At 50.2% G+C, this 71,439-nt stretch overlaps 2 protein-coding genes across 2 annotated transcripts; both read left to right on the top strand.

Annotated features, from left to right (window-relative positions):
- The first annotated feature begins 3,129 nt into the window (after window positions 1–3,129).
- Window positions 3,130–10,636, top strand: CXCL14 (C-X-C motif chemokine ligand 14). Its single transcript, XM_080803732.1, has 4 exons — window positions 3,130–3,769; window positions 3,937–4,042; window positions 7,714–7,827; window positions 10,479–10,636. Exons 1-4 carry the CDS (start codon window positions 3,706–3,708, stop codon window positions 10,492–10,494), a joined length of 300 nt encoding a protein of 99 aa, XP_080659858.1. The 5' UTR covers window positions 3,130–3,705; the 3' UTR covers window positions 10,495–10,636.
- Window positions 10,637–44,193: 33,557 nt separating this feature from the next.
- On the top strand, window positions 44,194–44,940 carry NEUROG1 (neurogenin 1; the record flags this gene model as incomplete). Its single annotated transcript, XM_080804273.1, has 1 exon — window positions 44,194–44,940. One exon carries the CDS (start codon window positions 44,194–44,196, stop codon window positions 44,938–44,940), a length of 747 nt encoding a protein of 248 aa, XP_080660399.1.
- Window positions 44,941–71,439: the final 26,499 nt, after the last annotated feature.

Below are 71,439 nucleotides of genomic sequence, written 5' to 3' on the forward strand. Positions count from 1 at the left end.
CACACCAGACTGTGCTCCAAAGGGCAGGATATATCTGTGGTCCTTCACCAAACTCCAGAAATCCCCTTCAATTAGGCAGTGTTGGTGGCAGAGGACTGTCTTACCCATATCCACCTCACCCTGCCCCACTGACCTGCTCAAAGACTCCCCACATGAGCTCAATAGAGAGTCTGCACCCTAAAGGTAAGTCAAAGGTCGAGAACACTCTCTTTCCCAGTTGAGAAGCATTGTCCACAGACAGGCCGGGAGCAGAAGGCCCCCATCCTCTCCTGTACCAGTGACCCTCAGAAGAACTCACACGAACGGGAGTGAGCTCTGCTTGAAGAAACACGTGGCTGTTTTTGGGGGGCACCTGGGTGGCACCGTTGCTTAAGCATCTGACTCTTGGTTTTGGCTCAAGTCATGATTTCACAGTCTTGAGAGCCAGCCCTGCATTAGGGTCCACGCTCAGTGCAGAGTCTGCTTAAGACTCTTTCTCCCTCTCTTCTGCCCCTCCCCCCTGCATGCATGCTTACGCGCACCCTCTCTCTCTCTCAAATAAATAAATAAATCTTTAAACACACACATATATACACACACACACAGAGCTGTATTCTGCAAACCAAAGATGAGCATACATAGACTAAGGAGTACAACTAGGGACTAAACACGGGATTGCCTGACCTCTGATCTCACCCTGGAAGTTGGGAACCTGGCCCGTATTTTTAGGGCCCACTTTTTCCTATAAAAGCTCAGTGACCATGATCTCTGATGCTGTTAGATACTACTTAACCAATCAACATTGTTAATTAAAAAAACAAAACAAAACTATTTCACATGTTCTGAGAAAGCTTGGTAGGTGAGAAATGCTTTTTTGCAGAATAAAATGCATTATATTTTTTAAAGGGCCATTTGTATTAAAAGACTTAAAATGGGCATGACATGGCCCAGTGATTCTGAGACATGGTCAATTTTTTTTTAAAGATTTTATTTATTTATTTGACAGAGAGAGAGAGACAGCAAGAGAGGGAACACAAGCAGGGGGAGTGGGAAAGGGAGAAGCGGTCTCCCCACTAAGCAGGGAGCCCGACGTGGGGCTTCCAGGACCCTGGGATTGTGACCTGAGCCGAAGGTAAACACTTGACAACTGTGCCACCCAGGCACCCTGAGACATGATCAAGTTTTAAAGGGTCCCAAAATTGAGCTACAAGAATATCTGTCACACAGCACTGCTTCTGAGATAATACGGTGGAAAACAATCTACATATCTAGCAGAGAGTAATTACTTAAAATAATTATGACACATCAGTACAGTGGCATATGCTGCATCCAAAATACTAACAACTACACACAGCACATAGTGAGCACTTACTCTGTGATGGGGCCTGCATTAAATGCTTTACAGGATTCAATCTCATTTAATCCTCCCTAAACTGCAGGTATCATTCTCCTCACCATCTCACAGATTAGAAAGTCAATATTGAAAAGAGTTCAGTCATTTGCCCCAGATCACACAGCTAGTAGCAGGATTCACACCCAGGCAGTCTGACACGGAGACACCAAGGTCCCAGGCACAATGCTCTATGACCTCATATGATGCTATTAAAAGAGAGCCTGGAGAAGCAAAACCAGCCACGTGGTAGAATGTTGGTGATACCGTGATAGGTAAAGCAAGCGGGTTATTAAACGGGACACACACACTGATCACACTGATGCAAATGAATGCAAGCAAAGACAAAAGGGTTTAAAAAGATAACACTGTTGGCATCTTGGTGTAGACCTCTGGATGGGTGGAAGTATGTTTTTTCTATGCTTTTTTTCTGCTTGTATTTTCTGATTTTTCTGTAACAAAGGTTTTGATTTTGTACTAAGAAAAAAATTTCAAGAGATTAAAAATTTTTTAAATTAACGCTAATGCCAAAAATCACTCCCTTGTACTCCTCTTTTGCATAAACCCAAATGTCCAGCTGTTGGCCTTGCTTTAAGTATAGATACGACTGCACGCATAGGACTCAGGAAATGGCCTGAAGCCAGCTCACGAGCTCTGCAGGCTCTTCATGGCCAAGCATCCTCTCAAGGCGGCCAAAGACTCAAACTGGGAAGAGACAGTACACGTTTTTCTACTCTGCCCCAGCATCCTGCCCTCCCCATCCTCTCCAGGACCCTCTCTGGGTATTTGTACCCCCAGAGAGTTACTGAGCTGACAGCACAGAGCTGTGCGAGCTGGAAAAACCTGGCAGCTTCTGCCCTGGCTTCAGCTCTGGCCTGGGAGCCAAGCCCAGGGACCCTTGGAGCCTGAGACGCTCCATCCCCTGTCGCTGGGTCTAAGAAGGAAGCACTTCAAGTGCATGAGGGAGACAGGACAGCCGGGAGACTGGTGCCCCCGTGCTGCAGCCCCATATACCAGGGACCTTCCCAGCTTGGCCACCTGCTTCCTGTCCACATGATCTTAAACAAGATATTTCTTCTAAGTTTATTTCCATGCTCGTCAAATAAAGAATCAAAATACCAACTTAGAAAAGGACTTACAAGAATCAAAAGAATACATACTAAAATACATCCTATAAGGATACCAGGGAGTACCATGTCCTGGGCACCAAGTATGGGTCAGGCACCGTGTTGAACACTTTCTATGTCTGATCTTCCATACAGCTCTCACAGTCGCCCCGTGACAGGCACAGGAGGCAAACTGAAGGCTTAGAGCGGTTGAGTCGCTTGCAATGGTAGGGAATGAAGAGCGTGAAGTTCTGTTGCCATGCCTTGGCCCACGCCACTCCACCACAGAGCCTGGCATAGGGGGGGAACATGGACTTGGTCCAGGTGGTTACCACTGCCATGTGTCCCTCCTCGGCAGAGGCTTTGGAGAATGGTATGGCAATGAGGAACCCCCGGCTGCTTCTCCCCACCATGCAGGCAGCTCCCACAGACACACACCACTTGAGGAAGCCTTCCTCTCAGAGTGACCAAATCGCCCTCACACCCACCCTTGGAGGCAGCCCCAGCCACCACAGGCAATGGCTTTGCTGCTGTCCGACCTATGGCACCCTCCCTCCAGACCTGGCCTTGTGCTCTGGCCACCAAGGCTGCTGGCCCAACAAGGACAACTCACACGCTAGGAGTCAGGCCTGCTGGCACCCACACCTGGCACCTGCTCCAAAACCCTTTCAGTTCTCAGAAGATCTGGGCCGCGGGCCTGGGTCTCTCAGTGGCTCAGAACAGCAGGCCGGTCTGGCCAGGGGGAACCACGCGAAGCAGAAAAGCCTTTCACTTAAGCAGCCCTTCAAGTGTCTAGTACAGTCGGGGCCGTATGCGAGGGTTGGAGCCCGGGTGTGCAAGTGTACGCAGAAGTGAGAGGGCAGCGGGCGTGAGTGTGCCTGTGCGCGCGTGGCTGCGAGTGAGCGCCGCTGTGATCACGGTCCCGGGGCGGGGAAGGTCTCCTCCCCCCACCTCGTTGAGAAATCTCAGTGAGTCACCGAGTGGTTCTGCATATTAATGAGCTCGCTGCGGCGAGGGCAGGAGCGGATTTAAAAGAGGCCGGGGCGGGAGGAGGGAGGCTGCGGAGAAAGCGCGGAGCCTAGCGCAGAAGCGCCGCGCGGCAGCCCAGGCACCCACCGACGGGCGCATCGGGAGCGAGCGGAGCCGGGAGGCGCGCTCCGGGCAGAGAGAGCCGAGCCGGCCGGGCGCCCTCCCCAGTCCCTGCTCCCGCGCCGCGCTCCTCCGGCCAGCATGAGGCTACTATCCGCCGCGCTGCTCCTGCTGCTCCTGGCGCTGTGCGCCGCACGCGTGGACGGTGAGTGCCCCGGAGGTCCCTCGTCGCCGTCCCGTCCCGTCCTGGAGCACCCGGGTGCGGACTGCAGGGCTTCCTGGGACCGTGGAGGTTCTGGGTGGGCACCGGGGAAGGTCCGGGACAGTAGACCCCGCACGCAGCTGAACGGCACCCCGCGCTCTCTCTTGCAGGGTCCAAATGCAAGTGCTCGCGAAAGGGGCCCAAGATTCGCTACAGCGATGTGAAGAAGCTGGAAATGAAGCCAAAGTACCCGCACTGCGAGGAGAAGATGGTTATGTGAGTTCTGGCTTCTCACCGTGAGCGTGTGCGCGCTGCTCTTAACCCGGTGCTGGGGCACAGCATGGGGCTGGATCGGGCGGGCTAACAAACATTCCTCTGTGCCTCTAGCAAGGCCTTGGACCAGCTTTTGTAACTGCCCAGCGAGTACTTGGGACGCTGGCGCGACAGTGTGAAAGAGAGTTTGGAAAGAGGGTCAGTGTTCCCTGCTCCGGAAACAGCCCTCTGGGTTCACCCTTGCTAAGATTCAAATGGGCAGCCTAGGTGCATGCACTGCCCACCTTTCTGGGTTGATCAAGGGTTAAATGGCTCCCCTGGTGCCAACTTTTAAAAATCCGGATTCAACACACACCCAGAACTATTGAACTTGCACCCAAACTAGGAGGCATGCTGCCTTTCTGTTACTGGAGAGAAATAAAAACAAATGTCTTTAAGTCCTCAGACCCTCCTTTCAGAGCCTTTTTCCGGTCAGGGGACTGCAGACGGCCAGTTTTTGGCTTCTAGTGATTTCATTTTGAGACTGATCCTTGATCTTCCACCACCTGCTGGACTCCCGTGGGTCCCTGAGCCTGAGCGGGGCTGTGCAAAGTGTTCTGCTGGGGTTAATGTGCCATGTGGCTGGAGCCCTGCTTGGTGGGGATGCGAGGAATATTTTAAAAACTGGGGCAGAGTGAGAGAACACTGAGTTTCCTTGCTCCTCTGCCTTCCCAATTAACCACTTGAGTCCAGCACCACTGTTTCCCCACCAATATGCACTTGGCCAGGAAGGGAGCCCTTGGCAAAGCAGCTACCAAATATCTGCCACGGACCATTGGCCCTTCTTCCCCTCCCCCAGCAACAGGACACACTTTATTCTCAGTCTGGGCAAGTGCCTTCCGTCTGCTGGACCTGCTTGCCCAAAGGCCTCCACACAGGGCATGCAAAGGCAACCCCCACCCCCTACGGCCACCTGCGGGCTGTCCAGCCAGGCTCAAGTCAGGGGAATTTGCAAAGCCATCAGGCTTGAGCTGAACCCCACTGCCTTCCCGCCCAGGCACCTAAATTAACCTCCTGTCCCTGCCCCTTGCCTTGCAAACCCAAGTCCAGAAAAACTGCCAGAAAATCCTTTTTGATGAGGTCCAGGGTTCCCACAAGCTGAAAGAAGAGATACAAGCCCTCCCCCCGCCTCCCCATGGTGCACAGGTAAGGGGCTGGAGATGACAGGGACACTGAAAATTAGGTCTGCACTCCTCTAAGTGCTGAAAACCACCCTACCCCCAAGGCAAGGTGTCAAGACCTTTCAGAGAACGAGAAGCAGGGTATGGGGTGCAGAGCCATCTCAAAAGGATAGAACCCTCGATAAACAGTCTTACTCTTTTTCCTGGCAAAACTTTTCAAATAGAGAGGACACTGACAGCAGTGGGCAGGTGCAAGAAGGCTTTATGCAGCCTTGTGAAAACTTGCAGGGGGCTCTGGAGGTCCGAACACAGTCAGTGTCTCCTAAACCACCCACACCCAGGTCTCCCCTCCCTGAAGGCTAAACATTCTCTCCCATCTCAAGCTCCTGAGAGTCTCTAGATCAAATGAGGGGCCAGCACTTTTGGCCAAAGCAGGTTTTCAATCACAAAAGCTGAACAAAAGCAAGTTTTCCAGCTCACCCTGAGTCACCCAGAAATCTCTGATGAGGCTGGGGGTGGGGTGGGGAAGACAATCAGTGGGAGCTCTTACACCAGGAGACTCCAGATTTTTTAAAGGGCAATTTGTGTCATACGTCCACTGAACTCTTGCCAAATCCCTCGGCACCCGGAACTGCTGAGGAGAGGGGACACAGGACCCAGAATCTCTGAGTAACTGCTGCGAACAGAAATCCTCAGGTCTTCACCCCACAACCAATTTTCACAGTCCCAGCATTGTGACATGCAGTTGAGGACTGTGGTGGGAGGGTCGAGTGTCCTCCCCTGCTGCCCCTCCCTTCAGGACTGGGGATGCTCAGCTTGTACAGTGACCTGAGGAAGGGATTTTCATCAGGCTTTACCACATCCTTTCATTCTGAGTGCAAAGGCAGTGCCGTAGGCAGACAGCAGTGGGCTCAGTTCCTACAGAGCAGCCAGGTAGCACACGGAGGAGACCAAGCACACTCCACCCTGAAGCCTGGCCCCGTGCTTGAAACCTAGAAGGAAAGACAGGACCAGGGGAGCAACTGGTCTCAGGGAGGGCCAGGGAAGGCAGAGCCCAGTCCACAGGCATTAGCAGAAGACCCACTCCTGCTTTAGGAAGCTGAGGTGGTGGTGGGGGTCTTGGAAACTAAGAGCACAGGGAAGGGAAGAGAACAAGTTGCCCAGAAATATTCTGCCCCCATACTGATGGCAAGAGTTGTTTCCTTTCTCCCTGTCAACTGGGATATTTGGTTCATGGTGGCCCTGCTCCCACCTAGAACTTGGCCCATGTGCCCTGACACTTCACCTTGGGGAATCTGTGGGGCCCTCACTGACCTCTCTCCTTCCCTTCTTGCTCTTCCCATTCCAGCCTCCAACCGCCCCTCTGCAACCCCACAGCTCATTCCCCAGCACGCAGTCCACAATCATCCCTTGCTTGTGCTATGACCTCTCAGGAAATGGCCCCTCTCACCTTCCACTTTTTCAAGTCCCCTATGTGGTCCTCATTCTGGAATACCATCCTTCCTCCCCGACCTAAAAGCTTCCTCCTAAATCCTGCTGCACCAGCGCTGCCCTGGCTGAGAGGGGCAGAGAGGTCCTGCCTCCTCATCCAGGCTGGAGCTCACACATTAAAGCTTCTCGTTCTCCCCGGCCATACCATCTTCCATTACAAATACTAATGACAGTAACTCTTCACTGTGCACCTACCAGGACTAGGCATTCTCCATAGATTGTATCATCTCATCACCCAATAACCCTAAGAGGTATATCCTAGTATTAGACCCACTTTACAGATGGGCAAACCCATTCAGAGAGTTTACCCAAGGTCCACAGACAGACCTGGGATTCATACTCTGCACGCTGCCGCCTGCTTCTCTGCCACAGGGCTAGGACCTCCACTGGGTTGGAACACTGGGTGACAGAAACCTGAAGGGAGGTCTTATTTTCCTGCCGAAGACTGAGACAACAGGGACTTCATGCTCAGGAATCAAAATGAGCTTCAAGGCCAGCAAGACTTAACTTCAAGATCCGCAATGCCTAGCCCTGGGACAATCTTCAGAGGATCAAGTAGAACAGGGTTTGAAGGGCCAGAGACCACATGTACAGAGCATGTCTATATCCCATCGCAAGCTCCTCATGTCTAAGGAAAGAGGTCTTAGCATGTGCACCTTGCTGGTCTTAGCTCTCTCCACCTCTCCACCCCAGGTTCAGAGAAGCTGGAACAGTTCCCTGAGCTTTGTTCTCCAAGGGAGACATAAGCCCTATAAACAACAACCTCATGGGGATAGGGGCAGGGTCGGGGGACTATCCCAGACTCTGAGGGCTCCAGGGGAAAAGTGAGAGCCTATGGGGACACCCAGAAACTTCCAAAGAGCCAGCCAGGCAGTGGGCACATGGGCACACTCCCATGAAAGGAGGGAGGGGGCCACAGTCTCTCAGTGTCCTGACTGGGACAGACCAGGACCACCCACAGGCCACAGTGAGGGGCTGTCATTCAGGCTCCTCAATCCTCCACCCCATACTGCTCCATTTCAGCATCACCACCAAGAGCGTGTCCAGGTACCGGGGTCAGGAGCACTGCCTGCACCCCAAGCTGCAGAGCACCAAGCGGTTCATCAAGTGGTACAACGCCTGGAACGAGAAGCGCAGGTATGGCCCACCTCCTTGCACCTTCCTTCCCTCCTTCCCCCCAGCTCCCAATCCTACACCCCATCCAGCTCATCCAGCCTCATGCAGTGGGTGAACACCCACCACTGTAGCCACAACAAGCAGATACCCAGCCCCGCTTACAGAGCCCCCACAGGGTAAGGAATTCACCACTTCCCAAGGCAGCGACTGCTCTCTTGGACAATTGGAAGCATCGAAAATGTATCCTTTTATGAACTAAAGTTTGCACCTTGCTAATGCTTTAAGTTGTAGTCTTAATTCCTCTTCTTTCTGAAGTAACTTAAGGTCTCCAGTCCTCAGTTTCCCTCTGTCAAATGAATGAGCCAGCACCCATGGCTGTCTGTGATTCTCATGTGGTAAAACATGACCACTTAAGTAACTGGGTTTATGAGCTGTAACACTGGGTACAACACCACGAGATGATGAGGACACTGCTTTGCCTGCAACATTCCCTCCCCTCAAGGTGCTGCCTGACCCCTGCTGCCCGGAAAGCTGATAGACACCCTCCCATGCAGGTGCAGGGAAGGACCTTGGGCTTGACCCTTTAAAATCAGAGCCACTCTTTTTTTTTCTATTTTTTTAAATTAACACATAATGTATTATTAGCCCCAAGGGAATCAGAGCCACTCTTAATCTCAGAGAGCAATAGTAGCCAAATGACCAGAGCCGTGAGCCAGACCCCTGTCCTCTCTGGACTCTGTTTCTCCATAAACAGAAAATGACTTCCCATCTCTAGTCCCCTGGGGTCCTATGTCTGGCAAGTTCCTGGTTTCCTCATACCACATGCAAGAGAACCTGTCCTGGAGCACACCCACTCCTCACACACTCAGGGCCTGTGTACACCTGTACCTACCTGTGTAGGTACTTCACAGGTAGTGAACTTCTCTGCATGCTCAGAGAAGCACTTGCATGTACACACACACACACACACACACACACACAGAGGACTTCCTCAGGAGCTGGTGCCAGCACCTCATCCTGCAGAAGGGGAAACTAAGGCTAAGTGGAGGTGAGGAGTAACTTCCTGTGAGCACAGGGCAGGAAGCCAGGCCTCCCAAGGTCACCTTCACCCTGCCTAGAGCGGCTGCCTGAGCCACCCCTCCCAGTGTCCCACCCACTTCTTCCACTCTAAGCTCAGCCCATGACCAGCTCTCCCCTGGCTGACACTTGGGCCCAACCCCAGTCCCTGAGCCTTCTGTGCAGCCTCCAAAACTGCCTCGTCTGCAGCTGCTTGAAATAGAAACTGATGAGAGTGAGAGATTATTTTCTACAGATCTTATGGGAATCAAGCCCTCTTTCTGGTTAGGGCAGGTGGCTCACGTGGCAAAAGCAGGACCTTCCCTGTCCACTGTCACGCTCCAGACCCTGTGTCATCAAAGTGGAACAAGGCTAACCTCGGGGCCAGTCCATGGAGGGAGTTGAGAACATCCCTACTGACTGCTGGCAGACACTCAGGCGGTCTGCACACTTTGTCCCTCAGCCCTCCACCTGGGCCCTAGCTCCGATGAATAGGAGGCAGGCATGGGACAATGCAGTCCTGCTCTTATTTCTGCAAATTCCAGTGAGGAGAGCATCTCCGTTACCAGGCCTCCTGTCACTTCATTACAAAATGAGCTCGTCCTCTTTCTGGGGAAGCTGAGGCGTCCTGGGAGAGGAAGGGGGCAATCTCTTGCCCTCCCCCTGTAAAAGGTTGAAAATGTCTCCATGAATATACAATGGAGAGAAAGGAACTACTCAAAGACTTCTTTGCAGAGACAGCAAGAGAGTGCTAAACATGGGGTAGAGGAAAGAGAAGCCAGCCAGGCAGCCCAGGCCTGTGGAGCCAGACCAGCAGCTCCCCGTCTCAGAGCCCCCAGCTTACGGCCACCACGGGAAGCGGCTGCATCAGGCAGAGCCCAGTTAGGTGGTCTTACTCAGAAATCAGGAATGAGGCAGAGGAATGGATGGGCTGTCTGAGTAGAAAGCATGGCCCCAGAATAGCCATGGGGCAGAAGAGAAGGGATTTAAGTACCTAAAGAGAGGCAGTCTGGAAGGTGAGAGGGAAAGGTCAGCGTGGGAATGCATAGAGGCCCCACAACCACTAGAGGAAATGACCTTGAGCCACAGGCCTTGCTGACAGCCCCAGCCCCAGTCCTGCTGCCACCCTTCAGTCTTCAGGCAGCAGCTTCTAGAACTAGCATTTTTCTGGAGGACATGCATTTCTGGGCAAAATACAAAGAAAGATGCAATCCTAAGTTGAAGGAGGGGATGCCTGTCCTCCCCTGTTGCATCCCTGCTCATGCTGGAGACAGACCTCATTCCCACCACTGACAGTCAGTGCTCACTGGGCAAATCTGAAGTCCCCTGTCTCTCAGTTTCCTCACACAGAGAGGGTTTGCTCCACAGGGCTTTGAGGATTGCAGAATGCACAAAGCCAGATTTGGGTAAGCTTTTGTGGTCCATGTGATGACCTCCTCTAAGGTGGTCCCCACTCCCACCCCCATTTCTCCCAAGCTCCAGCATTGCTGGAAGGGGAGCTCCTAAAGACAAGGATGAAGCAGCTGAGCCACCTCTGGATCACGTCTGAATCAGGCGGCCTCTGGATCACCTCTGTCATATCCTGAGCCACTTACACGGGTGTTTTCTCTTCTTAGGGTCTACGAAGAGTAGGGTGAAAAATCCCGCATGAAAAAACGTCACACCAGCTGGGAGATGAAGCGAAGGACTCTGCAGATTGAAAAAAAAAAAAAGCAACAAACAAACTTTTCTTTCTCACAGGCATAAGACACAAATTATATATTGTTACAAAGCACTTTTTACCAAGGGTCAGTTTTTACATTTTATAGCTGTGTGCCGAAGGCTTCCAGATGTGAGACCCTTCTCTCTCCTGTTCCAGACTTTATCACACACTGCTTTTTACTGAAAAGGGGGAAACTCATGCCTTTCCTTTGTAAAAAAAAAAAAAAAAAAAAAAATGCTTTTTTGTATTTGTCCAGACATCACTACATCTGAGGTTTATAAGCGCCTGGGAGGAACACAGAGCTGGGTGGAAACATTTCATAGCAGCACTGCTCCATTGCTAATGCAGGAAGCTTCCGCTCGGAGGTCCTGGCGCCTCCACACAGCTGCCACAGGCTCTCCTGGGCTCATGGTTGGTCACAGCCTCAGGGGGACTCCACAGTGGCCCCTGTTACCGGGCAAGCAGAAGCCAATCTCTCTGCCTCTGTTCTTTGAGGAACTTCAGTTTGGCTGCCAGAGAAATGTGCTTCGTCCACCTCCTCCTGGCCCCCGGTTTATTTTTGCATACTCTAAGAAACATCTCTAAGATTCTAGAATGGCAAAGCATAGGGTCCTTAAGGAAGGGGTTGGGTCTTCTCTCCTTCTTGTGAAAGGTTCACTGCTTCAGTACTGAATGCTCTGGAAGCACATGATGTTCCCAACACTGTTAGCAAAATCCAACAAGAAAGCTTAAAAGTGTACCCAGACAGGCACAGTGTACAACTACAGACACACATTCTATCGGTGATGGAGAACCTTCAGAGCATGTTTCTTTCCCTCCTTGCAATAGAACAGGCAGGACAGAAGCATTCTATCTGTGATTTCCCCGTGTCATTCTTCAATGTTAAACAGTGCAGTCCTCTTTTGAAAGCTGAGACGACCACGCGCTCCTTCCTTTGTAAATATACTCTTCAAAACGCCCCCTCCACACACTGCCCCTTCAGTATATGCCTCATTGTACTGCTGTGTCATATGCTATGCACATGTCAGAAACCATTAGCCTTGCATGCAGGTTTCATATTCTTTCTAAGACAAAAAGAAAAGTAATAAAATATATTTGAAATGTACCAAAATTCTAGACTACTGATGTTTTTTCTATTCAGTGAGGTCAGGATGACCATCAAATGTTTAGCACGTTGTGAATAAACAGGGACAGATGCTTTGGGAAGGAAGGAAAATATGTTTCCCAAATTCCTTGCAATATTGTCCCCTTTGTGGAATGCCATTATGGTCCTGAAGCCAGAAAGCTAGGTCTTCAAGCCTCAGGGCAGGTTCATCAGAATAACCAGGTTCATACATATGGAACTAAAGGGTCCCTATGTAGGGAAGAGAGTAAATGGGGGATCAGTCAAGATCTGTGTGGCCCAGGGCCCCATGATTCCACTGGGGATCAGGGAGAGGTGGCAAGTGCCCACCATGTGGCTGTGGGGCTCTGGAGCCAGGCCGTCTGGGAGCCACGGCCAGGGAAACATGGAGGCTCTCTTTTTGCTTCTGTGAGGTGGGGCTGATGAGCACATGCCTCATGGCACTTCTGGGGGCTGCAGGAGGCAGTTCACATAGAACACTCAGGGCACCAGGGCTGAACACCTGGTAAATGTTAGCACCCTTAATATTCACGACAGCAGGCCATTCTGTACTGTGCCCAAACCACCCACAGCCCCATATCCCGCTGTATCCAACTCAGCCAGGCCTTCAAATAGGCCTCTCTGTGCCCCCATGTCCCCCACACTGCACAGAACTGCCTAAAGTGGCAACCTCCACCTGTCTCCACTTTCTGTGTGCTACCCTAGGAACCAGGAGCCAGACACCCATGTGTGCATCACTTTTAGGATGGTTTCCTGTGTGCACACTTATAGGGACACATCGCAAATACCCTGCCCTAGCATGTCCTCTGCAGAATGCTACAGTAGACACTGTCCATCATGGCCTCATCTCCTGGCAATGCCAAGCTATACTACATGTATTCCTGAGGAAACTGAGGACGAGAGAGGTTAAGAAAGTTGCCCAAAGTGACTCATCACACTGCTCCAGTAACTGAGCCTGACAGTTTTTCTGCTGAGGGGAACAGGAGAGAGCAGGCCAGGGCCACCGTGAATGCAGGTCCTGGTCCCCCATTTCCCTTTATTATGGAGAAAGAAGGAATACTGGATAGGGAGGCCCAGACACCAACAGACAGAACAGAGCAGGAGGGCCCCAGGAGGAGGGCACATACACAGACAGCAGGCCTCTCTCCCTGGGAGCCCTGAACCCAGCCTGGCCCCAGATCGGCACACCATGGGGGCTCACGAGGGAGGACCACTGGAAGGAAGTTGGCTGAAGGACCACCCCCCACCCCCGCCCACCTTCAGTCTGGCAACATGGAGGCATGACAGGATGGGGCCATAGGGTACAGGGCTCGCTGTGCGGCTCCCCGAGTTTCAGGCTTCACCTTTCACTCATTCTAAACACACATCCCCCCCACTTGTTCTCTCTATCCCATCTGTGGTTCCAGTGCTAGCACCTCCTCTCCAGCCCTGCTGGCCCAGGTGTCCCCTTGGTTCTCTGATCTCCCCAGGCACAGAATGGATTCTTAGCAATCATAGCAATGTCCCTTTCCAGTGTCAAGCACTGAGCTGGGCACTGCCCTGCATGTTCTCCCTATACTCAGCCAGCCATGCTGGGCTACAGGTGCCCAGACAAGTTCAGAAGTTTCTTTAGGAGACATGGTCTGTAGAGGGAGAAGTAGACTTCAAGACCCAGTCCATCAGGGAGCAGAAGGAGTGGGAAATTTTATGTAAATGTCTCATCTCATCTACAGAGACCATGTGTCCCTGGAGAACAAAGACTGGGCTATCCTTCCTGATGACTGAGACCCTGTCCTCCAACAGGCAAGTATTAGCCAGACTGCTAAGAAGAGGCTCTCAGCCCCAACACTTCACTAAACACCAACTGAGGACCCTCAAGCACCAGGAACAGTGCTCTGCTACAGGGAAGGTGCCTTTTTCCTGCTTACAGAACTGTTGCCCATCGTTCTTCTCCTGGGGCCTTCCCCGCAGTTCTGTGAGGTGTTCACCCACCACAGTCCAGAAATGACGGTAACTCTAGTGCAGCAAAGCAAGGCTTGGCTGCCTTTTCAAGTGGTTCTCCCGGGCCTCCCTGTGGAGGCAGACAGGGGCACAGGGCACGTGGGGCAGCCCAGGCCCCCACACAGGCTCCACCTTCAGAGCCACCACTTCCTCACAGACAGGCACACTTCAGGATCAAATGCCTCACCCCCAACTCCTTCCCCACCCCACTCTTTCTGAAGGCCTGTCCTGAGCAGGCTGCAGCACTGCACCAGGCTTGACGTTGGGATGACCACGTCCTCGGAGAGCTCTGGCCCAGCTCTGCTGCTCATCTTCTCTGTCCAACTCAAGCCCTCTACCACGGAGCTTTTCCCCGTCAGCTTGGATCCTGGGTCAAAACCAGCGACATAATTGCAAGGCCTGGGGCAAAATAAAGATGCAGGGCCCTCTATTCAAAAACTAAGAATATCAAGATGGCCAGAGCAGAGCATCAGACCTTAGCAAAGGGGTCCATGAGAGTCACACTCTGCAAGCCTATGGAGCCAGCCCTCTACCGCGGGTAGTGACCCCAACAACCATCGGGGCAGCTCATCTTGGCCCTGAGTTATTATATGACTGGTACTACAATTTAATAGTCATATTTTAACTTGAACAGCTAACAAGATGTGCTCCTAGAAGCCAGGGATGATTTCTTACACTTGTTTGTAAAAATCTCCCAGAACCTGTAATAGCACTTGCAAGGTACTCAAACACTGTGAATTGATCTTAGTCTCAGGGAGCACCCTGAGAACATGCTTTCTGTACCCACTTACTGTGCCACCACTATGTGCAAAGACTTGTGTCAGGCACCATGGGGAACATAGGCGTGGTCACGTGCAGTCCCATCCTCAAGGGTAGAGTCCACTGTTCATCCACCCAGCCGCTGTCTCATTAGGAAGCATTTGCTATGTGTAGCACACCATGCTGGTTGCTGGGAATGACCTCTCCAGAAACTCCCAGTCTACCAGAGAGACACAGACTCACTTGAAATTGCCCACGGGTCTAAGCGCAGTGCACTAGAGGACTGCAAGGCAGGCTCCTGGCAGGCTCTGGGCCCCTCCAAAGGGGTGCCTCGCCCAGCCTTAGAGGAAGCAACCTCTGACCAACACCTTGATCAGCCTGGAGAGGACGCATGGCAAACTGCAAGTTGTTCTCAGAAGACAATAGGAAGTGCTGATTGCATCCTGGATCTGCCTGGCCTGTGACTCCTGGATCCACTGATAATAAGAAAGGCCAGCAGAGACAGGGAGCACCACAGCTAGAAAAGTCAGGAAGGCTTAGGGAATTCAGAGGGGCATGAGGAACACCAGCCACGACCCAGCTGAACCTCTGGGGAAACCAGCCACAGCTCCAAACTCTACCTTCCCTATCCCCACGCCCCCGCTGTTTCATGAATGTCTCTTCCTCTCCCTTGACTTTGCCGGCCATCTGGCCTGCCAGTGAGCCATGGCTGGGGCCAGCCTCCCCAACTTCATGGGCAAGGAAGCTGACCACAGCTTTCCTGAGCAACCTCCTATACGTGGAAGACATCATCCTGCTTTTAGGAACCTTAGGGTATTTTCCTGTCCTCCTCTTTTTGAAAAGTTGGAAAGATATTCTCAGAGGTGGTCAAGAAAGCAATAAAACCCAAATTTTCTTACTTTAAAGGTAACCTCTCCCAGCTTCCTCTTTACGGGGCCACTCTGATATGTGCCACCAGAGGGCAGCAAGGAGCAGGTCCACGGCTGCCCAGGGCTCTCTGGTTCCCTGAAGCCCCCTGAGAGCCCTAAGGGCAGTAAACCGGTCCAGGTAGTGTGGCCTATGAGCCAGACCCTGTGGTGAGGACCTTACCCACCTTATTCCACTGAATCCTGCTGACAATCATAGCAGGGCATTCCAACATAGCTCCACTTTATGGATAAGAAAACCAAGGCCTAGGGAGGTGGATACACTGCCCTCATTCACAAAACTTCCAGGCGGTAGACACAGGATTCAAACTGAGTGGTGTGCAGCAGGGCTTTTGCTCCCTGAAGTACACACTGTCTCACCGTTCCTGTTGACTCGGGCCCACAGGAGACTCTGCTGTGCTCTCACCCGGGGCTTACCTCCTATTTACTGAAGAAAGATTAATTATCTAGTCAACACGGGCCACACAGTGAGCCAGCCTTAGCCGGGGTTGTCTTGAGTGTGCCTCATTCGTCTTTTGGAGGCAGAAGACCGCACCCTCCACGTGCTCCTCCCTTCTCCAGCATGGACCCCACAAAGCGAGCCCGACCACCATGCCATGGTTGTTCGGGCCCACGGTCTAGTAGACGCAAATTCTGCTGGAGAAGCAGGGGCCAGAGACTTTTCCCGCAACCACCGAATCACTTCAACAAGCAAGATGACTGCGTCAGCATCCAGTTAGATTCAACATTTTAGCTAGAAACAAGGTGAAACCATCTCTGCTTTCAAAAAATTAATTCAAAGCTGGATTTGAAAAGAATCAGCTGGGCTTCATAATGAGCGCTGACATTGTGGGATGAATAGTAGGCATGTCTAATTGGATGCAAATGAGACTCTCATCTCATAGAGTTATTCCCCAGAGCAAAAGGGAAGGTGAAGCAACAGGCTCTTCCTTTCAACCCATTGTTTCCTTAAAGGCAGCCCTTGAACAAGAATCATTTCTAAATTACAAAGGCTTTTGTCCCTTTGAAATAATGATCTGCCAAGACAGACTGGAGCTGAGTACATGCATTAGTACAGTCAAAAAAATATTATAAACTGAGAAAAGATGAGAGGTAGAATAACCTTCACTTCCTTGATCGCTGCTAAGATACCAACCCTTCTGATTCCCTGCACTTTGAGGGGCAACAAAGTTTAATAAAAGCTGTAACCACCAGCATGAACAGTAGTTATTGAGTGCTTTCTCCATAAACTCTTTTAGTAGTCCCATTTTGCAGATGGGGAACTTAAGGCTTAGAAAACCTGAGTAACTTGTGCATGGCCACACAGTGGCCAAGTAGTCTTGGGCAGTGTCAAATCTTTGGACGCTTCCAGGTAGGGTGACCATATATCCTGGTTTGCCTGAGACAAACCCAGTCTATGATTGTTGTCTCAGTGAAATTATGAAGTGTTTCTTTTTTCTCTCTTAAAAGAGTTCTAGTGCAATTGATAAAAACTGTGATTGCTCCACTTACAGGGCCTGACAGGAGAGTACAGAGGATTTGGAATTGTGACGTATCTGAGAAATGTTCAGTCAGTTTCCCGCTTTGAACAACCTACTCCTAAGCTAGTGTGGGCCCTTTGGAAGTAATGGTGCCTCTTTAACCCTGAAGAGCACGACACAGAATATTCCAGGGCAGCCTCCTGGTTTCTCCTGTTCTGCCCTGGTCTGCCTCCTCTGCTAAGTAAAAACTGAAGCTGGTGCCCATGGAGTGCTCTCCGGGGAGCAAGCACATGGTACTCCGGAGACCCATCTGTTCAATGAAGATGCAAATCAAAATCCCTATCCCTTTCTCTGTGTCTGTTCACATGAGACTCCCCAGACAACTGGGAGCATCAGACTCTGGTTTCAGGAGAACAGAATCAGCCAAGCAGCTGTACCTCCCAGAGGACTGAGGGAAAAGTGTCCCTTGATGATGTGGTTGGCATGCACTGTGAGTGGGGAATTAGCTACTTCAGAGGAGCAGTCATGAGATATGGGCCTCTGACATCATCCTATTCCGAGGCAGGGATCCTGGGGAGGGCTGAAGCATATCAGGAAGGTTGGGGAAACCCTGCAGAGACTAAGGTGCACTCCCTCTCCTCACATCAGTTCCGAGCACCTCTCCCCTCCAACTGCCCGCTGCGGGCAGTGGTCAAGTCTGGAGCACTTCACTACCACAAGGTTGCTCACTGGCTTCCTTCTCTAGGCCTGGAAGGAGCTGTGGTGAGAGAGAGGGCACAGCGCCAAGACTCAGGGTATGCTAGATCCTCACTTCACTGGGCCACCTGGAGCTGTGGCAGCTCGGGCTGGGGGTGGGGAGAGAACATGAGACCTTCAGGCTCACTGACTCAGCTGTTCTTTCCATGTTTAGCCCTTGGGCTGGCATCCTGTTCCTGAGGCTGTAAGATATGTTCAGTTGCTGCTCTGCCTGACTTGCTCCACCCCAGATCCCAAAGGGGTTCTCTGTACCTCTCCCCTTACCCATCTAGTCAAACAGACCCTCATGGGATAAATCACAGAAGGGGCCTGGGTCCCAGCATCATGTACCAGCCCCAAGTGTCTGCAGAGCTAAGAGTGCAGGCTTCGAGCCAGATGGGCCCATTCAATCCTGGCTCCTCTCCTTAAAAGCTGAGTGACCATGGGCAAGTGACTTAATTTCTCCTAAGCCCAGCTTTATAATTGAGCATTAAATGTTTCAACACAGAAGGTAAAAATTCAATACATGGTTACTTATTATTATTACCATCCTACCTTTAAAATTTCCAACGTGACATTTACCAGGCATAAAAAGGCCAGATGTGGGGGCACATATCTACCAAGAAAAGAAGTTGGAACCTCATGTGACCTTCCATACCTCAGTTCATCATTTATAAAATAAGAATGATAATAATGCTTAGTCTCAAAGAATTTTTTTTTGAAAAACACTAAATGAGACAATTCAAGTAGAAAATGTGAAACCCTGTGTGGCACAAATAGGCACACAGTAAATCGGCAGCTAGTAATAACAATAAATTCACATTAGTCACAAGAATATATTTAACAGGGGCGCCTGGGTGGCTCAGTGGGTTAAAGCCTCTGCCTTCGGCTCAGGTCATTATCCCAGGGTCCTGGGATCGAGCCCCACATCGGGCTCTCTGCTCCGCAGGGAACCTGCTTCCCCCTCTCTCTGCCTGCCTCTCTGCCTACTTGTGATCTCTGTCTGTCAAATAAATAAATAAATCTTTAAAAAAAAAAGAATATATTTAACAATTTAGCACAGACTCTCACATCTGGGGGAAAAAAAAACACCTTAAAACCTAGTCCCACCTTGCACCTAGTAGCTAAATTTCTTTAAAGTTATGTAATTTTTTTAAAAAGATTTTATTTATTTATTTGACAGACAGAGATCACAAGTAGGCAGAAAGGCAGGCAGAGAGAGAGGGAGAAGCAGGCTCCCCGCTGAGCAGAGAGCCCGATGTGGGGCTCGATCCCAGGACCCTGGGATCATGACCCGAGCTGAAGGCAGAGGCTTTAACCCACTGAGCCACCCAGGTGGCCCTAAAGTTATGTAATTTTTAAACTGCTTTTGAATGCTGCCTGCCCCCCCACCCCGCAAAAAAAGCTGATGTATGCAATGTTTCATTCTCCCTGGAAAAAAAATCCACAGACGTTTTACAATTTCAGATTATGAGATTCCCCCAAAGTCATCCTAATGATTCCCTAGATTCTATGTGAGTAATTCATGCTTTAGACCATTCCAGATGGGGCATCCAGAGGCTGCCTGAATGCTTCTGCTACCAGGAGCCCCACAACTCATAACGCAGCTCACTCTGTGGTTGGAAAAGTGCTAAAAAGTTGTCCAGTTCTTCCTTGAACCAGGATACTAAAAGATGCTTCCTGAGGCCTATCTTTGGAGTAACACAGAGGTAGCATGATGATACCTTTTCCAGGTGCCAACCCTTGGCATTTGTGGAAGGCAGGACCCAGGCCATGACACACCTGATCCTCTCCAGGTTAACCCTGGCCATCCTCTCAGCCATTCCAGGGGATGACTTCCAGGCCCTTTGTCATCCAGGTCACCCTGCCCAAACCACCTCCGGCAAGCCACCTCCTGTGGCTCCTTTCCTCCATCTAGGACATTGGCTACTGTTCTTAGCGACCTCATCACATCCATTAGGCAAGCATCTACCTGATCCCCAAGGCCTCATCATACAAGAGCAGAGTTTCATGCCACACACACTCCCCCTTCAACCTTGTGTTGGGCCCACTGATCTTTCAAACCTAAGGCCACCACTGTACATCTGTCCCAGTCAAATTTAGTTTCACCAATTTCTTCCCTGACAAACCTTTCAGGAGTGTTTGGAATTCACATTCTATCACCCAGTGTATTAACTCTGCCTCTCAGCTTTGAGGCGTTTGCAAATCCCATCCAAGGTCAGGCAATCGGTAAGATTCACACATCTCCCTGTGTTAAGCTCGGAGCACAGTGCCTTACACGTGTTCTCGTTAAATCTTCACATCAGCTCTATGAACCAGGCACTGACATGTATACTGTCATCCCTGTTTCATAAAACACAACTGACTCTGAGGGAGAGTCTGTCACTTGTGTAAAGCCGCCTAGGTACTGAAGAGCCAAGCCAGGATTTTGACCCAGGCTCGTCCAAGCCACACTATTTTCCACCCTGAACGGCATTTTTTCCTAGATATGTCTGTCTTTCCAACGAGGCTGTGGGACCTTTGACAGTAGCGAAAAGGTTTTGTCTCGGAATTAACCAGCCCCTGGCTAGTGCCTGGCGCAGAATGGTTGTTTTATGATTAAAAGGGAAGCCAGGAAAGGGGTACAGGGCTGAGCCCCGAATTTCAGGTTCTTCTTTTGGGACATTTGTTCTACCCTGTGGAACATTAGGACGCTGGGTTGTCGGCCATGCATGACCATAAGATTCCGCGTACCCAGCCGCCAGGATCGCTCGGGCCTAACATCGTGACATCCCTTCACTGACATCACTGGAAAGCTGACCCAGAAGAGCGGCCCCTCACATCCCTCCCACACACCCCCGCACCCGAGCCCAGCCGGCCACGCTCCCAGAGTGCCGCCCACTCCTCCTGCCGCACAGCCGGCCTCCTCAGCACAGGGGGCTCCGTGGTGGCAGAAAGGAGGTTCAGGAAGCCTCTAGCTTGAGATTTCTCGAGTGTTCCTGATGAACTCAAACTCTCCTTTTCATGAAATGGACTCTGGAACGAACTCAAAGAACTTTTTACGGAGGAACCAGGCCAAGGAAAAGAGGCGTTAAGACAACGACTGAACACCACTCCCCCCCCCCACACACACAGCTGGTGTCACACCACAGTCTGTGTGCTGAACCGGTTCCGTCCACACAGCACCACGTTTCCACGCACACCCCTCTCATGGCATACAACCCCCACCATGGCCTGTTCCCTTTACTACGGACTGCAAGGTCTTAATTCTTCTGAGAATCATCCAGCAGGAGCCCGACGAAAGCTATCTCTGTGGGTTAACGGACGGAGGGAAAGACCCGGGGAAGACCCAGCGTTCACGTGAAAGAGAAAGAGCGGGAGCGCCATCTTGTGGTGACTTCACAACTTGCAAGCCTAACTTACCCCTTCCGCGGTAACACCGTCCAAGCCTCTCGCTCTTCCCTTGGGAAGCCCCTTCCCCTGCCCTCGAAGCCTGTGGGGGGCTGTGAACCACCACGTCCAAGCCCACCTGCCCCCAACGGTAGAGACGGTCCCTAACTCAGGTGGCCAGTCAGAGTCCAGCATCGTCCCCCCCAGCACACTGATTGGCTGAGACGAGGACACATGACCCAAGAAAGCCAATCAGGGACTTCACAAGATTTACTAAGAGAAGCAGGAGTAAGAGGCTTTTCTTATCTCTGATCACAGGCTGTAGGGATATGGCCTCAGGGCACCGCGGGTTGCAGTTGGGATCATTTAAAGAAAACCTGCCGGAGCACAAATCCAACACGGAAGGAATCAGAGCAGAGAAATGGAGTGCCGGGACTACAACCACATGGGTTAGTCCCTGGATCAAACTCTGCCTGAACTTGCACCCACTCTCCTCAGCTACAGGAGCCAACTCGTTCTGGTTGTGCTTAAGCAAGAATCAAATGTCTGTCACTTACAATCAAGAGACATTACACAACTGTAGAAGTAAACGAAAAAAAATTAAGCCCAGTTGCAAAAAAATAAATAATGCTTTCATTAACTTTATAATAAGGCTTTTAAAAACAAATAACTTTAATATCATCTCTACTAAATTCAAATAAAATAATTACATGATACAATAAGTCTTAAAGCCATGGATCTTGATCTAATAGATTAAAATATAAATCTAGCAAGGAAGAAAGATCTCTACCAAAAGTTCAAAAAGAAGTGATTGCTAAGTATAACAGAACCTTTTCTGAGTATTTTGTATTGTCATATCTCTCTTTGCAACCTGTGTGGCAATATGGAAGTATCCTCAGGAACTGCCAGATAAATTCTTCCCATCAATAAAACCATTTTTAGGAGTGCATGCTGAGAAAAGAATTCCAATCAAGGAAAATGATACTTGCATGGAGATGTTCGCTGAAGCATTATTTACAAGAGGTATGAATAAATAAATCAGCAAACTCAAAAGGTCAGAATACATAAATGTTATGTAACATCAGTTTCATTACATAGACATAACCAGGCAATCTATTCATACACCAGCTACGGAAATATTTATTCAAGGGCACCTGGGTGGCTCAGTTGGTTAGGCATCAGACTCTTGATTTTTGGCTCAAGTCATGATGTCAGGATCTTGAGATCGAGTCCCTTGTCTGAGTGTGGAGGCTGCTTAGGATTCTCTCTCTCCTCTCCCTCTGCCCCTCTCCCCCTTTACTCCGCTCTCTCTCTAGAAGGAAGGAAGGAAGGGAAAGAAAGAAATATTTACTCAAACTTGCTGAACACCAGCAATAATTTATTGAGTTATTTTCCATCTTTCATGTCATTTCATCCTGGAACAATTTAAATGTTATGGACTTCTTTATAAACCCTCTATAAATGTGTGATCTAAGGCTTAGAGGAATTTATACCTTTTTGGGGAGCGTGACAAAGGATTTCAATCCAGGAGTCCTAATACAAACTCCACACACTTTCTATGAAGCAGGCAAGCAAGGCAACAAGAAGGTCGCCTGAGTTATGTGTACAGGCAGCAAATGGCCTCTGTGGGTACCTCCCTGTATGTTTAGCTGTATGTTTAGCTGTCCAGGTAGAGGTGAAGGAAAGAGCCTTTATTAGCATCTGCCCAAGGTCAGGCACTGAGCTGGATTCTTTGTTTCCACTGTCTACATTAACCCTTATAGTGATCCCTGGAGGTGAGGATGGGGAGATCTCACAAAACCTTCATTTCTACAGAAGCTGAATTCAGAGAGATCCAGAGGTTTATTCCTGGTCAGGTGCATGGCCTCTTACCTGTATGTGTAACAAGACGACGAATGGGAGAAATCATGGAGACCTGCCCAGACACAGCAGGGGATAAGGAGAAGGGAACTATCTGGAGGGTTCTGAAAGCCAGACAGAAGGATATGTGTGCCATAACGCCTGGAATGGGGAGAATAACCATACTATATAAATGACTACCATTATGGGACTCTAACTCCAAGCCAACACTACCCATGATTTCTCACCTCATCCTAAGAGCAGGCCTTCAATCCAGGCAATATTATCCCATTTTATAGATTAGGACTTGCAGCAAGTGGTACAACCAGGCTACAGATAAAGACCCATCCTCTCGACACCACAGCCCATGGCCTTTCCAGAGCCCAGCAATCTCCACAACTGGACGGTTGCATCTGTGGCACACTTACAAACACGAGAGACAGAGAGGGGCTGGGTGGCATGCCTCACATGGCTCCTGGTTGGGGCGGGGGGGGGGGGGGTTCTGGACAGCAGCAGCATAGCTGGTGGGAGACAGCAGCCCAGCTCCCCACTAATTGTCCCTCTTTGTGGTGTTCAGTTAAGGACTCAGAAGAAACCAATCTTTGTGTCTTTTCATGGTTAAAATTCTACATAGAACAGAAACCTCAAAGCAGCCACCAAGCCAGTCTTTGTTGGGTTTCTAGGCAGTAAGGACGCTGCATCTCAACACTTAGAACTCAGAGAGAAAGGGGCTCGGTTATTCAAAGGGGAACTCAACAAGAGCCTTTTTCTCCCAAGTCCTTGCAATTCTGGACTCACTTTTAATCCCCGGAAGAAATGTTGGATCCCTTTTCTCCTCCACATCCCAACGTCGTTCTTGCAAGTTCACAAACTGTGAGTGGAAGATTTTCAAGGAGTTGGGCAGTCCCCACTTTCTACCCCATTCTGATAGAACCAGTTTGGTTTTTGGAACCTTGAAACCTTCATTTTTGAAAAATATCAGTACATTCAGAAACATACATATTTTTTAACTCAAGTTTTTAAATACAAAGAAATACATGCATTGTAGTTTCACGAACAAGCCTCAGCTGCATTCCTTCAAAATAAGGGGCCAGGCAGGTTTCTGAAGAAGCCATTCAGGGGAAGCTGCTGAATGTGCTTGTCCTAAAAAAAAAAAAGGATACATATCCTGGGGGGAAAAAAAAAGCCAAAGGCGGGTTTAGGTGCCTGGGTTCTACAAACAAACCCTCTCAGATGGGAGAGGGGCTGTTTCCAACTCCATGAAGAATGAACAGCTTTTAAAGGCAAAGACCTCTTGCCTTCTCTGGGCTCCAAACTCCTCTATGGGCCAATCACCACCACCACCACCACCACCACCACCATCATCATCATCCCCAAAACTATCACTTGAAGAGCAGCTAAAACATGCAGGGCCCTCCCCGAAACATGTGACAGACTTTATTCTATTGAATCCTCAAACTTTCAGGAGAAGACAATGCTTATCCCCACTCGGCAAACATGGAACCCGAAACTCAAGGATTCTAAAGAACAACACAGCCAGCAGGTGGCAAAGCTGGAGGGAAGCCAAAGCTGTTGGACTCCAGTCCAAGTTCTTCCTGCTTCAACCTCCCACGTCCCTGCCCCTCTCCAAACTCAGTGCCCTGCTGATGAGGAGATGGACAGACCTGGAGCCTAGCCTGTGATGCCAAAGTGAGAGACTTTCTTCCTTCTCTCTGAGAGGCTTCCTTTTGACACACCCATATGAGCTGTTCCCGAACAGATGCCCTCTGACCTCTCTCCCCTGACAAAGCAGTACTCCAGACTCTCTCTTCTTCATAACTCCAGTTGGCCAACCAACTGTACGCAAAAACCCTGCTCAAGGATCTTGGGATCGAAAGGTGGCAATAGGTCAGCCATTTGGGGGAGTAGTTTGACAAAATCTTATTATCAAAAATGTCCATTTCTGACACTCTACAGAATATCTGACCAGTACCTCTTAGATGGATGACACATTCAAATAGGGCAATTCAAGGCGATTTAATAAAGGAACGTCAATGATGTGCTGGAGCCAGTGCCTGAGAGCCAATGGCGACATTTTCAGAATTGTTGGTAAGCCTGGAACCCGCCACGGTGGGAGAGTTTACACTACAGAAATCAGGAAACATTATATAAAATTAGGGCTTAGTTTGGTTTGGTTTGGTTTTTCTGAGTGAGAGAGTTATTAAACATTTGCCAGCACACCCAGGAGAGAATTTGTAAAAATGTGGGCAATGTTAAGGGAACCCAAGTAGGATAATGAAGTCGTCTGAGGTTAGCAACAGTGGAGAGCTGTGAGCAACCAAGCCCTGAAGGGGCAAGGAATGGTACCAAACCCAGACTGTAGCTGAAGGGGAGGACAAGCAGATAGAACCTTTGAGAAAGACAGTCCTTTAGGGCAGGAGATAGAGGGAAAAAATACTCCAGTCTCACCCCCTTCCCTCCTACCACCTCTGGCTGCTGCTTGCTGTTGATGGAGCTCACCTGAAAGAACAGGGTGTGGGAGCCTCCCCGTCCCCCATAAAGCCCAGAATGATGGGCTTCCAGGGCCACATGCAGAGGAATGAAAGGGAGAACATGGATCTGGGGAACCTTGTATCCAGAACAAGATGCCACCAATTATTAAGCACGCATACACACATTCTCTCTCTCCCTCTCTGCACAAGTAAATAGATGTATTTCTGGAAGGGCCCTCAAGTCCCTGGTAGCAGGGGTGACTTCCGGGGAAGAATGCTGGCAACTAGGTCAGCAAGGTAGGATTCGCACCTGGGAAAATGTGGACTTGGGAGCTGGACTCTGCCCTAGATCAGCTCTGGGGACTGGGCAACCCTTCCAAGCTTCCGTTCCCTGATGGGTGGTGGAAGGAAATGGCCCCTGAGTTGGTGGGGCAGGAGGGGCTGGTGTGGGGGGCCAAGGACAGGGGATTTCCTTCAAAGCAGAGATTCTGTGATCCCTGTCAAGGGACGGGGGTGGAGGTGGTGGGGTGCTTCTGAACACTTCTCTTTCCAAGTCCTTTGCATCCACCTCCCAGGCTGCGAGTCTGGAAAAGGCTTCCCAGAGCGAGCAGATGCCTCTGGGAGGCGGGAGCCTGGCTCCACCTTGTGGCTGTTCACGCAGCTCCCTGGAGATGACACGGGGATCCCAGAGGGAGCATCAGGGCTGGGGGACGCTCCAAATAAAGACTTTGCCAACAAGTTCAAGGACACCTTTGCCTCCTCTTCCCTTTCACCCTATCAACACTGTGCCTTCAGAGGAAAAGTCGCCTCTCTGGAGGCTAGCCCAGGTCCCACCTGAGACCATGGTTGCATATTAGCCCCTAAAATCCCCTCCGAGGGCGTTCTCACACTGCTCCACTGAGGCCTTTAACACGACAAAGTACCAAAACACAATACTACAGCATCTCTGCTCTACATTAATAAGTGAATGCTTTGAACCTCTGCTAATCACAACAGGAAATGTTATCACAGGACCCCTAAGATTCTGGCAGACTTTGAAAACTATGGATTTGGAGGCCCCTGGGTGGCTCAGTCCTTAATTGTCTGCCTTCAGCTAAGGTCCCAGGACCGAGGCCCGCAATGGGCTCCCTGCTCAGCCAGGAGCCTGCTTCTCCCTCTCCCTGCACCCACACCCCACTTGTGCTTTCTCTCTCACTCTCTCTCTCTTCCAAATAAATAAATTCATAGTATACTACAGTATGATCTAGAGACAGAGGCAAATTCAAAGTTGTAGGATACCTACTTTGTCTCCAGCCTGTCATTTTTTAAAAGATTTTATTTATTTATTTGACAGACAGAGATCACAAGTAGACAGAGAGAGAAGAGGAGGAAGCAGGCTCCCCACTGAGCAGAGAGCCTGATGCAGGCCTCGATCCCAGGACCCTGGGTTCAAGACCTGAGCCGAAGGCAAAGCCGCCCAGGCGCCCCTGTCATTTTTAATTATAAACTCACTGGAGATAGTAATGTTTGAAGTTAAACGGCAGCCCCGCCCTGTGTGGGAGGACAGGCCAAATGATTCTCCGGCCCGGCCCCTCAGGTCCTTGCCTCTGCAGGTGCTCCCCTTTAGCTAAGTAAGAACTTGCACACATATAGAGCTCCCATTCATTCCCATGGGATGTTCAGAAGGCACATCCAGGAAGCCAAGGGGAGGGCTGGCCGAAAGGAGCTGGTCTGCCCATCTGCCACTGAGGGACCAGGGATGTTTCTGGTAAAGCTGGAGCTGGGGCCTCGTGCATCGGCCTCTTGGTGACCTAGGAGAAAGGACTGAGGCCTGAAAGGGGAAAGGCCTCAACCTAGACCCAGATCTGTCCCTAACTTCCTCTCCAATGTTCTTTCAAGAAGCCACATTGTCCTTGATTGAGGCTCAGAGAAAGATCATCTTTATTGTGATAGAAAGGTGGAGGGAGACCCTGCCCACCTGAATACACTGAAGCCCATTCCCTAGGAAAGGTCATGAGCTTCCCCATGTGTTTAGGTGTGAGTGCTAGGGGGTGAGTTCTAGAAGGCCTCAGCAGGTCCCCTCATTCAGCCCTTTATTTCACTAACAGGTAAACTGAGGTCTCAATGGGAACACAACCTAGTTTTGAGGCCCTGGCCGGGGAACAACCCACCCCACCCAGGAGGCTCCCCCACTGCACACTGCGTAACAATAGGAGGCTGAATCCCAGTGACTGAGGCCTGGGCACCAGTCACAGGGCCCTGTGTCTTAGCTGCTGGAGAGAACAGAGCCAGGCCCAGGATGCAAGCAGGAGGCTACAGGGCAGGAAGATCAGAGGCTTTGCCAGCTGCACTGTGACCCGTAAACTGGAAGCAACAACCACCTCTTTGTGACCAGGGTATAGAGAAAGTAGTTCTTACAATCATTTTATTGGAAACTAAGAAAAAGAAACAGAAGGCATGTGTTTCCATATTGGAGGAATATTTACTCACCACGCATGCTTAAGTCTCCATGTAAGCACTCCCTCCTCCCTGTAGCCTTCCTAGTTCTGTCAGGCAGGCTTGAGTGACTCCCTAACCGGGGGTCACCAAGAGCTCCCTGCTCTCCTCCTAGGTGGTGAGCCCCCCCCCAAGGGTGGAACCCGAGCCCAAGGCTTCTCTGGGACACTCCCAGGAATAAGTACAGCATTGAAACCTAGTAGGTGCTCAGTAAATATTTAACACCAATTAAATGAATAGCTACCTGGACTCATCCCTAATTACAATAAAGTACAAAAATCTTCTAAAGGCAACTTGGTAAATCTTGATATCAAGGAATCAGAAAATATGGACGAACAAAGCCTAACAAGAATCCTTTGTGAAGGGGCACCTGGGTGGCTCAGTAGGTTAAAGCCTCTGCCTTCAGCTCGGGTCATGATCTCAGGGTCCTGGGATGGAGCCCCGCATCGGGCTCTCTGCTCAGCAGGGAGCCTGCTTCCCTCTCTCTCTGCCTGCCTCTCTGCCTACTTGTGATCTCTCTCTCTGTCAAATAAATAAATAAAATCTTAAAAAAAAAAAAGAATCCTTTGTGAAACAAGTTATCTTACACATACAAGGTTTAGTGTTTCCATTTCAGTGGATAATCCTCCCATAAAAGTTCTCAGATTCTAGAACTCTGGACCAGGCATGACCCACCAAGGTTTATCAGCTCTAGATCCAAGGCAGCAAAGGCCCAGGGAGGAGAAGCAGGGCCGAGCTGAGTAGGATCAGAATTCCACTTGATTTTTTGCTTCTTTATAACTTTCCTTTTTTAAAACCACTAACTGGAATATGGAATAATATGCTTAATTTGAAAACTAAAAAATAATCCAAAGATACATTGTAGGATAGAGGGTCTCCCTGCCAATCCTGTCTCCACACACTCACTCAGGCAACCACTGTGTTAACGGTTTTCCATGCATGCTTCAGAGGTTTCTCAGGCTTAGCCAAGCAAGATGAATATTTATTTTATATTCTCTCTGTCTGTCTGTCTCTCTCTCTCTCTCTCTCTACACACACACACACACTATGGCATACTATATACACTGTTAGTCTCTGGTCTTGTTTTGTTTTTCTCTTTTTTAAAAAGATTTTATTTATTTATTTGCACAGCAGGGGGAGAGGCAGGCAGAGGGAGAAGCAGACTCCCCACTGAGTAAGGAGCCTGATGTGGGACTCGGTCCCAGGACCCTGGGATCATGACCTGAGCTGAAATCAAGAATCAAATGCTTAACCGATTGAGCCCCCAACGTGTCCCCGTTTTTCTCTCTATTTAACATACCTTGAATACTTTTCTGCTTGGGTACCTAAGGAGGTCTTTTATTATTTTCTTACAGCTACACAGTATTCTTCTATATGGATGCAACATACTTTATCTACCGTTCCTCCTTTCACAGGGGTCACTTTCAACTTTTGTACTTCAAACAATACTGCCATGAGTAGCTTCTGCAAAAATATGTCCTTGCTCAGGTTTGCCACTTTGCCAGAACCTCTCCATGTTCCTCAAGCCAACCCAGATCCTTCACTTCTGGCGCACCCCACTGCGCTTGTTTTCTGAGATCCATTGGTGCCCAGGACAAGAGCACCGGAAGGAGGCAGCTCAACCTCCCAACTCGGCCCTCTCCATGCCCGAGGCTGAGCTGGGCCTCTGGATTCTTCTGCACACCCTTACCCACCCCACCCCATTCAGGGCAAGCCCACACCCTGGGGATGGCTGATACTTCATGGGCGATGATGGATCCCTGGGTCCTCTTGAGTCGTACACCCGTCACCATATTTTACCAACAGGTGGCGCTGCTTTCCGCATGTAGACCATTCACGTGCTCCACAGGAAGCAGGATTCCTGGAAGGGTAATAAACTCTTTACTCTGGAAATAAATGATGCCTTTTCAGCCATACGATGTCCACATGCCTCTCTACATGATCCTCCAACAGCCTAAGGCCATGACTATAGTCTTCTCTGCTTTCTCCCTTCTCAGTCCCTTTCCCTGTTGCAGGTATGGGCAGCTTGCCTCCTTTCCCTGGATGCCAGGAGAGAGAATCACCCAGTAGTTACGAACTTGGGTTCTTGAATCAGACCTATGTTCAAAATCTGATTCCACCATGTGCCTGTCTGCGTGGCCGCTGGCAACTGGCGTCACCGTCTGAGCTCCTGGCACCTCCTCTGCAGGACTGGAGGACTGCACTGCACACCTCACTGAGTTCAATCAGGGATAACACTGACCTGCACTGCCTGTCCAAATATTACACCTCACCTGGGAAGCCTTTATCAATATATACCAGTCTTCCATCAGTTCATCCCACACTACAAGCTTGTTCCTGTCCCCAAAGTCCACACTTGCTAGGGCCTCTGCCTGCAATGCTCTCCCCCTTGGTCCCCCCACGGCTGGCTCCTTCTTGTCCTTTAAGTCTCAGCTTCTGAGTCATCTCCTCAAGAGATGGTCCTCGTCACCTCAGCTAGAGTAGGGATCTCCTGTTCTGCCCCCCATTTATTTAGCACTTGTTACCACCTTCTACCTTAGGTGTGTACTCATTTTTGTGACTCTGCTCTTTTCCTTCCACTGGCTGCTTTGCACACATGTGTTCTGATTCTCAGGCAGATGACCAGCTCTTCGAGGGCAGGAATGGCGTCTTCTCCCACATGCAGCCTTTGGCCAGACCCCCTGCAAGGGCTCAATGGGCGGAGCCAAGATTTGGGGGAAGGAGGGGAGCAACTGAGAGGGCTGCTGAGGGCTTGTTGGTAGGCGGGGCCCCTGAAATTCACACCCTAAACATACCATCACGTGTGAATTTCTGGAAGTGACAGAGATGAACCCTTGGCCCCTGCCCCTCCAAATGGCTTTGCTTAGAACCAGTCCCAGCTGTCTTCCTGCTGATGGTCACCCACCCAGGTGTGTCCTACCCCCCAGCAACTGCTCAGCCCCAGTGCTGCGCTGAGGGGCCCGTCATCTTCCCTGCAACTCCTAAGGGTCCCAGGGATGTCCATTCTCCATTTTGGATGGGAAAGCCTATCCCCATCCACTCCCACACTACTTAGAAGGCACGCCCACACAGCTCCGTCCTAAAGAAAAAAAGACTTCGACTCCAGCAGGTACAGCAGTCTCTTCTGGGCACAAACAGTGTGATTCAGGGAGCCCCATGGATTCAAGCAAGACACAAAATCATGCTAGGGAAGTCAAGCCCAAATAAGAAATGTGCTAGGTCCAGCCAAGTCAGAAAATGTCCCCCTGCCTAAAGAGACACCCATCTTGGACACACTTCCCTCAGAAGCACCCAGCTGCACCCTCTACAAGAATGAAATCACACACATGATGCACTCTCTCTCGCCTGCCCAGATTTTCCTGGAGCTGGGGAGGAAGGGACATATACAATAGCAGGGCGCACACACAATTCACCATTTGACATAGATCCAAACCCAGGTCCACATTCAATCACAAAACATACTGGGCACTTCTTATGCAGCAAACACGGTTCTTCTGGTCGTGGGGGAGACAACAGTTACTACCCCACGTGGAACTTTTGGTTTAGTCAGAGACACAGACAAGGCGCGGCAAGCAAATAAGTATGCAAACCACCTGCACATGTACAGGCTAGCGGAGTCAGTGCTGTGATGCAGAGTAACCACTGGGGTCGAGGAGGGGGGCTTTGGCCAGGATCATCAGGAGGTCCTCCTCAGAGAAGGAGCCAGCCCAGGGAGAGCGCTCCAGGAAATCAAGCTCATAGCCCTGAAGAGCATTTAAAGGCAGTGAATGGAGACCAGTGTTGCTGGAACCTCGAGGGCAGACAGCAGAGGCACTGGCCCTCTCCGTGAGGTTGAGATACCCACAAGATACCCCCAAGTCCGCATGGGGCAGAGAGCATTGAGCCTTGTTAACCAGAATTAAAAGCTGGGGTTATTCTATAGTGAGGGCCAAGGGAGACCTCTGAAGGGCTTTAGGCAGGTACATTAAATGACCTCTGCTCAGAAGTTGACTTAACATCCTGGCAATGAATGAATGAGTGAATGAATGAATTGAATGGACACTACAGAACCAATGAACATGGGTCACTTACAGTCTCAGTGCTAAGATCATGCTGAGTTCTTCAGGGACACGTAGGGACAAGAGAATCCCAGGACAGCTCACAAACTCTAGAACCATGAACCCCACGCCAAACAGAACACGGAGAGTATCCCCTTCATCACTCAGAGGCTGCTGGCTTTCAGCATGGTTCAGCTCTGTGGCCCCTCCGAGGCTCTGCTCACCAAACAGGGGGACCAGAGAGGAGAGGAAAACATTTGATGTCACACAGCCTGGTGACTCCCCAAGACCTCAGACGAGGGCAGCACAGGAGCCTGGAGGTTTCCCCTTGGGCTGCAAGCCCCTATGGACACCTAACACCCCTCCATCTCCTACCCCATCATTGTTTTTTGAGATTCAGAGAGTGAGAGAAGAAGGGTTTTTCTCAAGGTAGCAGAAGGAACCCAGACCTCTCAAGTCCCACCGAGAAAACAAGGACAGAAGCTGACTTCAAAGCCAGCAATGTCTCCTGTATGCCATGGTCACAGCCCTTCTCCACAAGAGCAACCAACCAACAGACAAGAACAGACCTTCTCCCTCACCCACACCTGTGACAGCTGCCCTCCCCCACAAAGTAGGGCTGTGGTTTCCATCCCATGTCCCCAGCCCTTGGGTGGAGCTGGACCTGGAGTGGGTGTTCTCACAAAGTGAGAAAGGGAGATGACAAGTGGTCAATGTCATGGGCACTGAAGCCAGATAGCCTTGTGCTCCAACCCTGGCTCTATTACCTGCCAGCCTCATGGCCTTGGTCATGTATCTTAACCCCCTTGGGCCTCAGTCTCTTCATATTTCAAAGACACATTAAAATGCACAGGCTTGCAAGTTTAATAAAATTATGCATATTGAGGGTGAAGCTCAACGTCCCTCTGAAAAAAACTGTTCAGAAACTTTTTATGTCAATGTGAATGTTGATGGTGGAGTCAAGCAGTAAAGAGGACTTTCACTGAGCATCTCGACCCTGGGCATTCCAGGGCTCATGCTAACCAACAGTATCTGGAACATATTTGTTAAAACAGGAAAGAAGACAGGGATACTTTATAAAGATTTCTGCAAAGCCCACAAATGAGCAGAAAGTGTAGTCTGGCTGGCTTCCCAGCACCCCACCCCCACCCAACCCCGACTCCAGAAGAGCCACCGCCCAGCCCCCACTCCGGGAAACACCTCTCGGTGGTAACAGGTGTCCAGGTGTTGCGGTGAGCAGCCTATGGCCAGGGTTTTGAGAGCTGGTGTTGTCACCGCAAGTAGCTCCCCTCTCCTCTCTCCTTCAGTGTCCAGAGAGGAGGCTGGGGGCATCTGTGGGAGCAGAAAGAGTATCATGTGGCCTGGGCTTTGGCAGAGCTTGGCTATGACTTACCTGTGGCCATGGGTGTGATTGGCAGTAAAGGCGTGACCAGGGTTTCAATTTGCCCTTGCCTGACCCCCAGATCCAGCAGGGGTAATTAGGAAACTCGCCTCAGATTAGGGTCCTCCGTTTCCCACCCCATCCCATTCTAACTCCTAAAGTTACACCACCACAGAATGAGTGAACAGATACCCACCCAGAAAGCCCTCTGTCAGCCAGGCACTGAGCGCCCAGCAGAGCCTGGGGCTGCGGTGCCAACTTCTGGACCAACTCTCAGGTTACAGAGGTGGGGTGATCCCAGAGAACAGATGCAACCTAATTCCCTGCCCTGAAGGTGAAGAAGGGCTGGGTGTGTGCACACATGTGTACATGCATGTCAACCACACACAGACAGACACACATATATGAACATGGGGCCCATATACAAAACCCTTCTCTCCACAAATACCCTTTGGACACCCGGTATGTGAGGCCCAGGCAATTTGCCTGAGGGCACAAAGAGGGTGTGGCATGGGCAGAAATGACAATGTCCTCTTTGCTTCTCCTGCTCCCTTTCTAGGCCAGACTCCACCCCACAGACCCTTCTCTCCTCCCACCCCCACACTGTCATTGCTATTACTAGGGTCACATTGGGCCTAGGGGTGCTTCTCTATTGCGTCCAGTAAACAAAGGCCACTAGATCAATGCATTCCACAGTAGTCTGCTTTACTTAGATTGATAATGAGTAATGTATTTCTGTGCCCAGACTTTGCGGGCCACAGGGCCTGAGCAGCAGGTGCAAAGCAAAGCTGCCTCCCTTCCTTTGAAGAGCAATCACTACCTTCTCCTTCAGCACACGCACATAGTGGGAGCTGATTTTCACACTTTTCCTGCTTATCTTTCTCACTCTGGTTTGTGTCTTCTCCACCTGCCCCAGGCTCGTGATGCCTATGGCAGGGTACCTGCTTCTCTTTTCCTATTTCTGCTTCAGAAATACAGAAGTGTTCACCCTGGCTGCAATTAACATCAGCTGGGGCACTCAGCACAGCAAAGTCTAAGCATTATTCCGTGAGCATTTCATCCAGAATGGCCCCTTCCTTGTCATCACACAGCACGGAAAAAAGGAATGAGGGACACAAGGACCACCCTACTCGGAATATCCAGATCTTCTGCATCTTTTTTCCAACACACACTGCTGATCTGTCATTAGACACTAGGGCACTGCACCCACTCCTAAGGCCCCTAGGGTCAGGCAGCACTGGGCTCTTGGGGACCGAGTCCTCCTGGCTGTCAGAAGGCAGCCCTTCTGAGAAGTCGGAGTGGGCCATGTCCTCCCTCCCATCGCCCCCCACCCCCACTTCAGATGCAAAGTGCACATATGGCTCATCTCCATCTTTGGAGGAGGTTCCGTCTAAAGTCCTCCCAAAGATTCAGATTGTATGACAAATCACGTTCTAGACTATCGTGGCGAGAAAGGGCCGGGGCATTTGCATCATTACCCCCAGACAACAGCTTCATTAGGCTGAAAGAGAGGTTTGCAGCCGCCCAAGCTCTGCCACTGACCTGGGCCTCTCACTTCCCCCATTGTCTGTGGGCTCCAAGGCTCTCACTCCAAACCATATGGTCCGTTTGGGCATCTCACACTGCCTTCCAGGAAAAGCAGGCATATTGGAGCAAGCCAGAGGCCTGCCCGCAAGATCGCAGGTGCGATCCTGCCCCAAAGTGAGATGGATCTGTGCCTGGAGAGAGAAACTGCTAGAGCTCAGAGGAGGCTGAACTCTGAAAAGCAGGGTGTGGGCCTGAGAGGGAAGGAGAAAAGCACCTGAGCAAGAAGGCAAAGGAGAGAAAAACCACTTGACATTTGCCCCTCACAGAGAAGGCAGCCTACTGTCCCAGACCTGTGAGAGCACGTCTGTCAAAATCTTGGTGTGGAGAGCACTGGGGTAGCAGTGCTCATGCTGGGTCAAGCCTTTCTTCACCACAGCCCCTACTCGGTCCAAGTATGTGGAGACCCCACAAGGATCCCAGACTCCCGTCACTTCCCCCACAAATATGATGCAGAGCTACAGGCTGGCAGGCTAGAGAGTGAGGCAGCGACTCCCCTTCTCCAGTCTTCAAAACCTAAAAACCTGAAAACCAGCCCTCCATTTGAAGAGGACACCCTGGGATCTGGCTTAAAGGAGGCTGGGAGACATGGCTGTGTGGATGAGCTGTCCCAACCCTATTCCTTCCAAAATCCCATCTTTTTGAAAATCCTCTTTGCTCCAAGCCTTTGCAAGGTTCCAAACAGATGGAATGAACCCCGGAAGCCAGCACAGCTACATGGGCCTGGTTCCCAGGGGGAAGGGGAAGCTCAGCACGCCTCCCCAGAGATGGTGTGGGCTGTCGCCTTGGGCGAACTGGTGTGCCTTCCCTGTCATGGAGAAATGGGCCAACATGGGCCTCACCTGATGGTCCTCTTAAGTGTAAAGAAAAAAAACATAAACTCCTTGGCAAGGCACTCCACTCCCCCTAACAGGGAGGATTAGGGTCAGGATTAACATTTTAAACTCAGACCGACTTTCTGACTCAAAGATCTTCGATCCCTAATCGTATTACTATCCCCGGGATTATTGCTTTGCTGGCTGCAGAAGAGATTCTAAAATCAAATTGTTTCAAGTTGCCTCCTCTTTTCTCTTGGCTCTTGGGGTGGGGGTGGGAGAGGTAGCTTGTAGCTTGTTAAGGAGACGACTTCTAAAATCGAATCTCACTTAATATTTCTCTCCTTCCCCGCGCCAGGCGGCGGTAAGAAGACGGGCGACACGGTTCCTTTATTCTCGCCCACGCCTGCTCCTAATTCCTGGTAATTTATCCCATATTAAAACTTCTTTAAGTAAGAATGGACAAGCATCAGCACCTGCTATGCAAATGCGGCCAAATCCAGCCCGGGCCGCGGGGCGTGCGCGCCCGCCCGACCGCGAGCGGCCATTCAGCGCTCCCAAGGCGCCCGGCGCGCCCTTCATATGGAAACCGGCCGAGGGCCTGACAGATTGCGCCGTGCGCTCGCTCGCTCTGGCGGCGCGGGCGGGGGCCGCGGGGCAGGGCGCGCGCCGGCCTCGGAAACGCCCCCCGGGGGTTGGTGGGGAGGCAGCGGGCCCGCTCCCGTGGGTGTTCCGCGCCCGAACTTTTCGGGAAAGCGCCCCCACGCGCGCGGCCACCCGGTGCCCGAGCTCCCCCTTCCCCGACGGCCCCGTGGTCCCGCCCCGCCGTCCCGCAGGCTGGCCCGGGGCTGCCCCCAGCGGCCGGCGGGCTCCGGGAGCGGGCGGGGGAGCCATCCCCGAGCAGCCGGCCCGGGCTCCGGCGCGACGCGGCGCGGCGGCCCCGGCGGATAACAAGGATTAGCTGGGGGGCACCTTTGAAGCCCGGTCCCCCCTCACGTGGCTGGAGGCCGCCGCGCAGTCTCCTCTCGTGCGGCCCTAATCCCCGCACGCGGCCCGCCCCGCCGCGCCCTGGCCCTGGCCCTCTCGCTCTCCCCGGCCGCGCGGCTCAGGCAAGACCCCCTTCCCCGGCTGCGTGAAAGGAGCGGCTGCGGCGAGGAAGGGGGAGCGCGGGCGCGGCCGGCGGCCCGAAGACGTGCGAAGTGATAAATACATTGTTTCGCGGCCGCCCGCTCGCTCGGTTCCGGGGGAGGGAGGGAGGCATAGAAAATGAGGCACTTTCTTCCCCCTTTAACTCAAGGGGAGTACCAATAATTCATGTATGTTATAATTCTTCATTGCCCCTAGGTAGTCTGGGAAAACTGGAAGAAAAGAAAATGCCAGAAAGTTACGGTAAAACTTAAGATGCGGCCGAAGTCGCTTTCTTTGCCCCCGCTGCGAGTGTTTGAATAAGAAGAATGCTCCCGGACTGTAACAAGCAAAAAGAATGAAGAAGACAAAAGATTTCCAGAAAAAGGTTTAGCTAGAAGACAAGGCAAGTGAAACTGAAAGGAGAAAAAAAGCATTTACAATGGAACAATAAGTGTACTAATCGCTTTGATATATTATACAAGCCCAAAGACCCAAAACATTGTGTAATTATTTATAAATGACTTCTCCACTCCTGTGTATAATGCAGAGGAAAGAATAAAACTGCAGGCTACTCTCTAAACTATTTCTAAATAGACCTGGTTCAAAAGAAGGCAGAAGTGTTTGAAATAAAATAATTAATGGTGGATTTTATGGTTGTCTCATTAAAACATTTTAATTACTACAAACAAAATGCATTTGTGTTCCAACCCAACATGAATTTATGTAGCTGCAGCCTTAAGAAAAAAGCAAAAGGAAAACACTTCAGCTATTTCTCGACTCTCTGTTTATTTCAGAATTCTCTCCATAAAACCATAGTCAAATTCCATTAGGATAAATTTCACTGCAACTTCTTTTGTACACACAGGAGGAAACACCCTCAATTTTCCCACACTTGACCCACAAGCATCTTGGAGGGAGGGGGTATTTTTAATCTCCACTGATGATGTTCTTAAGGATTCAAAAACATGAAACAGACAAAAATGAACTCTGGCTTTAGCAATATCCCATGGCAGGTGCGGCCTGGATTTGGGGAGCTGAATCTAGTGACAGCAACAGCAGGGCCTCTGTTTTGTTTTGTTTCTAAATCTGAGCCCAGAAGATTTCAAGAAATCTAGGAAGGCAAAACCCAGTCGCTTTGAAGGAGGTTCTGGATTGATTCTAGCCTCAAGCAGCTGATGTGAACATGACTCCAGGCCTCACTGCTGAGGGTGGTGGGGGGTGAGCACCTTCTGCCTGCTCCCTCTCAGGGCTTGCACCCCGTGGGCCCTCCCTGCACAAGCGTGCACAGCCCCTTCGCATCCCCCCCCACACTGTACTTTGGGCACAAAAAGGACATTGTTTCACCCAAGACTGGCCCAAACCACAAACGCACTTCAAACCTTGGGTGAGCCCAAGCACGTATTGTCCCCCAGCTAGGCTTGAGAACTCCAATCGAATTTGAAATTTTCTTGTGGAAAGAATTCATTTGGCTGCAGAAATGACCGATACATTTTTGGAAGGCATTTCTTACGGCCCTAGAATAAAGTTAATTTGCACCAGGACTTCCCTTCAAGGCCAACATTCATCTCGCAAGTAGGCAGATTGTACACAACCAAACACATCGGTATACAATGGCACAGAATATTCAAGCAGACATCTCTGAGGTGGGAAATGCATACAGCCGGCACTGTATTTAGCAGGGCAGGGGCTGAGGGGGGCCTCCACGGATTTCTGGAAACCATGGATAATTTGCCATTTTCCTTGCTCTGTCACTGAAAGACCCCTCTGTTTCCCCCCTCCTGCCTCGTTTCCCCCCTCCTTCCTCCCCTCTTCACAACTGTCATGGGTCATCAGTAAAGAAAACAGGGAATTGTTTCTCCTTTCCACACCCCAATCCTACCCTGCTTCTCTTAGATGGAAATGCCTATCTGCGGGTGTATTTAACAGACCGAAAGGAATACTGTGTGCCTCTTGGTCCAACATCTTCCTTCATCACATCATCTGGAGTAACTGCACCTTTTTCTGCCTTTTTTAAAAAAAATTATAATGTTTTCTTTCTAAAATGCCACCCACCAAACCAATGTCATCCCTCCCCACAGGTAACTCCAGAAAGAACACGATGATGATAGTAGGAACAGTGTGGAGAGGGTGGCCCTCGCACAGCTTTGCTTTGTGCAAAAAATAGGCCTTGTAAACTCTGTGCACTGCACTGCCCTGTGCCCAAGACCTGGATGGATGAGTGGCTGGGTAAGGCACCAAAACCCTTCACCTCTCTTCTCTTAAATGGCATCTGAGAGTTCATGTATACTGTAAAAACAAAAGAACATCGCCTGTAACAGAATCCAGACCTACATGTATATGTCACAGCACTCTTGAAATTAATATTCCGTGTAACAATTGGTGGGGAGGAGGAATGGTATATCTCAGCTAAAACAGTTCGGGAGAAAAGGATGAAATGTGATGATGTCCTTCCCCCTGCCCCATCCAACACATCCCGATGACCATGGCAGCACGTGGAATTGCAGGACACTGACCCCCTCAGCCTCGTTCCCACAGGGGCATCTCTAAAAGCTAGTTTGTTCAACCTCAGGCTTCCATGTTTCTGATTACTGAAAGGGAGGATGGCGAGGAAGCCATCTGGCTCAGCTGCATGTCCACAAAGGGGCTCAAAGGCTGTTGGTACTAACTCCAAATGAAGTCACACACGTGGTCCCTAAGTCACTGACAAGTCTAGAGGAAGAAGATATGCATCCACAAATTCAAATCAGCTTCCATCCCTGCATATCCATGGCTGTGCTCAGGAGGATTTGATTGGTCTTCTAAAAATTCTGAAGTTGTCTGGGGCACCCGGCTGGCTCAGTTACTGGAGCTTTGTATTTGTATATGCTGATCACACTCATTTACTGTAGGTAAACATTTATAATTTGCCACTATTTTCTCCTATTTTGGCATTTCTTTCCTTAAAAAAAAAATCACCAAGAACCTCAAAAGACCCTGGAAATATCGAAAGCCTTGCTCCACCCTGAGAGCCTCTCCTCCCATCTTTCCAGCATGCCCAGAATGATCCTCTCAATAGGGACTACAGCCACCTCCCTGCTGGTTCTGCCGTGGTCTTGAGTCAGACCTCCAGAGATGCCTGGAAGAGGCATGCCCTTTCCAGCCCCTGCATCCCTTCTGGGGGGATCCTCCTCTGCCCTCACACCCTCAGTTGTCACACAGTCACCACCCCCCGGTCTTGGCATCACTTGGAGCACCTCTGAGCTGTCATAGAAGCATGTCTGATCTCATGGGCTCAGGTAAGCACAGGATAGGAGGTCGGATGCCAAAGCAAGGCATTTATTCCAATATGAGGAGCAAACAGAGGTAAGTATCATTCACCACTTCAGCAGGTAGTCCATATTTCCAGAGTCTGATGAGGGCATCTGGGCTGGGGTCCCCCATCATCCCTACCACCTCAGGTGACCACGCTATGAGAAACTCTGGTTTTATCCAGCCCCTTGGAACATCTGTCCCACCCACCAACATCTGGCAGCTGGATGGCTCACACATCAGGCACCCAGAAGACCTGGTGCAGCCCTCACCACCTCGGCTCCTGCTGGAGCTAGATTTATCGCATCCTAGTGTGCTCTGGGTATGAGGGCTTCCACAAATGTGCTCTGTACTCACCTCCAAGGGATTTGGAGGGCAGAAGAAACTTCTCAGACTTTTCTTTTGGAAGGAAGAGCTCTGAGCCTCAGAGGGAACCCTTGGGAGCCTAAGATAACATCTTGTTCTCATTCTCCCAGGACTCAGCTCCATCCTCAGTGGGTCACCTCCAGGAGAGCACCCCAGCCCCCGCCAAAGCCTCAGATGCACTTATGAAAAGCCAAGTGGGCAGGCACTAATGTCCAGTGAGGAGCAGCCCCATGCACTGCCCACAAGCCCGGAACAGGCAGGGCAAGCCTTGGATGCCTGCCCAGGCAGGTAACTAAGGCTCGAGCAGAGGAGTGGGACACACAAGGGAGAGAGCACCGAGCCACTGCTAGCCCAGGCACATGTGAAAAGCACACCTCTCTGGGAAGATGCCATTCCTCATCACGGTGCATGGCTCAGCACATGGTAGACAGGTTAGAATTTAGCCCCACTTGCACTGGATGTTCTTGTGCAGTGAACCACTGGAACCACTGTGATAGTCCTGCTCACAGAAAGCAACAGGAGAAGGAGACAAAGAGGAAGAAGAAAGACTGCCGTGGCCATTTGAGACCCATCACAACTGTACCCTACACTCTTCTCACTGGGACCCCATAGAAGCCCCATCCAGACTGGTCCCCACATTGCTGCCACAGTCATCCTCATCCCTCCATTCTATCTAAACTGCCTGTTCATACACCAACCATCTTTCAAGGCCTTCTCAAGGGGTGCCTGGGTGGCTCAGTGAGTCAGGCCTTCTCAAGTCCCCCTCCGCCAGGAAGCCTTCCCTGACACCCCTTCCCTTTGGGAGGTGCACAATGCTCTTCATGTCTGCTCCCTTAGTGATCCCTCAGTACTTCTCACAACCAGTGTCAAATCACCCTTCTGTGGCCAGGTCTCCTCTGCTCTGTGGCTACAGGTCTGCCTGACTCTACATAGAGCACTGGCATAGGGGAGCATGCAGGAAGCGCTCACTGTAGTTATTAACAGTGATGGAAAAACCTGCAATGGGGGCTGAAAGGACTCCCTATTCTGGCCCTAGTTTGACCACCAGCGATCCCCTGGGTAACCTGGAGAAAAGAACTCTCCATCTCTCACCCCAGTTTCCTAGGTATGAGGTTCAGGACCCAGACAAATAATCTCCAAGGGTTCTGCCAGCAGTGAACCGTAGGCTCACGAGGCTCAGAGCCCCTGGCCCCCATCGGCCAGTTTTTCATCCCTGTTAACCCAGTGTCTAGAACAGTGCTTTGCCCAGGATAGGCAAGCAATATGGTATATGGGTTGCCTTGGTCTCTGTGCTTTGGCAACAGAGCATTTCACTTGGTGTTTTATTCAGCAAACCTCAGACATCAAACCTAGCCAACTCAAGCAAAAGAGCTCTACTAAGAAGAGTCCTAGAGGTTTCTTGTGCAGTCCATGAGAAGACTAGAGAACCAGCCTTGGAATATAGGAGAGATGGGGCATGGGTATCAGAACCACAGCTGAAGGCAGGCCCATGAAAGAGTTAGGGCAGGATACCCACTGGCTCCCGGGCACACCTTCCACCACTGGGCACTGGCCCATCCAGGTTGTTGCCACAAAACATGTATACTCTGAATTGTCACCAGCTCAGAGCCTAAGTTCCAAGTGGGGCATGCAATTGACCCCATTTAAGTCACATGGCCATACCCCAATTGCCAGGAATGGAGAGGGAGGTGTTCATGCATTCAAATTCCTCCCTAGGAAGGCTCTTCAGGAGCAAGGCAGCCAAGAAATGACAAACAGCCACTCCAGTGACCCTGTTCCCCTGAACAGACAGATTCTTTCTTCCAGGAATTTAGAAAAGACACTGCAGTAGGTTGAATAGTGGCTCCCCAAAAGATATGTCCACAGAGAAACTCAGAATGTGAACTTATCTGGGATAAGGTTCTTTGCAGCTAGAATTAAGGTAAGGATTTCAAGACGAAATCATCCTGGACTAGGATGGGCCCTAAATCCAAGGTCAAGTGTCCCTATAAGCAAGAGAAAAGAAGACACAGAAACACAGAGAAGGAGGCAACAGAGACAGAAGTGGTGCAGCTACAAATTAAGGAAGGCCAAGGATTACCAGGAGTCACCAGAAGCTACGAGAAGCACAGAACGCACTCTCCCTCAGAGCCTCCAAAAAGAGGCAACCATGCTGCGGCCTTGATACCAGACTTCCAGCCTCCTAAAGAACAAATGTCTGCTGTTTGAGGGCCCTAGTTTGGGGTGACTTAGTACCACAGTCTGAGGAATATAATACAGGGGCCTGGCAACATCAAATCAAGGCCAGTGGGAGTGCACTGGAGCCTCAGAGAAGCGGAGTGAGGATGCCAGGGCTCTAGCAGGCCCACACAAATGCCAGCACCTTTGTGTTCCTTGAAATGCCTAGTGTCACCCAACAATTTCCCTTTCTTGCTTAACCAGATTAAATCCACTCTTGGTGACTTGTAACAAACCTAAAGCTCTTCTATCCGAGAGCATGTATAGCCTTCTCTCCAAATTGGGAGTACATGTAAAGCACTGCAGTGGGGAAGGCAGGGCTGGTTTTCTGGGTAAGCCAGAAAACCAGCACTGGACAATCAGCCAAGGCAGGCTCTGCTTCCAGACAACAGTCCTGTAGAAAGGGGACAGTGTCCCAGGCAGAGACCGCTCTGAGGACAGCAGGGACCAGATGTGAAGCAATCGCCCAGGTATCATGGGGAGGAGACTGAAACTTTGCTAAAAGGTGTTCATTTTGTTTTTAACCTCCCCACCCCCATAATCTGGGGCTGTTCCTTAGTGACTGTTTCCCCCTAGGTACAAAGTTGGGTGTGTCTGGGTCCTACTGCTCCAAAGTGAGCACTGGTGATGAGAGAAAAGTGACCGCTGACAGGCAGAGTGGAAACCTACTGTAACAGGTGCGTTTATGTCACTAAGGAGCACTTTTCTCTGCCCTCTGCTCTATGACCCTCATCTGGCCACTCTCTGTCTTTGGATAGGGTTTTCCGGGGGTTCTGAGGGCGCTGCCTCTGCCAACCATTCACCGGTGCTGCGTTACAGTAGAACCCTTCCAAGTTTCCCTTGAACATCATTTCACATCATACTCAACAGGAGAGACTTCCGCCCCATTTTACAGATGGGAAAAGCGAAGTCAAATCACTTGGCCAAAGCGACGCGGCCAGGCAGCAGCGGGAGAGAGGAAGCGAACCCAGGCTTCCCGCCGGCTGCAGGTTTCCGCAACTTGCTGCGCAGCTCACACTCGCCAGCCCGCGCCCCGCCTCCCCGTCCCACCCCAGCTAGGGGCGCCGGGCCCGCCCCCGGAGGAGCGTGCCTCGGCCGCTAATCGCCGGGCGCCCCCGCCCCCGTTTCACCGCCCGGAGACGCCCCCGCCGGCTTAGCCCGGAGACGGCTCCCCCGGCCGCGCGACGCCGCGGATTGGCCCGCGGTAATTACGGGCACGCTCCGGGAGGGGGGAGGGGCCGGGCGGCCCCCCGCGAGCATAAATTATGCAAATACCCGGGCGCCGCACGGGGCTGACCTGCCGCCTCGCTCCATTCACGGGGGCTGCCGCGGGGGCGGAGGTGGCAAGGGAGGGGGGCGCCCATTGTTGGGGCGGGTACTTAAGGGGTCCTGAGGCCGGTCGTGTGCCACACTCGGTACTCACACGAGCTGATCTGCTCGCCGGCGAGATCACTGGGGAGACCGGCCGGGAGCGTGGCCCCTGCAGACGAGGCAAGGAGGTGAAGCCAAACTCCAGGTGCGCCCCCGCGCCTCTCCCGGCCTTCGCGCCCGCAGTGGCCACAGGGTAGGCCCGGGCCATTTGGAACGTAAGTGCGCCCCGGCGACCCTGCCCTCAGCCCGGGCTCCCGTCCTCCAGGAGCCCTCTTACCTGCCCATTGGTCCCGCACCACGCAACGATGCCAGCCCCACTGGAGACCTGCCCCTCGGACCTCGACTGCACCAGCAGTAGCAGCAGCAGCGGCGGCGGCGGCGACCTATCCGGCTTCCTCACCGACGAGGAAGACTGTGCCAGGCTCCAACCACCAGCTTCTGCCTCGGGGACGCCCGTGCCAGTGCGCAGGGGCGCTCCCGGGGTTCCTGCAACCTCGGATACTCCCCGGGCGCAGGACGACGAGCAGGAGCGGCGGCGGCGCAGGGGCCGGGCGCGTGTGCGCTCCGAGGCGCTGCTGCACTCGCTGCGCAGGAGCCGGCGTGTCAAGGCCAATGACCGCGAGCGCAACCGCATGCACAACTTGAACGCGGCTCTCGATGCGCTGCGCAGCGTGCTGCCTTCCTTCCCCGACGACACCAAGCTCACCAAGATCGAGACGCTGCGCTTCGCCTATAACTACATCTGGGCTCTGGCGGAGACTCTGCGCTTAGCCGACCAGGGACTGCCCGGGGGCGGTGCCCGGGAGCGCCTCCTGCCGCCGCAGTGCGCCCCCTGCCTGCCTGGGCCCCCGAGCCCCTCCAGCGACGCCGAGTCCTGGGGCTCCGGTGCCGCCGCCTCCCCCTGCGCCGCCGCCGCCTCGCCACTGTCTGACCCCAGTAGCCCCGCCGCCTCGGAAGACTTCGCCTACGGCCCCGGCGACCCCCTTTTCTCCTTCCCCGGCCTGCCCAAAGACTTGCTCCACACGACGCCCTGTTACATCCCTTACCATTAGGCCCTTTAGAGACACCGTTACCTTCCCCCTCCCTCAGGCAACAGGCAGTAGATGGAGCCCCAGCTGCAGTCTCAGGTCCCCCAGTCCGGGCGGAGGAAGGAAGCAGGAGGTTTAAAGGGACCGGAGATACCTGAGCCGCTTGTTAGGTCGCTGCACCCTCGGCGAGGCTGCCCCTTGGTCTGTTTCTCCAGCCCTCAGCCCCCGGCCCCTCCTGCCCGCCCTTAGACGGCCTTTCCTTTTGCACTTTCTGAACTCCACAAAACCTCCTTTGTGGCTGGCTCAGAGCTGACCCCAGCCACCACTTCAGTGTGATTTAGAAAGGGGACAGATCAGTCCCTGAAGACGAGGTGAAAAGTCAATTTTACAATTTGTAGAACTCTAATGAAGAAAAACGAGCATGAAAATTCGGTTTGAGCCGGCTGACAATACAATGAAAAGGCTTAAAAAGGAGAGACAAGGAGTGGGCTTCATGCATTATGGATCCCGACTCCCACCACGGCAGGCTTGCTCTAGGAAGAACCGAGACTTGCGTAGCTATTCAGGCGCCGGGCTGGGAAGTACTTTAATTTATTCAAGATGCTTCTTTCATATGAAAATGTATTTTTGTACATAAAGAGTTTATTCTATTATGAGCTATCAAAGTTTACATTTTTGTACTGCAGATGTTTTGTGTAAATAAAAACCAAGTTAAAAAAAATAAGTCACCAAGTTTCTCGCCTAATGTTGGTGTTTCTCTGAGGCTTTCTTCCCTCCCCCGGCAGCTCAACCACTAAAGTGAAACACTATCCTTACCCACCTCCAAATCTTCCAGGCCCTTTTCAAAAACAATTAAAAAAATAAAATGCACCTGATTTCCACCAAGAAACGGATAAAGACAGACCGGGGCATTTGGGATCCATCATTTCCTTTCACCTTATAAACACAAGGGAGATCTTTCAGGCTCCCCATAAGCCAATTAAGACTTTTTAGTGGGGAATTAGCCCCGGATACACAGCTACCTGTAGAGGTAGGGGCGGTGGGAGACGCTTTCTTTTGAGGAACTCCACATCAGCTGGCTCTGTGTTTCAAAGAGAGGGGATTAAAAAAGATCAATACAGTGTGACCACTGGCTAGGAAGTCCCAGTGACAGGTGGGCCCAGGCTGGGCAAGCAGAAGGGTCCACTCTTATAACAGCCTATTTAGAGGGAGAAATTGATTTGTAAACAATGCCTCCAAATCATTGTCCATTGAAGCTAGGATCTCCCTGGCTGTGAGGTGTGGGATGAATTATGCTGGTGTGCTATCCCTGGATGGGATGTGCACCTGCCTAAAATTGTGAGTTTGGGTGCCTGCACACACACACCCCACATTTACCCCCCAACACATGCTGTGCCCACAGTGAGGGAGAGGGGTGGGGAATAGGGAGACATTCGGTGGGCTCTGTTCTGGCTTGCCCAGCCAGTCTTCAAGGGCAACAGCCAAAGCTTTCATTTGCTGCCAGAGAAATCAGCCGCCCAAACTCAATGGGGATTTTTCTGACTGCAGTGTGTTTGTTGTCTGACAAGTAGCCAACAGCATTGGCCACGAGGAGCTTTTGTTTTAAATTTCAGGATGTGGAGGACTACAGGAGATACTTCCTAAAATGCCTTTGCTGTCTGTTCCGGAAGCTCACAAGTTACCACACATGAGCACCAAGGTTTCCCCTCACTGGGTTGCCCCTTTCCATGAATTTAATTACTGAGAAGCAGGAGTTCAGGAAAATACTATGGTCTCATGTTATAGAAATCGTATCTGTTTAGGAGGTGCATAGAAACAGAGGGTCAAAAGTAAAGCCATGAACAGCATTTTCCACTTGTGCAAGCATTTTCCCCCCTAACATATGTCCTGACAAGTGGGATCCACAGACTCATATGCAGGGTCTCCAGCAGGCATCCCCAAAGCCCAGCCACCAGCAAGGAGCCCTCTTTCAGATTTTAAAAAAAAAAAAAAAAAAAAAAAAAAAGCTCCTTTATAGAAGGTTCTGGAAAACTGGGTGCCTGCTCTAACTGCCCACAGAGCAGACAAAGAATCCTCCAAGAAAAGCTTCAGAAGTTGTGAGGGCTCAGAATGGAGTTGTTTCTGCTAAAAGCTCTAAGGAAGAAGTTGTGTCTCTTGAATGACCCTGCCTGGGGCCCCACTCTATTGTCTGTCTCAGAATTAATTCACCCTACTAGCTTTGCATTTTCCTATAGCAAAAGACACAAATGGTCTGCATCAGATTTTCTGCTTTCCCGTGCACAGGATGTTTGGAAGTGACTCCTTTCAGCCCCAGACTGCAGGAAGGGCAGGTCTCCTATGCAGCCAGGGGGTAGGTGAACATATCTGGGCCAGAGGATGAGAACAGCTAATTATGTTTATCATTGTCCAAAATCCTTGGGAAAACCAGCAGCAAACAGACACCCCAAAACCCCAAGGCATCCTGGAGCTCACAACTGCAACAGGACCTTTGTCTCCTCTAACAGGACATAGCCAGCACGGAAAATGAGAAACATCACTACACCCTAGACTGTAGAAGGGCGAACCATATGCCCAACTTTGTTGCCAAAATAGGCTCATAACTTAAGGTAAGGGGCCCAGAACACCTTCCATCTAAAGAAACATCTTTCACAACATCAGCTGCAGGGACGGGGGCGGGGGTTCTCCACCCTTGCCAGTTAATATGGTTCTTCTAAAGAAGAAAGCATATATGTATAGCCCTTGGAGCTCTCAAGTAGAAGAAAACGAAGGTGATTTAAAATGCTTATCCCTAGCTCAGGGGCCTCTTTCTTCCTGCAGCAGACTCTCGTTCATCCACAGGCATCTGTGAAGATAGGCTGGGGGTTACTAAAATATTCTAATCCATTATAGAGCATAGAACTTCCTGCTGACGGCCACGATTCACTTCTTCAACAGAACCTTCCACCAAGGAATCAGCAGGCGGTTAGGAAGGCATATGTATTCTCCACCTTGATTTCTCTATTTGCTTCTGTCCTGCTATAATGTATATTTGTACACACTGCATCCAACCCTCCAACCCTCCACGAAACCAGGCCAGGAAAGACTAGGATGCCCAGGAAATGCAGGATTTCCCTCTTATCTCTAATCACTGTTTGTCAAGCCCCTGCTGGGTGTTGAGCATCATTCCAGGCACCACGGTGAGTAAGACACCCCAAAAGGAGCTCCCCAAAAGGAGTTCAGAGTCTCACAGGGAAAGACAGAATGAACTCCTAAGACACTGTGGTAAATGCTAAGGAACAGAACATAAGATCATATAAAATAAGGGGAAGAGGGAATGCCAGGGTTCAGGGGAGTTTACTCTTGTAGAAAAGATGGTCAGGAGGGTGCTGGGTATCTCAGCCAGTTAAGTATCCAGCTCTTGATCTCAGCTCAGGCCTCAATCTCAGGGTTAAGAGTTCAAGCCCTGCACGGAGCCTACTTGAAAATTAAAAAAAAAAATTAAAAAGAAAAGATGGTCAGGGAAGGGCTTTTAATGAGATGACATCTGAGCAGAGGTTCAGATGACAGAGAAAAGGAACAAGCCATAGCATTATCCATTGGGAAGCATCCCAAGAAGAAGACACCACAAGGAGAAAACCCTTGCTGTGCATGGTGCAGAGAGGGACAACAAGGAGACCAATGTGACAGGCACAGACCGTGGGGGGCAACGAGGGAGACAGATGGGGGCAATGGAAACCATTATTCTTTTCCTCAAGGTTAAGGTTGAAAGCAGAGGAGTAATGTGCACTGACCTGTATTTTTTAAATTTTTTTTCTTTTCAAAGGTTTTATTCATTTATTTGACAGAGAGACAGAGATCACAAGTAGGCAAAGAGAGAGGGGGAAGCAGGCTCCCTGCTGAGCAGAAAGCCCGATGCGGGGCCTGATCCCAGGACCCTGGGATCATGACCTGAGCGGAAGGCAGAGGCTTTTACCCACCGAGCCACCCAGGCGCCCCCTGACCTGTATTTTTTAAAGTCACACTGGTTTTTACACAGATAGCAGACGTCAGAGACCAGGACAGAAGCAGGCACCCAACTAAGCCTCCGTACATTCATCCTGGGGGGGAAAAAAGGCTTATAGTGGTAGAAAGGTGAAAAGTGGTCAGAACCAGGACAACTTCCAGAGAAGCCAACAATATGATTTGCCTTGGCTTATGAAAGAAAGAGAGAAATCAAGGAGTGCCTTTAAGGACTGGGGTCAGGAATAAGGAACACACAGAACCCATCTCTAAAAGCTCTTGACAAATGATTAATTTTGCTGAAACTGCTCATTTAGCACCAAAAGCCAAGATGGAAACATGAGTTGCAGTGTCCAAAATATTAAAGACAGATTGCTGCTCAAAAGAACCATAATGTCTTCTGGGCTCAAGGCCTAAAAATAAGGCCTTGGAGAAGATTTGCAATGGGGTAAGGGAGAGGGGCAACCGAGGTCACAGACAATATCCTTGCCACCAATATCATTGTAGCCATCATCATCCTAGCTAGCACTTACACAGCACTGATTCGGTGTTCCACGTAGTTGCTAAAAACATGACACATATTCATCCATTTAATTCTCACAACTCGTGAGGTCAGTGATATCACGATCTCCATTTTACAGATGAGGGAACTCGAGGCACAGAGAAGTCAAATAATTTTCCTGAGATCACACAGCTAGTAAGTCGTGAAGCTGGGGTTTGAACCTGGGCAATCGGGCCCCGGTGAGCCTGCTGCTTGTTAGTTTGTCTCAGAAGGAATGCAAATTAAAGCATCATGGGCCACAGGTTTAGTTTTCTGAAGCCCAGAATGATCCAGGGGCAAGCCAGGGCCTTTGGCTGGATGAGGAAAAGCGCTGTTCCTCCCACCCTGCCCGGTATACCAGGCCTGTGCCAGGGTACACAGCAGGGTACAGAGTTCCCCTTGCCCCTCCTGTGGGGGCTGTGCACAGGGCACAATCGTAAGAGCACAACTAGTCGCCCTGCCTCGAGGCAAGGATGGTCACCTGAATGTGCCTTGTGCTAACTGAAGTAGAGACAGCCTGCAGAGTGTGTGGGTGAGTTTTCTGGCAAGAAGCTGGGGTGTTATTGCTTCAGTTGGCAAAACCAGCAGAGCTTAGAACCTGGTGGCCTCCTCCGGTGAAAATGCAGTTTCTTCATCATTGCTATTGGGCGAGAAAGTCCCCACACATCTTACCAAGGCCCAGGCTCCCTTTAGGAAATCTTTCTGGAATTGCCCTAACTTAGGCCAAACAGGGAATCAAGGCCCCAAAGCTCCACATGGAAGAGCCTGAGGGTGAAGACTGGAGCCTGGAAGGTGCTTTTGCCGACTTGCACCCACTGCCTGTATAACCCAGAGGCCAAAGCCAAGGTACGTGTAACATTAGGAGCGGTCACTTCCTGGGCACAGCTCAGAACAAGCACCTCGCTCCAGCACTGACGTTACCTATGGCCCACTGGGCTGGCATCCCAGGGCCTCTGGAGGCAGGATGCAAAAATTGGATGTCGGGGTTTCACATGGCTGAGCTTATGCCTTCCTTTCTAGCAGCAGTTAGACGCCAGTCCTGGCTGCCTGCTGAAGTCATGCCCTTGTCAGAGAAGCCCACTGTGCCATCGACCAACATGTCTTTCTCCAGCCTGGAGGGTAAAGGACAACATGCACCCAACTTATGCCAAGGTGGTCTCAGGTCACTGAAATACAAGCAAAAGGACACCACTTCTTTGTCACCTCAGATTTTATCTTTGCTCAACCTAAAGAATTCCACTTAGCCCCTGATAATATTCTGTTTGATTCTGTTAGGATAAACTCACTGGGCACCTGGGTGGCTCAGTTGGTTAAACGGCCAACTCTTGATTTTGGCTCAGGTCATGATCACAGGGTCGTGGGGTTGAGCCCTGCATGGGGCTCCATGCTCAGCGGGAAGTCTGCTTGAAGATTCCTTCCTCTTCTGTCCCTCCCCTCACTTTTGTGTGTGCATGCTCTCTGTCCTCTCTCAATTGAATAAATCACTTATTTATTAATTTGAGAGAGAGTGCATGTGGTGGGGGGACAGACAGAAGGAGAGAGAGAGCCAAGCAGACTCCACACTTAGCACAGAACCCAACACAGTGCTCCATCTCACAACCCTGAGATCAAAACCTGAGCCCAAACCAAGAGTCAGACACTTAACTGAGTACGCCACCCATGCGCCCCAATGAATAAATAAATTCTTTTTTTAAGAAAGATTTTATTTATTTATTTGACAGAGATCACAAGTAGGCAGAGAGGCAGGCAGAGAGAGAGAGAGGAAGGGAAGCAGGCTCCCTGCTGAGCAGAGAGCCCCATGCGGGGCTCGATCCCAGGACCCTGGGATCATGACCTGAGCCAAAGGCAGAGGCTTTAACCCACTGAGCCACCCAGGTGCCCCCCAATAAATCTTTTTTTTTTAAAAAAGGATAAACTCACCCCCAATACAACCTGGATACCTACTGTGCACCTAGAACAAGTCCAGAATTATTTTAGATTTCACTTGTTTGGAGCCTGGTTTCAGAAACTGCTGGTTATTCACCAGAGTCCATTCTCCTCTTCCTCCTGGGCCCATGACTAGACATTTCCAAGAATTCTTAGCAGTTAAGCCTGACCATGTGGCCGGGTCTTTGGACTGGATCATGAGTGGAAATATTGCAAGCCACTTCTAGGACTACACTTTAAAGATGATGGTGGAATTTTGTACTTTTGTATAAAACACAGAAAGCTGCAAAGAACATCACTCTCAGACTAAAAATGAGAAAAAGCCATATCACCCACACAGTCATGATTTTTCTTCAGCTAATCAAAAATGTAAGGTCATCAGCCATTAAAACAAAGTGAATTACAAGAGGAGAAACTCCAAGGAGAGACAGTGCAGGGATCACCACAAGGGCATACTCCCTGCTGACTCGGAGCTAAGGCCTTCCTCCCACAAATAGCTAGAAACAAGCTCTCTCCAGGGAGAGCACAGGCTCAAAGCAGGTACAAAAGCGGACACGGTGCGCCTTAGTTTTCCCGCCACAGAGAGTCTGCATACAAGCGAGGAGGTAAGAGCTGAAGTCCTCACATCTTTGGCAGGGTACAGGCAGGCTGGCAGGAAAGATGGAATATGGAACCTTTTTCTTTTTTACGATTTTATTTATTTATTTGACAGACGGAGATCACAAGTAGGCAGAGAAGCACGCAAAGAGAGAGGAGGAAGCAGGCTCCCTGCTGAGCAGAGAGCCCGATGCGGGGCTCTATCCCAGGATGCTAACATCATGACCTGAGCCATAGGCAGAGGCTTTAACCCACTGAGCCACCCAGGTGCCCCTATGGAACCATTTTAACACCTGCAAGTGCCCAGCAGGACGTAGCTTTCCCAGGCTGGTGGTGGAAGGGACAGGCTCCCAGGGCAGCCGGGACCATTGAAGACAACGACAGCCGCCTTAGAGGGACGGCTCTTGGGCCTCCCCCTGAGGGGGCCGACATACTGGGGAATGGGTGTTTCTGATTATCAGTGAGGGTGCTCGGGCAATGGAACTCATCAGTCCGGTACTGCCAATTCCCAATAGTTCCCCTCTTTTTGCCTCAGTCTTCTCATCTGTAAAATGGGGAATAAGGACATTATTACCTATCTCCATCGTAGAATTTTCCAAGGTTTCAATGAGGCATCATTCTGGGCCTGGCTCATTAAAAGAACTTGATAAATGTTAGCTATTGACTGATTCAGCGGCAAGCCAATTACCCTTTGTAATGAGATGATCTCTTTCTTTGGTCACCAGATGGTCCCTGTGGTGCTTGAAGGCTGTAGGCCTTAGATACAAACCTGACTAGTGTAACTTGATTCTAATGCAGCCATTTGAGTTTAGGGGTCAATGCTATGCTTCAAATGTAAAACTGTGATTACAGTACTTAGGAGGGATTTTAAATTAGACCTAGTGATGGTCTGGCTGAAGACAGACGCAAATCTCACAGCCTAGAAGACCTCTTCATATGGAGCATGGGTACATGAGTACAGTGCCTTCCAGTTTACAAAGCAATTTCACTTCCATCATCTGATATTAGCCTCACGATGTCCAGTGAGGTAGAAGGGATTATTGTATCTATTGCACAGATGAGACAAGGGGCTCAGAGGTTAAGTGGTTCACCCAAGGTCACAGGGTTAATGAGAGGAGAAGGTGGGGCTCAGAGCCACATCTGGTTCTAGGCCCATTTCTTTTTCCCAGATACTTCTCTGCCTCTCCAGGCTTGCTGCACCTGACCCCGGGCACACCCCACTTTGCCGTCCTCTCTACACCTAGATTCATAACCAAGCCAAAGACGAATAATAATGGTGATCTGATTAGGTTGAACTACATAAAACTGCTGATATCCAAACTACAGAAATGGCAATTTTGTATGGTTCAGCCTAGTAACTAACACTTACTTGGATACTTACCATGGGTTAGGCACTAAGCCAAGCACGTTACAATTGCACTGGGGCTTATCTCATCACAAAAGCTCTATGACTTCCATTTTAGAGATGAGGAATCTGAGACCAGGGCTGCAAAATTAATGAGTGATGGGGAGAGGATTTAAATCCAGGCATCTGAGCCCAGAGCACAAGCACTTAACCACTATACTGCCGTATGATTTCTTTCCCCAGCAAGAAAACGCAAGTCACTAACGAAAGAGACCATGTCTTCTTTGACCATGTAGTGCTGCGTGCAACACATGCTATTCACTAATTCATTCATTCATTCGATAAATTTGAGGACCTACTATGCTTCTTGTTGGGACACAATTTTCCATGAGTCACAAGCATTTCAACACATCTTGCACACAGAAGCACTGGCTACTCTTGTTTCCAGATTCTCTTTTCAAAAGATTTTTATATATCAAACAGCCTTGGAAGATAGAGTTAGTGTCTCCCTCTGGGGCAAAGGGCAGACAGAAGGTCTAGGAATAAGAGAATCAGGTTCCCAAAGCTCAGGGCTACTCTCCTGTAACTCACGAATACAGGTGTCAGCTGGCCCTCTTTGTGTCACCCTTTGGACTTGGGCTTGGGAAACCATCACAAAGATGCTAATACTCTGGTTACTGTTATTGCTGTGAGTAAGAAACTATCCTTTCTGACCCAAGAGCCTCATATCTTCTACCAGCATGAAACTGGGGCAGGCTAACTGGTTAGTTTGCATAGAGTTCTTGACAGTACTGCGCAATTGCTGGCCAAATGAATGAATGCATGCAATAAGCCCTCCTTGGATACAGGCCACTGTGTCTTAAATATTCTAATAACGTTTGTCGGGAGCCAGGGCTGGCTGCCGCTCCGAGAGAGAGAATGCTGCAAGAAAATAGCCAGGAGTGTGGGTCTCTTCTCCTGGGGCTGACCACTGGTCTGCAAAACAGACACATTGACACCAGCATTCATTAAGAATCATCTGTGTACCTTGCTCCAATTTCCTATTTGCCACAGTGCCTCCCTAGAAACTCTTCATAAGTGCTTAAGAAGCGAAGGTTCCACTCAACTATCAACAAATACTTATTGAGTGCCTACTATGTGCCTGACTCTGTTCTAGGATTTGGGGAAATGAGACAGACAGGATTCCCGCTCTCCTGCATTTACCCACTGGTGGGAGAGACAGTCAACACAGAAAGCACCAGAGAGTGATAAAAAGCTCTACAAAAAACTTGAAGAGGAAAATGGGATAACGAGTGAATGGAAACCACTTTAGAAGTGGTGGTTGGTGGTCTGGGAAGGCTGCTTGGAAGAGGGAACCTCTCAGCTGACAGCTGAGTGCTAAGAACCAGCTGGGCTCAGATCACGGGGATGAGCTCTCCAAGCAGGGAAAATAAGAGTGGTGTGTTCAAAGGATAGCAATAGGACCAATATGGAGGGAGATCCACCAAGCAGGAGGTGGTAGAGGCTACAACAGAAAGAGAGACCAGGTCCTGTGGGTCCTAATAAAACTCCACGCATGTTTCCCATCAAAATACCAGTGGCACAATTGAGCGCTGTCAATCAGAATCCATCAGCCACAATGGCAAGCATGGCCACACTGAAGAAAGTGCTCAACCCCGCTCCATGAAGTACGTTGGCCTCAGCCACTCTGTCATCCATAAGGTGACCACTTGCTGGGGAAAAACAAAACAAAACAAAACAAAACAAAACAAAACAAAAAACCCAAATGACTTAGGTAGCACAAATCTCCAGAGAATGGATATTTAACAAATTAAGCATCCCATGGGATTTTTTTCTTTTTTCTTTTTCAAGAGTAGAGCTTCTGTGACACCAGCTGAGCTCAGTGCACCTGGGTTCCTACAGAAACCCCTTCCTGGAGGTTGCTTGGAGAACAAATGTAGCCTCCCCCTGATTACAGGTTACACAAGGACATCACCATGTGAGGGGCACTGCCAGACATCACAAGAGGGGCCGAGGAAGACCTTGCAGGTACCTGTGGGAACTGGAGTTTTAAAAAGAAGGGTAAGCGTGGGAGTAGAAGACCGGGGACACTTGCAAACGTCCAAGCACTTCCCAGAGCCACCTTTTCTAACGTAGTCAAAGGAAAAGTTTTTTTTTTTTTTTAAAGGAAACACACAACGGCCAAAAGTACAAATAATCCATTGATAGCAACAACCACCATAACAAACTTATAAATACTCAAACCCAGGGCAACTACTCAGTAAACAGAGCAGGATCGTGTCATGGAAAAGGTATTATCTGCTGGGCATGGCTGTGAGGACTATGTAGGCACATAAAGCTCAAATAAGATGTTCAGGGGAAGAAGATTACAAACTTGATATACACATTGATCAAAATGGTGCGAGACCTAGTTATGGGTAAAACGTTCAAGATTAGAGGAGTGAGAATGGTCAAGAGGAGCTCAAAAACGGTGAGAAGGTAAAGTTACACATTTTATAAGGTTGCTGACTGAACTAAAAATTATAAATGAAAACTGACTTCCAAACTGGAATGCGAGTTTTGAGGAAAACAGGTTTTCCAGAACCATCAAGGCCTAAAATAACTTCTAGAAGCCCGTTACCCTGGCCAAGTGATTCACTTGCAGAGATACTACAAGGCTTACTCGTAATAAAAATGCACACCAGTAGCCTTTAAATGTCCTTAGGCATTCACGGCTTTCTCTCAGCTACAGGCAGCAGTTTTAATAAGTCGCCCTGTCCAGATTCCCCTTAATGATATGCTTTCTACATAAAAAAGGGCTTGTGAAACCTAATTCCTCTGACAGAAGCGAGCTCCAGGCTCTGAAGCAGCGAAGATTTCAGATTTCCGCTGGGTCTCCTTGCACCTGCCCTTTCGAGGCATGAGGTTTTGTGTGCAGAAGCCTCCAGGGGTTGAAATTTAGCCCTGTCCGTGTAGCAGGAAGGTCAGCCGAAGTCACTGGGTCCCAAGACACTGGACTTCAATCTCTGACCAAAAACAAAACATCAAAACACTTCCATTCACTAGGACGTGCTTAGCAGCGCGCTGGCATTCACAAATGTAACGGGGCACCGCGCTGCTCCGAGAAGGGGCTCGGCTTAGAAATTCAATTGTTCTTCGGAGATCTGACAACCTCTATCAGATCTGTGTCAGCCCGGCTCCAGCAAGCGCTCCAGAGAAAGCCAGCCTCCTCCAGGCTGCGCCTGGCTTGCCACCTGATACCTGAATGAAGAGCAGAGCCAGCAAAATCCAAACTCCTTTCAGGACGTCTGCTTCTGTGGAAAATGGTTTTGATTTTCTCAAGAAAACCATTAATGAGGAAGAAAATTAATTTGTGATTGGCTTTCAAAGATGGATGTTACATTCCACTAATCGAAGCAGATGTATTTGACCGGGAAGAAAACCCTTGCTCCGTCTGCCTGTGTATATCTTAGTACCTTCCCATCCGGGCAGTGCTCTTACTTTATCTTCTTATTATTTGTAATAATGACAATAATTACAACAGGAGCCAGCGCTAACCGAGCATTTACCATGTGCCAAGCGTTGCGCTACTTAGCCTTCACAACAAACAGGGAGACATCATTGCCCCCACTTTGCAGAAAGGACACTGAGGTTCAAGGGGTTTGCCAAAGGAGGCTACTCAGCCAGCAACTGGTCAGACTTGAAGTCAATTTCTCAGCTGGTCTGGGTTCTGCTTCAGTTCCCCCCGTCCCTTTACAGTGAGTGTGTACAGAGGTTGATGACAGCTCTGAACTTGCCCCAGAAACTTCTCCGCAGTCTCACATATCCCAGTTTAATTTGGCCAACCACGTATGGGACTCTAAGCTAGCACAGTCTTCCTACCACTGGGCATTCACAGGGCAAGGAAGCAAGTACGTACGCAGGAACCCTAGCCCAGGACAGAGTGCAAATGGCTTGGCAGTGGCACCAACAAGGTCAATGAGGATTGAGAAGAGGGGACAACTAATTTTGACGGAAGCATTGGGTAAGCCTTCCAAAGGGGAGAGGGTCTGACCTGAAGCTTCAAAGATGGAGAGCACGTTTTCACAGTGACAGTGTATTTTTGAAAAGGAAAGTGACTGAGATTATTACTATAGAAAATTTAGAAACACAGAGACATGTTAAGAATAAAATTTAAAAAATCTTTACAGCCATCACCCCAAAATAACCACTTTTCTCTTCTCATCAAAATAATACACAGGCGATGCAATCATGTGTTCAGTGTGTTGAGTATTTGACACCTGAATACACCGATTTAACCACCATCTCCGTGAAGATACAGAACATTTCTATCATCTCACAAGTTTCCTTTATGATCCCTTCTATTCAGTTGTCTTCCTTCTCTGACCCCAGACAATCACCGCTTTGCCTTCTGACACTTCAGGTAAGTTTTGCCAGTTCTAGAATTCCATATAAATGGAATCATATACTATGAATTGTTTTATGTTTTTGAGATTTAGTCATATCATTATGTGTATACGTGATTCAAACTACTCTATTTGCTGAGTGATAACCCATTGCATGTGTGTTTATATATTCACCTGTTGATGGACATTTGGGTTGTTTCTGGGTTTGAACTATGGCAAAAATGGCTGCTGTGAACATTCACGCACAAGCCTTTGAGGGGACTTATATTTTCATTTCTCTTGGGGAACTCCTAAGAGTGGAGTAGCTGAGCCATATAATGAGGATATGTTTAACTTTATAAGAAAGTGCCATTTTCCAAAGTCATTGTACCATTTTCGACTCCTGTAGGCAACTGAACCCACATCCTGGCCTAACCTCTTCCCCTGGCCTGTCCCATTTCCCTCAACCCTGTGCACATTGGGAACACTCATTTGATAAATCATTATTTAAGAATCCTTGATTCAGACTCTGCTTTCAGGGAAGGCAACCTAGTGCAATTAACTAGGCTTTCAGGAAAAGATGCATTTATCCTCCAGGCCTACACTGAAAGCAGGAGCTGGTCATGTCTTCTCCCTGGACTTCAGTTCCTCTGAGTCAGGGGACTGATTAGGATCCTTTGCTATACTTATAGTCTGTCCCCTCCAGTGAGGACTCTGTGATCTAACTGGGACAAATGATGCTTTGTCTCCCTTCCTGTGCAGAACAGGATCCCCAGAATACACCGTTACACACTAGGTCTCATGGGTCAGCGGCATGCCTTCCCCTCTGCCAGTTTTAATATATACGAAACTAGCTATACATTTGCTAAACTATTATTAATAAACTACATTAAATTACTACAGGATATAGTAATTAAATGAATATATGTTAAACTAGGCATCCTAGTTCACTCACCTTGGAGTGAGAGGTGCCTTGAGCTAAAGGTGAGCATCTCCTTTTATTCATTATCCAGAACCTCATATGCAAACTGTCTGAGAGGCTTCATTCCACAGTGGACTTGATTCGGGTGTCTAGAAAACCCAGCCTGCAATGGCAAACCCATGAAATGCTATACCATAATTACAGTCTCCAGGCACCTCTAATGACCCATTAAGGTGGATTTGTAGAGCGGGCAGACTCTGTAGCCAGCGGCAGGTGAGACTGCAGGGTCTGGTGCTTTCTCTCTGAGGCCAGAGACCGACCAGAAACCATCTTTTGTGGAGGAAAATCACGGGGGAAGATAGGATTTTATCATCTAATTTTATTACCAAGAGAAGAAAAATCCTGAGATTTTTTTCACATTTCCTACACTAAAAAATCACTTTGAGAATGGAGACCATTGTGCACATGGCTTATGAGAAGACAAACTGGCACATTCAATTTGGAAAACAGTGGACATTATTTTGTAAACTGCCATCCGCCCATCAGCTGGAGCCCAGCAACTCAGCTCCTAGTCACACGTTCTAGGGAAATATTTGTACTTCCACACCAGGGGATGGGTAGAAGAAGCATTGTTTAATTGCCCCAAAGTAGAAACAACTTTTTTTTTAAAGATTTTATTCACTTATTTGACAGACAGAGATCACAAATCGGCAGAGAGACAGGCAGAGAGAAGGGGGGAAGCAGGCTCCTGGCTGAGCAGAGAGCCCGATGTGGGGCTCGATCCCAGGACCCTGGGACCCAGGACCCTGGGATCATGACCTGAGCTGAAGGCAGAGGCTTTAACCCACTGTGCCACCCAGGCACCCCAGAAACAATATCTTGAATACCCATTTTCAGGAGAATGCATAAATATCCTAGGGTACCAGTACACAACAGAGTATTAAGCATAAATGAATTACAACTACATACACCAACATGAGTGGGTTTTAGAGATAGAATGTGAATGAAAAAAGCAAGGTCACAAAGACAATCTAAACAATGTCATATAGCCTTTTTACCAAACCAAAGAAAATACTAACTTCAGAATGGAGGTCAAGGGCAGGGCAGAGGGATAAAACTCTAGAGGGACACATGGGTAGATATGCTGATAATGGTAATAGCCATGTGTTGAACAGTGTCCCCCCAAAATATGGCCAAGGGATTAATCCCTAGTCCCTGTGAATATGAGCCTATTTGGAATTAGGGTCTTTGCAGACGTAATTAAGTTAAGGATTTAGGTTACATTTGCAGATGTAATTAAGTTAAGGATTTAGGATCACTCCAGATTTAGGTTGGGCCAATGACTTGTGTCTTTCTTAGAGAAATGAGAGGCAGATTGGAGGCACAGACATGGGAAATAGGGCCATGGGAAGACAAAGAGAGATTAGAGTTATGCTAGCATAGGCCAAGGAACACCAGGGAACATCAGAAGCTGGAAGAGGCAAGGATGATGGAGAGCATTCAGAAGGGGCACGGTCCTGCTCAGGCCTTGCATTTGAACTTCCAGCCTCCAGAACTATGTGGGAATAAATTTCTGTTGTTATAAGCTACCTAGCCAGTACTAATTTGTCGCAGCAGACCTAGGAAACTAAAACGGAAATGCTCTAGACCTTACGTTGAGTGATGAGTTTCTGGGTACTCTTTTTTAAACTTTGTGCCATAACTTATATATACCTTACATGTGTTCTCTTGCATGAAGCAAATATTATAAAACATGGTCAGATGTTTTTAAAGATGTTTTTAAAAAACATGCAAAAGCAAAGCAAACATTCCCCAAGCCTATTTAAGTTCCCTGAGAGATTTGAGGAATTTCACCGGTATTGAATACCTACTATGTGCCGGGGATCATGCTAAGCGCTTTCCAGACAATGTGACATAGGACCCTCCAAGCAACCCTATGATAAATAAGTTACTCATTCTGTGGACAAAAAGAGACTCGGGGGCGTCCGGGGGGCTCAGTCAGTTAAGCATCTGACTTCAACTCTGGTCATGATCCCAGGGTTCTGGGATGGGGATCAAGTCCCAAGTTGGGCTCCCTGATCAGTGGGGATCCTGCTTGTCCTTCTATCCCATCCCCCCATGCTCTGCTTGTGCTCAGGAGCTCTCTCTCTCTCTCTCTCTAATAAATAAAATAATTAAAAAAAAAAAACATTGAGGCCGGGAGCAATCAAACAGTTGCCTGAGGTGACAGCAAAAAAGCAACAAAGCATGGCTCCCAGTGAGGGTCAATTTGCAAAGTCCCTGCCTTTCCCACCCTAACACCTTGGGTCACCTCTACTTAGCTCAAGCTTGTTGACCCCCTAAATACCTGATGTTACCACTTACCAATCTAGACGAAAAAGGTAAACATACACTTGCTATATCTCCTATTCTAGATTTCTCTTCAGGCAATGCTGGATGAACGTTGTTTGATCTCACCATCTGCACATGAATTATGCATTTCATCTTATCTTCCAACGCTCTCACCACGACCTGTGTGGATAACCTTAAATTAATCGGAGAGTGACTCATCCAAAGACTGGGACCCACTCCTTGACCAGTCTACACCAACCCCAGTGCTGGCACTGCAGAAGCCTAAAATAAAATAAAGTTTCCTCCCTCTTCTCCTCCCCGTCACGGGGGATGGATTCAAAAGGAATAAACTCTTGGGAGACACGTATCCTGGTTTGCCTGGGATTGTCCCTGTGTGAGCACTGAAAGTCCCACACCCTGGGAAGCTCCTCGGTCTGGGACCCACCAAGACAGCTGATCACCCTTCCTGCCAGGAAATCCTTTCTTCTGGGATCTGAAGTATTGACAAAGAGGCGGGAAAGAGAAGCCTGGGTCATCTGATCGAACCATGCACTTCCTTCTAAGGCCCGTGCCCCCTTCCTACTTCTTCCTATGAGGAAAGGCATTTTTCAGACCCTGAGGCCAAGCCAGGATGCTAGGGTTGTGGGGTTGGAGGCGGGGCACACTCGCTCTACTGGCACAAGTGCTACCTTCTTTCCTTCCCTTCCCCATCCCCTTCAGCAGTCAGTGGGTTTTAATTAACTGATAACCACAGGTCAGCTTCCCATGCTGCATCCCAGCTCCTCTGCCATGAAAGTGAGAAAGGAAAAGCCACCATGACACCTTGGACCAAAGTCCCCAAGCTGCAGAGCACCCCCCCTTCCTCAGCATGGAAAAATGGTAGGATCACTTCACTCTACAGTTTATAGAACTTTTCGCATCCAGTAGCTCACTGGGTCCTCAGGTAAACACAGCGTGCATCTGTTTGTCTCCATTTCACAGGTGGGAACAGACTAAAAGGCAAGGGTCAAGCAAGGGGCAGAGCCAGACCTGACGATGGGTCTGAAACCAAGCCTCCCAGGACTCTGAGAATAGCAGGGGAGAAGTCAAGAAGGAATCCCCATTTCCTTCCCCACCCCCTCCCCCGCCCCCTCGAAAAATGGATCATAATCCTGGAAAACACACACAGCAGATGGTTGATTCAGGAATAAATTCAGGGCTGCCAGACTTTCTCCGCCACAAAAACCTGACACTTCTCCACCCCCAGGTACCTCACACAGTAGGGTGGGTAAGGATCCCAAAGGTGAGAGCCCAGTGCCAGGCGTGGGGCCACGTGGGGGTCAAGGGTGAAGGGAAGAAGTACAGGAGACCACAAGGACCCTCCAGGGTCAGAGGCTTCCCTACCATCCTCCATTGGAGAGAGCGGGTTCAAGACACTCGCAGGCTGTCTCCAGAGGTCTGCCTCAAAGAGGCAGGGTTGGGCATGACAGATGTGGCTCCCTTTAATCGAAATCCCAGTCATCTGGCTCAAAAGAAAAAGCACACGGCTCATCTTTCACGTCCCTGGCTGTGCCTGAGTTGGGGAGGGGATGCGGTGGAGACAGATCTGATAAATCCCACTCTGGAAGATGGCTCCATAAGATGGGGGTGTGCACATAAGAATGCGCATGTGTGTGTGCATGCATGCATAAACTTGGACGCTGCAAAAGGGGCTGTAAGACAATGCTTAAATCCGTTTGCCCACATCATCTACTAACTGGGACCCCACTAACAGGGCTACACCCTGCATTACAAGTTGTTGAGGAAGCAAAGATGGTGGGCAGGCTCTGGCCTTCATAGGAAATAAAACCACGCAACCACTGTCTTTACTCCAAGTGTACAATGATCCGGGCACATCGGAAGTGTGGGGAGAGCACGGGGGTCTCTGAAAGGCTTGCATTTCATGTCCAGTGGGAGAAAAGGGGAAAGAGGTGGTGGAGCTCTTTCGAAACAAGAGCCTCTCTTGCAGTAGAAGAAAACAGGTATGGAGCAAAAGGCTAGCCGAGCCCCCTGTTCTCTGCTATCATGGTGGCGAGTTCCCCAAAACCTCCCAGTTGCTAAACAGGAACTGGGCAGAACCCAGGGAAGGGACCTCAGGGTCTCCTTCCCAATTGGACTGGAGGTCCCTTGGGCCATCCCTGTGGAGTCTGGCAGGCTGTGATTCCTGTCCTTGGCTTCAGGGTTCCCAGCGTCCTCTCCCAACTCCCTGCCCCAGGTCTCACCCATTGTCTCCTCCAGAAGACCACCAGTGTGTTTTAAAACACAGCTCTGAGGGGTGCCTGGAAGGCAGAGTCAATTAACCTTCCACCTCTTGGTTTCAGCTCGGGTCATGATCTCAGGGTGGTGAGATCGAGCCCCAAGTCCTGCTCTATGCTGAGCATGGAGTCTACTTAAAACTCTCTCCCTCTCTCCCTCTGCCCCTCCTCACCCTCTCAAAATAAATAAATGAATCTTAAGGAAAAAGAAAAAAAATGGATCTGACAACCTCATTCTTAAATCTTTCTAGGGCCCCCAAATAAAAATCCTACAGGATAAAATTCCGGACTGTTTGCCTCTTCTGCCTCTCCAGGCTCATCTATCTTTATGCCTCCACACAGCCCCCCATATCATGCTTTCTGTGACTTCAGGCTTTTGTCTGTTTCCTCTGCTGGGACATTCTCTTACACGTCATGTCCTTCACACCCCCAACTCCCGCTCAGCCCCAAAGCTCTAGGTCCATCCGCTCCTCTATTAGGCTGTCTCTGAGCTCTCTTGTCCCCCCCAGCCATTAGGACTTATCTCTATACTGCACTGACCACACTGTACCAGGATTAGTACCCCACCTACCTGCCCCTTCTCCAGACTGTGAGTCCCCTGAGGCCAAGGACTGACTGTACCATGTATCTCTGTAAGCCCAGGGCCAGCACCTAGTACCATCTGACTGAAGGTGCTCTTGAGTTAGCAAATGGACTTCACCACTTCCTTACCTTACCCAGGAACATTCTTGGGTGATGTCTGGGTTGCTCACAGGCAGGAACCTCAGTGTGGATGTCCAAGATACTTCTCGGAAGGACACCCACCTGAAGCATTACCCAGGCGGCCCTGAAGCACCAGAGGGGATTTCTCCACCTCTCTCACACACCATCTTAGGAATCAACCACCTCCGAAGTGGAAATGATAGTAGCGTGTATTTTGAGGGCTTACTGCTTAAGACGTGCTTTACATTCGCTATCCCAATTACTCTTTTAAAATGCCGAGCAATGTCCCATTTTTCAGATGAGGAAAAGCTATGGCATGGGGAGAAATTTCCTTTTATTCTGGTTCCTGTGGAGTGCAAGAACAGTCATGTTTCTGTAACTCTCACTAGTTACCTTGAAATACAGGTGGGCTTTACTTAAAACAAAAACACCCACAGAGCTACTCTTCAGCCTACCTAACAAGTGACAGTGAGTGGCAATGGATTTTTTGTTATACAAACATAAGTCAGAGGCCCTGACTGCCACCTCCCTCACTCCCTGTCAGGCCCTGGGAAAATAATTCAATTCAAATTAGCCACAATTTAACAACTCTCTATTGAGTGCCTTCTGTGGGGCAGGCATGTGGACACGAGGACATGTGGGAAATCTAATGGACAAAGAGCCTTGCTCTGGAAGAGCTCATGGAGAAAGACAATGAATGAGCACTGCATGTGATAAACAAAGAAGGTATATACTGTATTAGAAGGTGTGAAGGGTGCCTGGGTGACTCAGTGGATTAAGCGTCTGCCTTCGGCTCAGATCATGATCCCAGGGGATTGAGTCCTGTATCAGTCTCTCTGCATGGCGGGCAGTTTCCTTCTCCCTCTCCCTCTGTCATTCCCCCTGCTTGTGCTCTCTGGTTCTCCTTCTCTCTGTCAAATAAACAAATAAAATACTTAAATTTTTTTTTAAAGGTGTGAGAGCCAGCCTCCAAGAGGACTTCCACTCACCATCACCTCCTGTCACTCATGCCCTGTGTAGCGGTCCCCTCCAACCGATGTTGTAGAAATGGTGGTGAATGACTTCAGAGGCAAGGGCGGAAAAGACACTGTGGCTCTTGAAACACTTGCTTTGGGGGAAGCCGGATGCCGTGTCTTGAGGACATGCAAGCAGCCCAATGAAGAGCTCCACAGAGAGAGGAACCAAGGTCCTTGCCAACAGCCTGTACCGACTGCGAACCTCGCGAGTGAGCCATCCTGAAAGCACACCCTCCGACTCCAGTCCTCCCTTCAAATGACATCCTGCCCACATCTTTGTCATAGGCAGTGCCGCTGCGGTAACAAAAACCCACTATTGGTAGAAAACCTCTGGACTTCAACGGGGGTGAAAGCTGAAACTGCCCCCTGTAAGGAGAGCAAGGAGAGCCTGAAGAAAGAGGTGGGGGCTTGAGACTGGTAGATGGTGATTTGAATAAGCCAGGAAGACTTGTCTTGGTGGTGGCGAGAACAGTAAATCTCGGTATGCTCTTGCCAGAAGCTTTAGAATATATATATATATATATATATATATATATATATATATATATATATCCCTAATGGGGTTCAGTCCAAGCTGGTTTCAATACTACATTACTCTCTCAAATGTGTGTCCTTGAAGTGGCTCATGGTACAGGAACAGTGGGTGGGTGAAATGTACATTCCAAGGATAGGGTAGGAGATAAGGAGCCTCTGATTGCCTGGGACCCGCTCAAGGGTAGCTGGCAGTCATGTCCTCTTGATGACTTCCTCCAACCACCACTGCCTGGTGGCTTTTAAGCAACAGGTATTCCTTCCTCACAGCTCTGGAGGCTGGAAGTCTGAGACTGGGGTACCAGCGCAGCCTGGCTCTAGACAGGGCCATCGTCCTGAGTTGCAACTTCTCCCTGTGTCCTCACATGGCAGAGGGGCTTAGGGAGCTCTCTGGGGTCTCTTTTATAAGGCCACTAATCCCATTCAGGAGGGCTTCACCCTTATGGCCTAATTACCTCCCAGAGGCCACTCAGATAAGGACCCTCACCCGCCTTACCCAGTTTCTAGGGACCTAGGATGACTCCAAAGCTGCAATTCACAACAATCTGATTTGTGCACAGTTTTCCAGAAAATGTCTTCTACGGACACAAAACTACAACCTACCCGGGACACGATGTCAGAAAACTCTGTGAAGAGGTCTCTCTCTCTCTGACTCCTCACTCCCATAGCTGCTCCATGATTCTGCTGGTTATTTCTCAACCCCTGCTGTGTGTCATGCTTAGCCTAAGTTCTGAGGACCCTGAAAGAAAAGCCAGGTCCAGGGCATATCAGGTACTCTAAGATGCTTAGAGAACTTTCACCTCAATCATCAATGACCCCTTGACCACATAAGAAATAAATATATTTGTAAATTATTTAATATTTAATATTAATATATATTAAATATATATAAATATCTTATATGTATATATCTTATATATATATTTATTTCTTATGTGGTCAAGGGGTCGTTTATTTATTTCTTATGTGGTCAAGGGGTCGTTTATTTATATTTATATATATATAAATATATATATTATATATATTTATATATATATAAAATAAGGCTTCACTGTTGGGAACACCTCCCAAGCTCTCCCAGCCACCAGCCTGCCCAGGCCTTCTGCAGGGAGACCTCCCCAGTATTTCAGGTCAACAAATGAAAACCACCTGCTGCTTCCCCAGGCCTCCATCTCCAGGTCTGAGGCAGGCCTCCAGGGTCTTTGTGCGGGACAGAGGGACTGCTCCAGCCCTGTGCCCTGGAATGGGGAGGCGGGAGGCCTGAACCACTGGCCATGTCGAGAGCACAGTGGGATGGGGGAGGGGCTTGTGCCTGTGCAGCCCCACACCAAGACAGTTTGAATGATTTATCGGGTCGACAGGGTAAATGGTTAGAAAAGAGAAGACCCTTGTTTCTTTGTTTCGACTGGAAGGACTTGGTCAGATGAAGGGTCTGTTCCAATGCTACAAGGAGTAGCAGCAGTCAGACCAATACTGTGGCCTGAATGATGGAGGCAATTCAGAGGTGTGGGGAGAGCTGAACCAGGAACCAGAATGAGGGACGCTCTGCCCACGTACTCCAGGAAACTGCGAGGAGCCTCTGCACATGGGACCTTAAGTCCTGCCTTCAGCTCTCCACAGGTCTAGGCATGGTGCCCAGGACAATTTCCATGAATCTTTCTCTAAAAGCAAATATTCTCAAGGCCCCAGAGGCATAGAGATCTCTGCACCTACTTCTCAGTCCTTCCCCCTATCCCCTCTTTTCAGTCCCTCAGCCACTCTCCTCTCTTCAGCTAAGCCACCCATAGAGTCTGTTTTCCAAACAAGGCTCTGGGGCCCTCCCTTGGCAGCTGGTCAGCAGCTCAGGATGGTTAAATTCCTCCCATTCCTGACTCTTCACCTCAAGATGTTCGTGACCTGGCCTTAGAGGGAAAACCTTTTAAGCCTCCTCATGGTAAGAGGCCATTAGGATCTCTTCAGGGACATAAAAATTTGTTTCAGAAAGAATGGATTAAGTTCCACCTGTCCCAAGTCATTGGGAGAACAAGGCCCTTCCTCTGCCCATCTTGGCCTCTGTTATGGTGGATGCCAGCTTTTCATGGCGACTGTTCACAGAGGCCACTCTAACTCACAAAAGGAAAATACAGTCCCCATCTGGAAGCCTGAATCAGCCACAACTAGTCATGTTTCAAAACAGGCTTGGTTTTATAAGAGCCTGAACCTGACTTAATGACAAGAATGAACGGGCAGGCAAGGCTTTCCCTGTTCTTCAGATCTCCCAGCAGGACTGACTCCTGGCTACTGAGAACCAAGTCTAAGTCACATATGGGTTGTGGAAAAGAGAAGTAAACACTCAGTAGAAACACACTTATAGTCTTGGGCCATCTCATCCCTCAGTGTATGAGCCCTGATTTTCTGTTCCTGGTGGCCCTGCCTGGAAGGTGTGGTTTGTCATCCAGCAAATGTTCAGAAGAGCCATGCTCTGCCTCCTTAGGATCAGCTCAAAGAGCAACGAAACCAAAATGACAGCATTTGAGGACCACTGGCTCCCCACGTGCCATTCCAGCCATTCCAACACAGGGGGGGCAACGGAGGTTGCAAACAGCAGTCGTATCTTGACTTCTGGGCACTCAAGAACAATCTGTGGGCCCTCCAGCCCAGAAAGTCAGTGCCTGTTCTGCTAGGAGCGGTGGATATTGTCCCATGTGGAACCACCCAATATCCATTTGCCCCTTACAACAACACTTCAGTTTATCTTGGAGTTATTGCCACTAGCCAGCTCAATGTAGTTTGGGTGAAATGAGAAATCCCGGCGCCTGTATGTCATCACTGAGGATACAGGGCCTGTATCACTGAAGATACACAAAGCTAGTAAGACCAAATGATGTGCTCTCTGTAGACTCTGAGTCCTTAGCATGTGGCCTAGGTAGAGCCCAAGTGTCCTCTCATCCTGTCACTCAAGACCCCAGGTGGCTGTTGTAAGGGATGGGGATGGGCTGTGACAGACTTGCCAATCTGTCCCCAACATCAGGAGCACAGAGGGTACCCAGTAATCCCTCTCTAAAGGGGGCTGGAGAGAAAAATGGGGAGCTCAGTGGTGGGTGAAGTGAGGGAATTGGAATGAAAGCTTTAGAGGGACCAATCACATCTATAGGAAGCCACTGAGATAGGAGAATTTAAGCCATCAAGACACACTGACACCAGTATATGCCAGGAGTGCTTCAGCACTGACCCCCGCGCTGCCCTCATCAGTCACATAACCACAGCCAGAGTGCCTATATAAGTATAAACTGCAGTGACAAAACCCTGGGGTAGGTGACCTGAATGGTCACCTGAAAGGTCACCCCATCTAAATGGGGGGAGGTATGGCCAGGAAAGGTAGCTAAACGGTCAAATCTTAGTTTCCCTGACCTTTGCAGCCTCCTGAAGTGACCCCACTTGGAAGTATTTGTGGCCTCATAGTCCCCTCTCCCCAAAGGGAGCTACCCCTTCACCAGAGGCAATCTTGGGAGCAGAGGGTACTTCTGAGCGCCCTTCCCCAGTTCCCTGACGCTGCTTACCTGACAAGTTAGGGGATGGACTCATTGGGATTTCATACATCTATTTACTGCCCACCGCCCCCTCAACCCCATCCATCTGCGGTCCCCGTCTGCATCGTTAAATCAACATTGCCTCTCTGGCTCAGCTAAGTGGTGCCTGACGAGAGAAAGGCCTAGCCGCGCACTGACAGGCCAGGGAACCCGGAGGCACCTGGCTGCTGGCACGCTCACCTGCACCGCTTTCCCGGATCAGGGTGAGCGACCGGCTGCGGAGCGGCCCGCACCCACACCCGGCAGGGGCGGGAGGCCCGGCTCCCAACCTGTCAATCACGGCGGGGTTCGCAGCTGCGCGCTCCGCGGCCCCAGCGCACCGCTCCTCCGAGCGAGATAAACATCGAGAAATCCAATCCAGCGCGGCTTCAGAGATAAACAGATGTGCAGGCCTCCATCGGTCAGGAGATAACGCCCCCGCCCCGCCCTACGCGCCCGCCTTGGCCCTGCACCTGCCCAGGGCGACCCGGACGCGCCTCTTGGGAGGCAGGCTGCGTCCCCCCCGCCTGGAGAAATGGTCTCTAGTACCGCGGGCGGGGGTGGAGTTAGAGAAGAAAGAAGCTCGGTTTGTAAGCAACTCGGAACAGAACCTGCGCTTTGGAACCAACTGCCAAGGTTCAGATCCTGACTCTGCCACTGTTTGACAAGGGGCAGCAGCTCTGAGCCTCGGTGTTCTCCTCGGTACGGTGGGGAGAAATACCCGTACCACCTCAGTGGGCTAGCACTGCTGACATTTGCACAAAGAAAGCTTCAGTAAATGATCAGTAGCCAGCCTATGAGCTAGGTAAGCGGAAGCTGCCCCCCCCCCCAACGCTTTTGGGGGCATTAAAGGCCCAAGGCGTTTGAGGTGGGAAGTGGTTTTGGCCACATTAAAACTCCAGCTTTAAGAGAGGAATGATTGGATCGCGTCTGGAGCTGGGATCTACTACTTCCAGAAAAAAATAACCGCGGGGCTGACATAACAAATGGTAACAAGTGAAAGTGATGCTGTGGCTGGAGGAAAGGGGCCTGGGAGCAGAGAAGGCTAGTGTGTGTGAGAGGGTTCGGGATGGCGGGTGGGGCGCATCAAGGCTCCAGTCTCCAGCCACTGGGCGATTGGGAGACTTCCCCGTTCAGAACACCTCCACGCAACTCATTCATTTGTTCCACACCATCCGGTGAACATCCTTAAGGTCCACGACCTTGCCCTCAAGGTAAAGGTTAGGGACTGAGCTGGATGAGAGACAACAGCACACTTAGACACCTCCGGGCTCACCGCTTGAAGCTCAAAGGTTCCTTTCCTTCCGGGGCGGGGGGTGGGGGGCGATCTTTACTTCCTACCCGAAGCAATTGGATTAAACCGACTCCCCCTGGGTATGAGGGGTTGGCGGCTCTCTGAAGCCACACCTAACGTAGACTTTGATTTTTGTCCCTGAGACCACCAGACCTGAAGTTCGATGAGGGTAGGACCACAATTCCCCCAAACCCACCCCTACCCCCTGGCCTCAACAGATCGGAATGGGATGTTAGGTCACACAGGAAGAGGGGAAAGGAGACGGGGGCCACTCCTGGCGTGTGCCTGCTGGGGCTCAGCCGCCCAGCGCATCCCGGGCACATTTCGCCAGCGGTGTACGAGAGGGAAGGCCTTGGACTGGAGGCGGCGGCCGCTTGGCCACATGCTGGGGCCAGCAGCTGAGTCCGCACCCACGCTGTCGTCTTTTGCTGGAGCTACTTCCGCCTCTGGTCTAGGATTTCAAAAGTCTCCACGAGGTCTTCCGAAGGGAGGAGAGGTGCCCAAGCCTCTAGGGTCGCGAGGCCCACTGGGGCGCACAGTTCCGCCGGGGTTTGGGGTGAGCTAAGAACCGCACTCCCACAGCCCCCCCGCCCCCCAACCTCTGCTCCAGAAGTGAGAGGCAAATGCCTGGTCCTATGCGCACTGGCTGCCCCTGGATCTCAGAGGGACGCGGAAGGACAGAGACTCCTTACTCCCAGGGGCCGGGAGGGTCCACACCCGGTCTCGCCGCGGTGCCGCATGCACAAAGGGCACGGCGACGCGGTCGTGCCTACTAGTTAAAAGCTTATTAGTCCCCTCGGAGCAGTATGATCCCACTTTGTTCCTGAACGGTCTGAGCGCGCCCTTTCATGCTATTGTGCGCGCCGCGATTTAGCGCGCCCTTTGTGGGCCTGAAAGGACCCGCGGCCTCTCCGGGCGCGCATTCCCGGGGCATCAGCGTCGGTGGCATCGCGGTCCCCGTCCGGCCCCAGGCGCTGCGTCCCCAGAGCCACTGCACCCTTTAGTCCGTCTTCTGTGCGCGGCAGCTGGGGAGATGGCGCAAACCATGGCACCGGGAGAGCCTTTAGCCCCCGCTCCCGCAGGCCCTCGCCTCTCAAGACCCCCCCTTCCAGCCAAAGAGAAAAACTGCGTGCGGACCCTTTACCTCTACTTAGG

The sequence above is a fragment of the Martes martes genome, assembly GCF_963455335.1.
Source record: "Martes martes genome assembly, chromosome: 5".
Lineage (NCBI taxonomy): Eukaryota > Metazoa > Chordata > Mammalia > Carnivora > Mustelidae > Martes > Martes martes.

What these genes read in the sequence shown, in the direction of transcription:
- CXCL14 (XM_080803732.1), top strand. Translation starts at nt 3,706, where the DNA reads ATGAGGCTACTATCCGCCGCGCTGCTCCTGCTGCTCCTGGCGCTGTGC. An exon ending in GTGCGCCGCACGCGTGGACG is followed by an intron (nt 3,770 to 3,936) that starts GTGAGTGCCCCG and finishes TCTCTCTTGCAG; the next exon opens with GGTCCAAATGCAAGTGCTCG. An exon ending in TGCGAGGAGAAGATGGTTAT is followed by an intron (nt 4,043 to 7,713) that starts GTGAGTTCTGGC and finishes GCTCCATTTCAG; the next exon opens with CATCACCACCAAGAGCGTGT.